Source organism: Liolophura sinensis, chromosome 1, assembly GCF_032854445.1.
Source record: "Liolophura sinensis isolate JHLJ2023 chromosome 1, CUHK_Ljap_v2, whole genome shotgun sequence".
NCBI lineage: Eukaryota > Metazoa > Mollusca > Polyplacophora > Chitonida > Chitonidae > Liolophura > Liolophura sinensis.
The window spans coordinates 89,072,535-89,144,623 of NC_088295.1; the positions used below are offsets into that span (position 1 = coordinate 89,072,535).

Here is a 72,089-nt window from a genome sequence, read left to right on the forward strand (position 1 = left end):
GCCAAATGTGTGTGGATCATGCATTGTATGTAAATTTGTATAATTTAAGAAGGCTATAATATAAAATATACCTTAACACAGAAATCTTGTCTTGTGTCGATTTAATGTGCATCAATTCCAGGTTGCCAAGGTATAACTGAAATATTCTTGAGTATGGCATAAAGCACCAATTAAATAAATAGATAAATAAATGTATCAGTGCCTTCCATGGTAGATCATCATGAAGAGAGGCTGATCTGACTTCTTTTCAAGATTTGGAATGTAATCACTTTTATCTTGCTTGAGATATGTGTTTGTTCTGGATTATAAACATCTTCCTTACATGCACAAGTATGTGTTGTAAGCAATCGTAAGGTCACACAAGGTGCAGGTTGAATGTCTTCTGTTGATAAAGGTCACACAAGGTGCGGGTTGAATGCCTTCTGTTGATGAAGGTCACACAAGGTGCTGGTTGAGTGCCTTCTGTTCATAAAGGTCACACAAGATGCGGGTTGAATGCCTTCTGTTCATAAAGGTCACACAAGGTGAGGGTTGAGTGCCTTCTGTTGATAAAGGTCACACAAGGTGCTGGTTGAGTGCCTTCTGTTGATAAAGGTCACACAAGGTGTGGGTTGAATGCCTTCTGTTGATAAAGGAATGTCTTCTGTTGATAAAGGTCACACAAGGTGCGGGTTGAATGCCTTCTGTTGATAAAGGTCAGGCAAGGTGCGGGTTGAATGCCTTCTGTTGATAAAGGTCACGCAAGGTGCGGGTTGAATGCCTTCTGTTGATAAAGGTCACACAAGGTGAGGGTTGAGTGCCTTCTGTTGATAAAGGTCACGCAAGGTGCGGGTTGAATGCCTTCTGTTGATAAAGGTCACACAAGGTGAGGGTTGAGTGCCTTCTGTTGATAAAGGTCACACAAGGTGTTGGTTGAGTGCCTTCTGTTGATAAAGGTCACACAAGGTGAGGGTTCTGTTGATAAAGAATCTGTGGATTCCTCCAGTCTCACAGTTTGTGGAGCCGAGGGGACAGTAAGTGGTTGATGCTGCTCATGTGGCTGTTTGCGCAGTCTAACATTCTTCAAATATGTCATGAATATCTGTGCAACATTCACGGGAAAGTTTGCCAGTAATTTGCCAATGGTTGGTTTCCTCCACTCAACAATGACTGCCATCATATACAGGAGTAATTCTTGAGTTCAGGTATTGCTTTAAACTTGTCAAAAACATGTATGTAAACGAAAATTTGCCATGTGTGAAATATTCAGTACAGACACACTGTAGTTGTCTCTCTTATCAGTGGGTCAGCATCATTCCGGTTTTGTTGATAGAGGTGCAGTATTTGATGGCAGAGAGAATCGGCTGTAGTTGACATACATCGTCACACATGCTGTGGTAGGACGGAATATCATGAAGGTAGAGCTGTAGTAAAGGAAAGTTCAAGCCTGAACTAAGTTCTACATTTAGGTAACGTGGAGGAAAGATGTACATGTAGTTGATGGCTTTACCAGTCATGTTCATTGTGGTTACAATCAAGTTTCTCTCAACAAGGCCCATGTATTGTGTGATGTGGCCTGTTTAGAACAATGGGACATCTATGAAGTGGTGGGTTAAATCCAATTTGCTTTCACATCTAAGTACATAGAAAAGTTCATAGCAGCATCAAGCACCTTTACCCATGGGTATAATGACATATCATATAATGATATATTTGACATCCTTTGTTATAACACTGGCCATTCTGGAGAACTTCTTCCACATCCTATCTTTTACCATAGTTATGAACTTCAGGAACACCAACTGTTTAGAGGATAATGTGAATTCGTGATTTCAATCTTCCACTGAATTGTGAAATGCTCACATGATGTTACCCTAAATATCTCCTCTCTATGTCATCTACATGGATTTGGTAAAATCTTGTTCACAAAACACTATATAATCTGTGCTGCTCTTTAGATGGATGAAAAAGAAAGTCTTACAAAAACAGATGTAATTTTTGGTCCTCCAGCTTTTCTTATACACTGGAAATGACAGTTAAATTCTGGTGAATGTGAAATTTGATTAATCGTCCATTGAGGGTTGGGATTATTGTGGAGGATTATTTATGGCAAATTCTCCTGGGGTTATTCCAGTATCATTTAGGAACAGAATTGTATTTTATACATATACACGTACGTGGTGTTTCAAAGTAAGCGGTCTCACTTCACTCACATGGCTGGATACACTTTTACCACCATTCCAGGTACATCACAGCCATAACAATAATATCTTTATTTAACAATAATGCTCGATCAATTCACAAAGAAATTGTTCTTCCCCAAGGCCTCCTGGATACAATAATAATTCATCAGAATGCATATTAATATTAACGAATGACAAACCAATTAATGCAAGGAAACAAATGTATATACATGTAGTAAAGTAAGTACATGTAGCTAAAAATAATAATAAAAAAAGACTAAAAAAAGAAAAGAAATGGAATGCGATTCACAAGATAGAGTATTGGGTGACAAGAAAAATACAGACATCAGTCAAAAGTTAATATTTCTACATAGTTGTGTTAATTGTCTTGAATATCGTAGATTAATATTGTACCTTTTCTTATTGGAAATTAGTTGCTTTAGATAACCGGGAGTAAAGGTTGTTTTCAGTCTTCTGTAGATCACTGAAACAGTTCTGAAGTTTACCCTGGCACTTAATGGCATCGATTTCAACCTTTGCAGAAGAGCACTACTTTCAGTTATGGTTGACGTTATCTTGTAATACCAGCTGTGCAGATCTTTTCTGTGCAAACATTTTTTCAAAAGTGGCATTTGTACTCCCCAACCTGCCTCCCAATAGTGTACAGCACTAATTAAAGTGAGGCAAGATATAGGATTTGATAAAAATCTGATTAGAGTATGGTTAACAATTTCCATTTTCTCATGAGAAATGCCCAGGAATTTTTGTACATTTTTACTAACATTTCGTATGTGATCGTTCCATGATAGGTTGTTATCAAGGTGGATACCCACAAGCTTAGCAGACCTTTTCTATTTTTTTCCCATCAATTGCTTTAGAGAATTAATTTTGAATAATAGCATTTATGTGCTGTCTGGATCCAAGTGACCTACACTTGAATTTATTGGCATTTATAAACTGTGCCAAAGCATCTTCCTCTCTGAATCAATGTGCCATTGGCAGCTGACAGGTCAGCCTAACCTAACCATGCTGAACTGACATTAGGCCTTAGGTTCCTGTGGCATTTTTGAAATGCCAAATATCAATTCTACCTGTATCTTCACACATTCTGATCTATTTATTTGATTCCTGTACAATGCCTTAAGAATTTTGCACTTATGCTATGACAATCTGTTTATGTTTCAGTGGCGGAATCCGCAGTGGCTGGGGAAAATCACGGGCCTTTGGCAAATTACTCAGTACGTCACTACACACAGTTTCTTGTTGACGGTAATGACCTTCAACTTTGTGTGAACATTTTTAGTCTTCTCTTTTCATTTCTTGTCCATGTTTCATTAACTGTAACACTTTCATACTTTTCGCACATTTTTTGCTGTTTACTGGTGAACACTACTGGAGGTGTTGTCTACTGGTGAACACTACTGGAGGTGTTGTTTACTGGTGAACTCCACTGGGGGGTGCTGTCCATATTACTGGTGAACTCCACTGGAGGTGCTGTCCATACTACTGGTGAACACCACTGGGGGTGCTGTCCATATCACTGGTGAATACCACTGGGGGTGCTGTCCATATTACTATTGAACATCACTGGGGGTGCTGTTTATTGGTGAACACCAGTGGGGGTGCTGTCTACTGGTGAGCACCACTGGGGGGTGCTGTCTACTGGTGAACACCACTGGTGTTGTCTACAGGTGAACACCACTAGAGGCTGCTGTCTGAGGTTGCTGCCCATATTACTGAACACCACTGGGGGTGCTGTCTACTGGTGAACACCACTGGAGGGTCCTGTCTACTGGTGAAGACCACTGAGGTTGCTGTCCGTATTACTTAACACCACTGGGGGTGCTGTCAACTGGTGAACACCACTGGGGATTGCTGTCTACTGGTGAACACCACTGGTGTTGTCTACTGGTGAACACCACTAGAGGGTGCTGACTACTGGTGAACAAAACTGGTGCTGTCTACTTGTGAACACTACTGGAAGAGGGGGGGGGGGCTGTCCATATTACTGGTGAACTCCACTGGGGTGCTGTCCATATTACTGTTGAACTCCACTGGGAGTGTTGCTCGTATTACTGATCACCACCACTGGGGGTGCTGTCCGTCTTACTGGTGAACTCCACTGGGCGTGCTGTCCGTTTTACTGGTGAACTCCACTGGGAGTGCTGTCTGTATTACAGGTGAACACCACTGGGGGTGCTGTCTGTATTACAGGTGAACACCACTGGGGATGCTGTCCATATTGCTGGTGAACACCATTGGGGGTGCTGTTCATATTGCTGGTGAATTCCACTGAGGGTGCTGTCCATGTGACTGGTGAACTCCACTGGGGGTGCTGTCATATTACTCATGAACACCACTGGGGCGTGCTGTCCATATTACTCCTAAACTCCACTGGGGGTGCTTGCTGTCCATATAACTGGTGAACACCTCTGGGGGGTGCTGTCCGTATTACTGTTGAACTCCACTAGGGGTGCTGTCCATATTACTGGTGAACTCCACTGGGGATGCTGTCCGTATTGCTGGTGAACACCACTGGGGGTGCTGTCCATATCACTGGTGAATACCACTGGGGGTGCTGTCCGTATTACTGTTAAACTTCATTGGGGATGCTGTCCGTATTACTGGTGAACACCACTGGGGGGGGGGGGGGTGCTGTCCATATTACTGATGAACACCACTGGGGGTGTTGTCCATATTACTGCTGAACTCCACTGGGGGTGCTGTCCACATTACTGGTGAACTCCACTGGGGATGCTGTCCGTATTGCTGATGAACACCACTGGGGGTGCTGTCCATATTACTGGTGAACACCACTGGGGGTGCTGTCCATATTACTGCTGAACTCCACTGGGGGTGCTGTCCACATTACTGGTGAACTCCACTGGGGATGCTGTCCGTATTACTGGTGAACACCACTGGGGGTGCTGTCCATATTACTGGTGAACACCACTGGGGGTGCTGTCCATATTACTGCTGAACTCCACTGGGGGTGCTGTCCACATTACTGGTGAACTCCACTGGGGATGCTGTCCGTATTGCTGATGAACACCACTGGGGGTGCTGTCCATATTACTGGTGAACACCACTGGGGGTGCTGTCCGTATTACTGTTGAACTTCATTGGGGATGCTGCCCGTATTACTGGTGAACACCACGGGAGGGGGTGGGGTGGGGGGTGGGGTGCTGTCCATATTACTGCTAAACTCCACTGAGGGTGCTGTCCGTATTACAGGTCACCACTGGGGATGCTGTCTGTATTGCTGGTGAACACCACTGGGGGTGCTGTCCCTGTGACTGGTGAACACCACTGGGGATGCTGTCCATATTACTGCTGAACCCCATTGGGGATGCTGTCCGTATTACTGTTGAACTCCACTGGGGGTGCTGTCCATATTACTGGTGAACTCCATTGGGGATGCTGTCCATATTACTGGTGAACTCCATTGGGGATGCTGTCCATATTACTGGTGAACTCCATTGGGGATGCTGTCCATATTACTGGTGAACTCCACTGGGGGTGCTGTCCATATTACTGGTGAACTCCATTGGGGATGCTGTCTGTATTACTGTTGAACCCCATTGGGGATGCTGTCCGTATTACTGTTGAACTCCATTGGGGATGCTGTCCGTATTACTGGTGAACACCAATGGGGGGTGCTGCCCATATTACTGGTGAACTCCACTGGGGGTGCTGTCCATATTACTGGTGAACACCACTGGGGGTGCTGTCCATATTACTGTTGAACTCCATTGGGGACGCTGTCCGTATTACTGTTGAACTCCATTGGGGATGGTGTCCGTATTACTGGTGAACACCACTGGGGGGTGCTGTCCATATTACTGCTGAACTCCATTGGGGATGCTGTCCGTATTACTGTTGAACTCCATTGGGGATGGTGTCCGTATTACTGGTGAACACCACTGGGGGGTGCTGTCCATATTACTGCTGAACTCCATTGGGGATGCTGTCCGTATTACAGGTGAACTCCACTGGGGATGCTGTCTACTGGTGAACACCACTGGGGGTGCTGTCTACTGGTGAACACCACTGGGGGTGCTGTCCATATTACTGGTGAACACCACTGGGGGTGCTCTCCGTATTACTGGTGAACTCCATTGGGGGTGCTGTCTGTATTACTGGTGAACACCACTGGGGGGTGCTGTCCATATTACTGCTGAACTGCACTTGGGGTGCTGTCCATATTACTGGTGAACACCACTGGGGGTGCTGTCCGTATTACTGTTGAACTCCACTGGGAGTGCTACCCGTATTACAGGTGAACACCACTGGGAGTGCTGACCATATTACTGGTGAACACTGTTTGTTAATTAAATTTTACTGGTGTTCTTCACCATATTTAAGAAACTGCAAAGGGAAACAACTTCCACCCACCTGTGCCCCAAACCTTATCTGAAAACTGTAGAAAAACCAGCATGATTTATTGATTTATTTCATTGGTGTTTTACGCTGTACTCAAGAAATTTTGACTTATACAACAGCGGCCAGCATTATGGTGGGAGGAAACCAGGCAGAGCCCGGTGCAAACTCGCGTCCATCCACAGGTTAAGCAGCATGATTAGGGGCCAGTGTAGTATACATGTAGGTAATTATATGATGGGTGCCCAGTTTATGGGGAGAGAAAACCAGTGTACCTGCTGTAAACAGTTAATCGCCATGTCTTGGGTGACCCTGCAGCAGGAATTTAAGCACCTTTATGCCAGAGCCACTCCCCACAAGGCAGTCAAACATCACACTGACGAAGGGACCTACAGCAAGAGGTGCGACTATGGCTTTATGTACAAAAAGCACTGCAAACCTTGCTGACATCTCACACCCCATACTACATTATATGGTGTAGTGAGAGGAGCTTGTTTGATGTTACAAACTTCACAGAGCCTTGCCCGTCCACATTCTTGTACACTAAGGTCAATTTTAAAGAAAAAGAAACATTGAATGAAAAAGACAGAAAGTTATCCATAAGATTTCACATTTTTTATTTACTGCAGATGATGATGACATGATGATGACATAATGATGACATTGGCAGTGCTTTATAATGGCCTGAATAGCTGAACACATGACCTTATTTCATGATTAGAGTTTAATACCCAATAAAACCATGCATCTGGTGTATTTTATAGCATGTCAGACTACTGTTTTCAGTACACGCAACCTTCTTTCTCTCCATACTTTCACAGTGCTGAAACCATTTAAACCAAAATGTAAGTAGGATAAGAAGATTCTTGGCTTGAACACACCCATGGCTACACCATAGTTTGCTCAACACTGGTAAAGGAGATAATGGCCATATTTTATAAACAAGCAAAGCATTTTTAAACAAAGAGGACTATTAAATAGTGTATGTATTATTTTATTTGAAGAATGAATTACACATAGCTATATTACTCACTAGACATGCGTAGTCATAAAATCCATGATTTATATGCCTCTCCGGTGCAGTTCTCTATGCATTTAGACATCAGGGTGCTACACCACACCTGGAGTACATGATAAATATGCAGTTACTGGGCAATTAACTTACACTGTACTAGTATACAACTTACCTGACAACTTTATAGTACGGAATACCTGACAGCTTTATAGTACGGATTACCTGACAACTTCAAACTAACATATTATTTGCCTCACATACTGATACATATATAAGTCTCCATTTACTATGTAGTTACCTTGCTGAAAAATATTTACCTTAATATGTTGTGGACAGATACACACTTCACACCCTATATGGCAGAATCCTGATCAAATGTCAGCACATCCTATTTCACAGGTGACGGCTACATTATATGTACACTTCCACTCTACAGCTACATGTACATGTATCATATGACCACACCATGTGTACACATGGGGATGCGAAGTTACACGCTGCTGATGTTCTGTACTTGGAATTCTATATACTGTAATTCTTCAACCTTAACGCATATGTGCAAGGTGTTTATTCAAGACTAATAATGTCATACTTTTTATGAATCCCTGAAGCTCGCCAACCCAATCAATGTAGTTTTGTCTTTAACATCACATTAAAAAAGTGCATAAATCACATTGCAAGTTGCAAAAAGGTTGAAGAGTTAGGGTATATACATGTATGAACTCTTTATAGGACAGCAATATTTATAATTAAATGCATGAACACATGTAAGGTCATGCTTACAGAAATCTCAGTTGGATATAACTCAACTATCAGAAAATATACGGTTAGTTGGAGAGTAGGGAATTCCTTTTCTTTCTTTTCTAACTAGTGAAAGAGAACTTAACATGGAGACGAAAAAAATAAGCCACTTAATTCCTAATAAAAACTTCTGGCCCTACAAAGATATTCTTAATGATCGCTTAAATGTATTATGGACAGAACAGACATCGTTAACAAAACCAACAACAACCTCATCAGATTCCTCCGTTTACTTTATCCTTTATGTCCGTCCCCAACCCCCTCCCACTCCTATCAGGCTGCACCCTACATCAATGTTATTATGGCGTTCACATTAAAATGCCAGCTTCTTCATTAATAAATAAACAAAGCTGTCTACTTCAAATCCATGCAAGTTATTGGCATCTCCCTGCAACCGCATTAGAAGTCCTCCGAAGGAAGCATAGGCAGCTCTGAAAAGGTACAAAAAATTGCGCATTTAGTTTTTAGTTCTAGTGTCATCAAAGCATGTGATGGTACTTATCATACATTTATATTCTGCATTTATGTCATAGAAGCACGCTGCTGTGGCTGGGATATACATGTAGTTCTGTGGTAAGGTGCACAAATCCGAACAGTTTAGCCATGAGGTGTGGGTTAAACCCTGCTCGGCTTTGGACGTTGAATAACTGGATTCCAGTGGGTTGTCTGCACAACCTAACATTCCTTGAAGGCCATGTCTTCTCACAAATACGACATACAAATCTGTATGTTCCCCAAGGGGAAGTTTTATTAGGAACTGGCAAATGTTAATGGCTTACCTCAGACACTTAGTTTTCCTAAACTCATAAAACTGACAGTCATATATGACGTAAAAGTGAAAGAGAATTAGATTGGTGTAAACAAAACAATCACATGAATAAATAAAGGAATACTGCTCATACTGTAGTAAAATAGGACAGCTTATAGTGAGTCACCGTCTCCCGAGTCTCTGATTCTATGGTCAACACCGAAAAGAAACCATCCACCTTAGCAACTTACACACAGGTAAGTGTTCCCTTCAGGTATGATAAAATTTAAATATATTCATATCTGTATGAAGAAGAAAAAAAATGGATTTTCAATGCACTGACTGTGGTTCTAAAAAGTGAAACTCTGTTTATTCATAAATCAGCAGAAAGCAAACCTTTGTAACTCGTGATGCACATGTCTAACAATATTTCATGAACCATAATGCTACATGTTTAAACATGGATGCCGTCTTATCTAGCGGGTACTTCCCTCCTGGTGGTGCGCAGGGGCTGGCAATGGGGTGAGGTCTGGAGGGAGTGTAGAAAGTGGTTGTCGGGTGTCCTTGACACAACCAGCTAACCACACTGCCAGCAGACAACCCTCAGCATCGACTGTCACACACAAGGCATGGGTACATGTACCACCAGTACTATAGTGTACCAGGTGGAGAAGCATGTTAAAGCCAGAGTTAGTAACACAAGCTGAGCAGCAGGCTGGCAATGGAGGAGAGAACTGTGCTGATGTAAGCTGCAGGTTGAAATAATGAGACGTGATACATGATGATGAGGACTTTGTGGTGTGTTGGCCACCTTCATGTTTTCACACAATTTTATTGCCTACATAACAGCAATTGCATCTGAAATAATTTCACCACATAAACACAAATATATTACATACCTAACCACTGGAATTTGTTTTTCTGAAGTATTTTCTTTTTGACAGGAAAATAGTGCTTATCATTAAAACTAGATTGACATTAAGACAGCTCATATAGTTGGGAGGATAGCAGGCGCTCAACTCTTTTGACCCAAAATGGCTGCGTGAGAAAGACGGTGACCAAGTTGTTAGTAGGGTTTATGACCTGGGGCCATTTGCACAAAGCAATCCTTGGCTAAGTTGATTGTAACTACCATGGGGACACACATTAAAAGCATATGTTGCCATGGTAATTACCATCAACTCAGCCAATGACTGCTTTAAGGAAGAGGCCTCTGGGGATGTTCCGGTCAGTTACACATCTGGGATGACTTGAAGTTGCCAATGATGCCAGGCCCAGTGATGATCACACATATAACATGACATATACAAAAGATAACTGCCAGGAATTGTAGAGACACTCCCTGGGTAAGCCACACATAAACAATGGCACAGGTACATCTAATACGTAATAGTATTCATTATGATCACATATCTTACCACAATATATATTTTTCACGGCCACAAAAAATGGTTTGTGATCATAATGTCATTATTGAACAGTATGGTAACTGTTCATGACAGAAAGAACCAGTTTGTAAAGTTCATGACAAAAAAAAAAAAAAAAAACAACTTCTAGAGTTCATGACAGAAACAACCAGCTTGTACAGTTCATGACAGAACCTAGGTTTGTAGCATTCATGACAGAAACAACCAGCTTATAGAGTTCATGACAGGAACAACCAGCTTGTAGAGTTCATGACAGAAACAACCAGTTTGTAGCATTCATGACAGAAACAACCAGTTTGTAGAGTTCATGACAGAAACAACCAGTTTGTAGAGAGTGCACCAGAGCTACTCATTCACCAGAGACAATACAGTTTGTGCACCATCATCTCATACACACAGTGCATAATGTTTTAATCATATTGGGTAATACATGCAACCTTACAACACCAACGTATTCTGACGTGACAAAGGGCTTCTATAAAGACCATAATTCTCAAAGCATACCTGTTTGACAAAAGCGAGTTTTACTGGAATGTATTTCCACACCATGCACTGTTACAGGCCGATCAGGCATATTCAAGTTCATTTCAAGATCACTGTCATGGTCCGTATATTTATTTATTTGATGAATGTTATGCTGCACTAAGACTACAATGGTCTATATATGGTATACATTCTTAAGACAATTCTGGACTGTCTCCTTAACATGCTATTGCTGTACATACAAAACAATTTATTCACCACAGAAGACAACATTTGTATGCATACGCAACTTGTAACTTACACAAGACCGACAGTTTTATTTCATTCATAAGTTTGGTATATTAAATTACACATATGCCTTCTGAATATAGCTGGTTACCTGATTTTAACCTGATATATCACACTCCTGCTTTCCTACAGGTGGATGTCCATGCTAAAGCAGGCTCTTGTATAAGATCACTGTTGCAGCTTTTTCACTTTCATTTCTGATATGATTGGAGCAAGGAAACAGAAGCACGCAGCGTTTTTTTTGTATGCAATACATGAGTCAAAGAAGCTAAGCATCAGAGAAAAAAAAATTAAATTTAATCTTCAGTACATTATACTTTTGAAAACCTTTGTAGAGAATTTGGGATAAAAAGCAAAGTCAGTGCCATTAAGCTGTCAAACTGAAAAGCACTAAGAACAAGCAGGAGTTATTTCCCCTTAGTAGTCTTATACCAGATCATGCATTTACAGATAGCTAGCTTCGTGTATAATGCACAACTGGTACAAACCACTGAAGACATGTCTCTGCATTACGTCTGTGAACTTCCACTTCATGAAAAGATCTAGTATACAAATGGCAAGAAATGTGAAAAGCAACCTTAATATTTTGCCTGATGACCCTATTTACAACGTCACACCTTCATGTAAGACTACATGTTAATGTAACTTGAGGTTTGCGCAGATCTGTGGAGCCTTTTGGATTCAGTATTTAACAAGAAACATGTAAAACCTCAATCAGACACACATACATGTACATCAAATTTTTGTAGAACATTTTCACCTCATCATTTTAAACTTTCTTCAACATACATACATGTGTATTTTAGAAATGACTGGTGCACCATAAATACACAAAGGCCAAAACTGACAATCTACTTTTAAAGAAAATATTTGAACAAACTACTTCTTTAATCAACTAGTGTTTTAATTTTTATACTACTCTCTGAAGACTGTCAAGCATGGCTAATGGTATTTACGATGTTGCTGACCTCGGTGACCATGTCACCTGTCAGTGTAGGTGTGTGTACCTACACGTATGTACCTGCTGCTTAGTCACTGCACAGATACACGAGACAAATACCTGCAATCTCAGCTTAACTCTGTGGTGACTTGATCGTGTATGTTGATAAGCCTACCCTCAGCAGGTTTTGTAACTACAGGTATTTGTGTAGTTTAACCTTGGTACATTGCCTACTTGTCATACTGTATCTCACCCACTCAATCCCACTCTTCACTGAGCTAGCTCCACACAAGGTCATGCCACATGATGCTACATGTAAGCCAGACATGACATGCAATGCACCTGCATGCACAGAAACATCAAAGCAACCAACATAAGCTGGAGTCCTCACATTGTTAACATGAAACCTACATGTCAAGGTAAACACACTTTTAGCCAGTTATTTCTGCTTTAACTTCCTCTTTTCAAATTCCATTGATTTTCTCATCTAGGTCAATTCACAGTCAAACAAAGCCCACTCAGGTATATAGGGCTCTCCCTCAAGTAGTTTTTTAAATCATTAATCTTACTGGCACAACTATACATAACACTGACATTGCTAATTCATACCACATAGCTTAGAACCTACATGTACACTGTAAACAGTGTTCCACAGAAAATATAGGGTACTGGCACATATAAAACCCTTTCCTGACAGATTCTGACAGTGGTATCACCCTGTTTGATGCATTCTCATGCATGTTTTCCTGGACTTTCATGCACCAATAGCTTTTCATGCACTATAATATCAGAATTACCTACTTATATTTCATTTGGGCTGACAAGAGCAGCTTGCCAATCAACAGGATCCAGACCCCAGGTGAGAAATATTTGGCCCAGAGCCAAGCAAGGTGGACATGACGGTATACAAACATGTATATAACCTGGGGGAATGGCATATTGTCTGGCAGACACCCATGGGTATACAATAACCCATGACCGTAGAATTCGACTTCAAGGAAGAGACTTCTGACTTAACTCCTTAAACCGGTGGCTTAAGGGCAACAAACAGTAAATTCAGAATACCGATGTGTTGTGGGGGCAACAGCCTTAGAGATCAGGGTAATACTTTTTAATCATAGGGCAACGCTTTAAATGATGATCCACAGATTCCATGCATACATGTAATTGGTTTCATGGCAAAAACTTATTATCTCCTGGCAACTCAAGATATCAGGCCGTCCAACTAGAGGGATTCTGGCAACAACTGATGAAACTATTCAAAAGTTACTCCATTACAAAAGCTTTTTATTTTCGTAACAAGGATTACAAATGTATAAGAACATCCCAATCTGAATTACTGTATAAATTATAATCCCTTTTTGCAAGATATAAACGCATCTTCAGCAAATCTAGGGATGATTATACATCATGAATCATTTTATCAGTGATAAACCTGGTTTCCTCCCACCATACTGGCTGTCGTTGTATAATTGAAATATTCTTGAGTACGGCGTAAAACACCAATCACATTACATAAATAACTAAATCTGTTATAAGCAGTTACTTGGGAGGAGAGTGCTGTTTACTGATTTTCTTGGGGATGCTGTTTTTCTGTACTGGTCTGGTTTACTACAGCACAAATTATTTATATTTGGTAGGAGGAAAACACGCTGAGCCAGCGGGAAACCCATGATGATCCGCATGTTCTACCAGGAATTAAATGGGAGCAATTAATATTGATGCTATACGCACTGCAGTTTGTGGCCACAAACTTTTTCTTGCTTAACCATGCATAAGATGATATGAATTTTTTCTTTTGTAAGGCTTTCTTTATTGCTATAATTTTTCTTTATTGCCATAATTTTAAAAAATCTGTCTCACAATTTTCTCTTGGAAATGGAGTGAAATGTAAGTCTTTAATGCCTGTGCATGTTTTAAGTTGTGATGCCCTGACACTATATATTGGAATATATCCTCTAAGCCTCAATCATTCTTGTCACTACCTTACCTGCCTACTGCAAAACCCTTAATAATGTACAGAAATCCATGTAGGAGGTCATTAGGTACACTATATAATGCTGAATCCACAGCATCTGTTTAAATCTAACAGTAAGCTTAACTTACATGTAGAATAATTGCTTTAGTGCATTTGACGCATATAATCAATAGACAAACTTGCTGAACAATACACATGGCTTCCCTGTTTAGTGTGTTGCCAGACACTCCAGTAATCAACAAACTTTCATGCCACTTGTCGAATACCTGCAGGCAACAGACTCGACAGATCGTATAGAATTATACTCTCTCAGCCATGTATTCTTGTGTATTTAGTTTCCAGCCTTTTTCACAAATTACCCTTGTGTATAAATTTTGCATCCTGAGAAAATGATCTACTTTAATACAACAACATTACAAGTGCTGTAAATACCTACCCAGGATATGAGTTTCAACTTTCAAAATGGAATCAGTTAAATTAACTCATTGTAAATACAGCAGCTTCTCGTGAAGTGACAAGGAAAAAGAGAATTTCACACAAGACATTCATTAGGCTCAAATATCTTTGTATAGTTTCATCTAAATTATTAAGCACCAAATTAATAATCCTTCATTCTTCTGCCCTGTCCATAAATGCAATTATACTTTTACTTCTGTTTCTTTTTCTTTTTCATAAGATTCTCTCATTTTCTGGCTCTCACCCATGGCAATTCAATTTACTCCTCACTTTTAGGTCACCATGGATTAGAAAATTTGTTTCAACTGCCTCAACAAATTGGGTTTAGTAATGTAATAATTTATCCTTTCATCTGATTACATGTGCATGTTTACATGTGCATGATTACATGAACATGATTACATTCAACTTTGTATGTTTATGTTCACAATACAGTAAATCAGATTATGGAGGATTATGTACAAGCTCAATCTGTTTGTCTAGGTGGCAACATGTATAAGCTCAATCAATCTGACTAGGTGGCAACATGTATAAGCTCAATCAATCTGACTAGGTGGCAACATGTATAAGCTCAATCAATCTGACTAGGTGGCAACATGTACAAGCTCAATCTGTTTGTCTAGGTGGCAACATGTATAAGCTCAATCTGTTTGTCTAGGTGGCAACATGTATAAGCTCAATCAATCTGACTAGGTGGCAACATGTATAAGCTCAATCAATCTGACTAGGTGGCAACATGTATAAGCTCAATCAATCTGACTAGATGGCAACATGTACAAGCTCAATCAATCTGACTAGGTGGCAACATGTACAAATACAAGCTCAATCTGTCTGAATGGGTGGCAACATGTACAAACTCAATCTCTCTTACTAGGTGGAAATATGTACAAACTCAAGCTGTCTGACTAGATGGCAACATGTACAAACTCAATCTCTCTGACTACCTGGCAACATGTACAAACTCAATCTCTCTGACTAGGTGGCAACATGTCCATTTAATATCTGACAATATGATGGATGGCAACATGAGACCAGTGGAAGACTGAAGAAGTAGAAATTGTCCAACAATGCCTTTGTATGGGGCCATGTATAAGTTCACCCTATGGGCTGTTGTAAGACATGTAAGAACCACCACACAGGTATATACTGAAACCCCGGTCAGTCCTGACAGGCCGGGCTCTACAGAGGACTGAAGGGCCCAGGCTGGGTTATTATCCACCAATCTACAGAGATAGTTTGTATTAACCACATGCACAATGCCCTGATCCACATACACGTACATGTTACACCCGGCTCTATACCATTTCCATGTCACTATGACCATTTCAAAAGGCAACCTACTTACTGCTCTGTATACTAAAGAGCGTCTTTAGTGGATTCTGGTGAATCTGGTACACCGCATGTTTGAACAAATATGTCCATAACCTGCTCACTTTAAATACCTGTATCAAATGCGTCAATAGAGCACTTTTCTTTTCTTCCTCAGACCTTTTGCAATGTGGCAAAATTCAGAAATTCTCAAGAAACAGCATTCAAAGAATATCATGCCATACATTTCCTCTATGCACTTATTTTTTCCTCAGAAGAGTTATAATTATACATTTGAGAAATAGGCACTAAACTTTTATCAAAGCACTGAAATAATTTCTTCAGTGAAGTTACAATCAACAGCACAAACTGCTGAATGTGGATTTTCACCTATGCTTTTAACCCTGATTATATATATACTTGTAAAATGTGTAAGCTAGGACTACCTGGTTTTTGACAGAGCAAAACATAGGTCTGTATGTCCCTACAGGTAGCTGTTAAAAATCTATGAATGGTAGTCCATACCAACATTACTTTAAGCAGGTACATGTATAACACATCCTACCGACTGGAACATAATACCAGTTGTCACATGGGCAACAGCAGGACAATGTTACAGGTAATAATATATATATATATATATATATATATACATACATACACCTATGCTAGTAATTTACATGTACAGGTACATATTAAAGTATAGAGCTACATCTACCAATATTAACAGATTGTCCACTATGGGATATGTGATCACAACTGACCAGTGAAGAAAAAATTGTCATTTGAGTCCATCTGATATCTATGTTAACACCCAATTCCATGAAAGACCTGGGTTAGATAAACAGTGCACATGTCTCCTGGGATAAATCCTGTAAGTGATGTACATCAACATTAACCTACCTGTGAATCAGTTCAGCTCACCTAAATACAGCTCACCTGTACATAGTTCATTTGGGATCAGGATTAGGCTGCATAGCTTTATACCTACACATGCAATGGTGGATAATGTGGTATATACAGTGTAGGCATATTTCCTGGTGCATTATCCAATGTCTGGTGGAATAAACTTCAGGCCGTGTACAAACATTTCCTGCCATACCATTGTCCTCGGATCACTGACTCACACATAGGTGTAGGCACACGTGACACCAGTGGTTTTTTAAATTCTTATTACAGGAACTCCTTTACAAATGAAACACGCAACATTAGCGCACTTTATAATAAGCTCACTTACATCTAGATATTACATGACATTTAATATCAAGAACAATGCATCTTGGAGAGGAAAGTTGTAGATTTTTCCACACACATTGTTCATGGAACTTTGGTCACAGTAAGCGAATGTCAACTCTCATGTGGTCGTTTGCATAGTCTCTCAGAGTGCCCTAGACCAATATCTGGTCTACTAACTATCATGGCACGAAATTAACCATCATTGTGTCCGTGAAAAATTCTTTAGTATGACATTAAATAACAATCTAATAAAATAAATAAATAAATAAATAAAAGAACAGAATAGAAAAAGAATAAAATATAATACATGTACATCTTAGCTAAGTCATCCCAAGCTAATTTCACGTAGAATCATGTAAGGCCACCTTAAAGTGGATCATAAAATGATCAAGTGAACCACTTATTATCATCAAAGTCCCCATAGGCAGTTAGAAACTGTTGGGGAATTCCCTGTCTGCGGCTTTAATTGAGCTAACACACACTATGATGTGTGCCCTAGCATTTAAACTACTGGGCCAAAACCAGCCTACTTGGATTTAGTTAGTTTGTCCACAGATTATTTGAATTTAATTGATCGGTTATTTAGCAATGTTGTCAAAGTGCCTTACAAACCCTTTTTCTTTGAGTCGGCAATATGACATGTAAGTGACTTCTATGAGTGCTGTAGGTTTTCAGTTCTTTTCATGGCTGCATTGTTATGTTTTGTAGTGTAGTGAAAATACATACATGTACATATGATTGTATCCAAGCACATAAGTGGATGATGTGGCAACTCTGCACAATTGGCAGTACTTGTCTGTACTAGTCGATGATATGATGGATGCACATGTGGGTGGTGTGGTAAGTCTGCACAGTTGAATGGGTGGGTGGTGGTCTGTCATGACTGCACAAGTGGTTCGTGTGGTAACTGCATGGGTGTGTGGTGTAATAAGTCTGAATGGATGGGTGGTGTAATAAGCCTGCATGGATGGGTGGTGTGGTAAGTCTGCACAAGTGGGTGGTGCGATAACTCTGCATGGATGGGTGGTGTGGTAAATCTTCACAGGTGGGAGGTGTGGTAACACTGGTTGTGGGTGGGATGGTAACTGTATGTGTGGTAGTGGGTGGTGTGGTAGCTCTGCACAGGTGAGCGGTATGGTATCTTTACAGAAATGGGTGGTGTGCTAACTCTGCATTTAAGAGTTTCGTGGAAAGTCTTCACAGGTGGGTGGTGTGGTAAAACTAAATATGGGTTGCATGTGGTGTGGTAACTCTGCACAGGTAGGTGGTATGGTATCTTTACAGATACCATAACAGAAATGGGTGGTGTGGTAACTCTGCATGGATGGGTTTTGTGGTAAGTTTTCACAAGTGAGTGGTGTGGTAACTGCATGGGTCCTTGGTGAGGTACCTGCACGGGTGTATCATGTAACTCTGTATGGGTGGATGGTGTTGTAACTCTGCATGGTTGAGTGGCGTGATAACTCTGCATGGGTGGGTGGTGTGGTAACTGAATGGGTGGATGGTGAGGTAATTCTGCATGGGTGGGTGGGTTGTGTGGTAATGGCAGGAGTGGGTTATATGGTAACTACATGGGTGGGTGGTGTGGTAACTCAGCATGGGTGGGTGGTGTGATGACACTTCCTGTGGATGGTATGGTAACTCTGCACAGGTGGGTGGTGAGGTAACTCAGCATGGGTGGGTGCTATGATAATTGCACAGGGGAGTGGTGTGGTAATACTACAAAAGTGAGTGGTGTGGTAGCTCTGTGTGGGTGCTTGGTGGTACTCTGTATGGGTGGATGGTGTTGTAACTGCATGGGTGAGTGGTGTGATAACTCTGCATGGGTGGGTGGTGTGGTAACTGCATGGGTGGGTGGTATGGTAACTGAATGGGTGGATGGTGAGGTAATTCTGCATGGGTGGGTGGGTTGTGTGGTAATGACAGGAGTGGGTTATATGGTAACTACATGGGTGGGTGGTGTGGTAACTCAGCATGGGTGGGTGGTGTGATGACACTTCCTGTGGATGGTATGGTAACTCTGCACAGGTGGGTGGTGAGGTAACTCAGCATGGGTGGGTGCTATGATAATTGCACAGGGGAGTGGTGTGGTAATACTACAAAAGTGAGTGGTGTGGTAGCTCTGTGTGGGTGCTTGGTGGTACTCTGCATGGGTGGGTTCTGTGATAACTGCATGGGTGAGTGGTGTGGTAAGACTACAAAAGTGAGTGGTGTGGTAAGTGAGTGGTGTGGTAACTGCATGGGTGGGTGGTGGTTACTCTGCATAAGTAGTTGGTGTGGTAAGGTGTGAGCTTCACAAGTTGAATTTCTATACAAATAACTGTTGTGGTACATCTACACAAACTGAGTGGTGTGGTATATGAATACAAGTAGGTGGTGTGCTGGTGAAACACGCTATCAGTTGGTGTGTTGCCAGATTATTTGGCTGGAATGATATGGACAAGTGTCACTATTTGCTGCTAAGACAGTCAGGTGCACTGAGTGAACCCACGCAGTCCTATACACATAGTACATGTAACAATGTGATTGGTGTGGGAGGAGTCTATGAAACGAGCAAAGTGTTGAAATATTGTAGCAGCAGAGATATGTGGGGTGAATACTGAATAAAACCTACGAACTGTGCACTGGTACATCACGATTTTCCCTCAAAATGGGTTTATATGAATACTAGGTTAACACCAATGTCACATACTACAGCCTAGTGCATATAACTAAGTCAACAAGAATAACGCGGGTTCCATATATCAAGGGAAAATGGATGGCATGTACCTAGGTAGGTCAGCTCACAAAGCGGCTTTCTGGGCAGGTTTTCACAGGTTTCGCATACCTCCACCACATACTACTGATACCAAAAATTCACTTTCCTGACATTTCTTGGGAACATATCCACTTACAAGTACTTAAAGTTTTCTGGTAATGTTCATCATAAAACAAAAGTAAATAAAAATGCTAAGTCATGTTTACCACTGAATGTTGGGTGTAACCAGGGCGGATAGCTAAAAACAGTTACTGCAGAAACGTCATACATACCCATTCAATGTAACAAATTACTATCATGGTGAATTATTCCTGTACGAAAATGAATCCAAAGTGTAGACCAGAGCTTTAACTAATATCGCTTAGCAATTACAAAATAAAACAATGTTTACTTATTATAGTCAATATTTCTCTCAAATAACACAGTGATCAATAGAAGAACACTGATAACAACTAGCAATGTCAATGGCACATACAAACTACACCTCCCTGCCTGTGTCAGCCTATGTCCACGCTCCCCTCTGTATTACACCAACCTTCACCCGCAGTCAACACCTCCTGACATCTCACTGTTGCAAAATGAAAGCTGTTGTGTTGTAGGTCTAGCTATTCAGGGAAAGACATGCATGACATCACTTTCCCCCCATGTCACATGTCACATGACTGTCATGTGACAGGTCACATGCTGTACATTGCACCAGTTTCTATCATTCACTTGAACATGCAGGAACATGTATGTTGGGGTTCCATAGGATGCCTCCTGCCGTAGAGACCAGACCAGACAGTTCTCTGTCATGTGAACAGTTAAGACTTTTTGCCACCTATATCTCATACATTTAGCTTTAAGCCTACTAATCCTAAACCGTCTATACTTTTGTGTCAATAAGACAAAATAAATCTTAAATTATATATGTATAATGTACGTAAACATACCACTACATGGCAATTAGACATATTAAATGGACCAATGGTGTACATTTATGAGAATTATTGTTGGCAGCGACACTTCCTGGTCTCATGAGCTGAAGGCTCACAAAGAGAAACTATTGTAAATGACACAACTTGCCCATCAGTCTATAAGACACACAAACATGAATAAATTAATTCACACCCTCATCCTATTTGTATTTATTCTTATTTACCACTCCACACATGAACAAATAAATTTCCACAGAAATCTACAATAAATATGATTTCTGTACATGGTTTTATCTATATGTGACCAGTAGACAAAGTGTAGTGAATGACTGCACTAACATTGACAAGGCGTGTAGGTCACTGACCATTAGAAGCTGTGTGAATCACTGACCACCAAAAGAGGATAAGTTGTGTGAATCTCAGATGAGTACATGGATAGACACGTGAATCACTGGCCAATACATGGCAAGTTGTGTGAAACACTGACCAGAATATGACAAGTTGTTGTGAATCACTGATCAGTACATGACATGGTTTGTGAATCACGTACCAGTACATGGCAAGGTGTGTGAATCACTGACCAGTACAGGACAAGGTGTGTGAACCACTGACCAATACATGACCAGTTGAGTGAATCACCGACCAGTAGATAACGTGTGTGAATCAGTGACCAGTACATGCCAAGGTGTGTGAATCAGTGACCAGAACAGGACATAGTTTGTGAATCACTGACCAAAACATGACAAGATGAGTGAATCGCTGACCAGTACATATGGTGAGTGAATCAGTGACCAATACATGACAAGGTGTGTGAATCACTGGCCAGTACATAGGTATTTGAATCACTTACCAGTACATGACATGGTGTTCTGAAACACTGGCCATTACATGACAAGGTGTGTGAATCACTGACCAGTACCTGACAATGTGTGTGAATCCCTAACCAGTACCTGACAAGGTGGGTGAATCACTGACCAGTGCATGACAAGGTGTGTGTGAATCCCTAACCAGTACCTGACAAGGTGGGTGAATCACTGACCCGTACATGACAAGGTGTGTATGAATCCCTAACCAGTACCTGACAAGGTGGGTGAATCACTGACCAGTGCATGACAAGGTGTGTGAATCACTGACTAGTACATGACAAGGTGTGTATGAATCCCTAACCAGTACCTGACAAGGTGGGTGAATCACTGACCCGTACATGACAAGGTGTGTATGAATCCCTAACCAGTACCTGACAAGGTGGGTGAATCACTGACCAGTGCATGACACGGTGTGTGTGAATCCCTAACCAGTATCTGACAAGGTGGGTGAATCACTGTCCAGTACATACCAAGGTGTGAATATTAGGGACCAATACAATCCAAATGAGTGAATTACTGACCAATGCATGATAAAGTGTGTGTGAACCACTAGCCAGTACCTGACAAGGTGTGTGAATCACTGACCAGTACATGGCAAGGTGCTTGAATCACTGTCCAGTATATGACAATGTATGTATATTACCAACCAATACAATCCAAAATGAGTGATTCACTGACCAATGATCAGGTGTGTATGAATCATTGACCAGTACATAAGGTGTGTGAATCACTGATCTGACCAGTGCATAGGACAGAAAAGGAGAGGGTGCTGTCTGATCATAGGACAAGGGAAGGAGTGGGTGCTGTCTGATCATAGGACAAGGGAAGGAGTGGGTGTTATCTGTTCATAGGACAGAGAAGGGAGGGTGTTGTCTGTTCATGGGGAAGGGAAGGTGTTGTCTGATCATAGGAAGGGGAGGGAGGGTGTTGTCTGTTCATAGGACAGAGAAGGGAGGGTGTTGTCTCTTCATGGGGAAGGGAGGGTGTTGTCTGATCATAGGACAGGGGAGGAGAGGGTGTTGTCTGTTCATAGGACAGAGAAGGGAGGGTGTTGTCTGTTCATAGGGAAGGGAGGGTGCTGTCTGTTCACAGGATTGGAAGGAGGGTGCTCTCTGTCCTTAAGGCTGAGAAAGGAGGGTGCTGTCTGGTCACAGGAGAGAGTGTTGTCTGTTCATAAAGCTGGAATGAGAAGGTGTTTTTCTTTTTATAGGACAGGGATTGCCAGAGAGTGGTCCGTTCATAGGACAGGGAAAAAGAGGGTGCTGTATGTTTATGGGAATGGAAGGAGAGGGTGGTGTTTTTTCATGGGAATGGAAGGAGAGGGTGGTATTTGTTCATACGGATGGAACTAGATGGTGCTGTCTGTTCGTGGGGCAGGAAGGAGAGGGCGCTGTGTGTTCATACAGTTGGATGACGAGGGTGGTGTTTGTTCACAGGGCAGGAAGAGATACCACCAGCTGTGTTCACATGTCAAGTACACTGGGAACCAGCAATGGTATCCGCTCCTACCATGGAAATCTTTATCTGCTCTCCGAACCAAGAAGATAATTGATGATGGCTGCAACAGAGAGTACTCGGTCTGGTTGTTCAAAACTGGTATAAGACTTAATATCAGATTTAAGTTTAAGTAAAGTCTTCAGTTTTGTACTTAGCCTAACGAACATTGTGTAACAGTATATTATATATGAACTAAACCTGCCACTGTTATACTATGACTTGAGAACTACACTGGCTGCTGAACTTGGGTAAACAATTAAGCATAAAATGTGAATTACTACCAGTATTAGCTAATACACTTTCAAAAAACAGGGCCCTGTGAACCAACAGAAAATCCAACAAATGCTACATGTACCTAAACATATATGCATATGTAACAAAAAGAGGAACTTCTTCCTTTCATCTGTTGTTCCTGCACACTTGTGAAAGGTTATCCTTTACATTTAAATAACATGGGTCATGTACACAAGGTAAATATATTCACTACTACAGTACAGATAGATGTAAGATGTGGGCACGCTTCGTCAATCCTGAATATGAATACTAGTGACTGGAATGACCTGCTCAGTTTTCTTCAGCACAGGTCAGTACAGATAAGTAAAAGGTTGACCCATAGGTAAGGACAGCACTACATACTCACAGGTAACAGTCCCCTGGACTAGTCAGATATATCTAATCATCTATGTATAAAGCTGGATACTAATGACAAAACCCAGCTGCAGAAGCCATGACTCTAATTCACCCACCATATGGAAAGGCTAGTCTACGGGCTAACCTGGTGCCTGTTAGGGCTACAGGTGGCTAGCTGTACACAGGGGACTGGAGAGGTGTTCTTAAGCACACAATAATGTGTACAAGTCCTGTCATGCACAGGAACAATTCCCGGTGCAGCCATGCAGGTTCAGTCACATCCACCCTTGGGCTTATACCCCTCCAGCACTATCCTGAGGCTTCGCATGCCGCCAGTTATTAACTAATGACAAATACATGTATAAATAGGTGAAATACCAACAACGATCCTATTGCTCATTCAATGTACTTGGCGAGTATACTTTTATAGGAGTAATATTACCAGAAACAACTAAACAAGACAACAGATGGTATACATAAGGGATATTACATTAATGCATGGCCCTCAGTAACCATATAAATGTATATGTCCATATACCTTTAATTTTTATATCTGTATGCATAACAATAGGAGTTGAACCCATACTTGATTTACAACTTGCCTCTCAATACCAGCTGAGAATAAGCTCTTCAAAGCAGTGTATTTTTTGTTAAACAACTATGGCATAAATACATTCACTGTTGAAAAAAATCAATACAAGCCCATTCCAATACATGATCCACACACTGCTCTGCAGCATGGAACTCCCATCTGCACATTTGTACATAGTTTTAGACCATAATTTCATTCAACATCCAAATTAATTGGTCAACAGGATAGCAAAACGTATCTACTTAAAACAAACCTATTGCAGTCGCTGAGCACCAGAATAATATAATTAATTAGTGTTGATGAGAGCACTTCAGTAAAGGTACCCATTCCTCACATCCATATTATCTGGAGCATAATTTCATCAACATATTTTACTGATTACATGTACAAGTTCAGAAATGTCTGTTACACATTCTCATCACAATATTTACTATAATCAAGATGCATATTATGTGTACGCAGAGTTAGAAAGAATAAATTACCTGTCGATCCAGAATTAATGCTACTGCGCAATGTACTGTGTCTATTCACCACAATATGTACATGCATATGCTTGAACATGTAAATGTTATAAACAATGGAGAAAATCTAACTTCACAGAAAAAAAATATAACTAAATAAAGTTTTTAAAAATGTCTTTCTAACATATTCTGTAAGACCAACTAAGGAAATAAAAAGAGAAATTAAGCAATTCTTAAACTTACTAATACGATAACTTTAAATTTAAGCACAAGTACTACATAAAAGGCTAGCGTTTAATGCCACAAATATGCAAGCTCGGATTGTTCTGGTTGTCAGTTTGTACACTGCAAATGAAACACGATATACACAGAGGAGGAGGAGAGAAATAATGCCAGTTTTCCCCCTGGCCACTGAGTACATCCCGATGATTCCCAGAGTAGGGTTTCATCTTACAGAAAAGTTATGAGGAAGTTAGTTAGAAATGCGGTCAGTAAGAGCAGAAGCACAGGCTGTTCTCTCTCTCTCTCTCTCTCTGACATACTCTCCTGTGAGAGCAGTAGAACCTTCAACAACCTGTACAGCAGCAGTCTTCAAACAACCTGTACAGCAGCAGTCTTCAAACAACCTGTACAGCAGCAGTCTTTAAACAACCTGTACAACAGCAGTCTTCAAACAACCTGTACAGCAGCAGTCTTCAAACAACCTGTACAACAGCAGTCTTCAAACAACCTGTACAGCAGCAGTCTTCAAACAACCTGTACAGCAGCAGTCTTCAAACAAATTGTACAGCGTCTGATAACTTGTACACCAGTACAGCGTCTGGTAACTCGTACACCAGCACAACCTGACAACCTGTATACCAGTACAGCCTCTGACATCCTGTACAAAAGCCTGACAACCTGTACAGCCTCTGACAACTTCTTCACCAGTACAGCCTGTACACCAGTACAGCCTGACAACATGTACACCACAACAGCCTGTGACAACCTGTCCACCAGTACAGCCTCTGATAATCTGTGCACCAGTACAACCTGTGACAACCTGCGCACCAGTACAGTCTGTCACAAACTGTGCACCACTACAGCCTGTGACAACCTGTACACCAGTAGCCTGTGACAACCTGTGCACCAGTACAGTCTGTCACAACCTGTGCACCAGTAGTCTGTCACAACCTGTGCACCAGTACAGCCTGTGGCAACCTGTGCACCAGTACAGCCTGTGGCAACCTATGCACCAGTGCAGCCTGTGACAACCTGTACACCAGTGCAGCTTGTGACAACCTGTACACCAGTACAGCCTGTGACAACCTGTGCACCAGTACAGCCTGTGGCAACCTGTGCACCAGTACAGCCTGTGACAACCTGTGCACCAGTGCAGCCTGTGACAACCTGTACACCAGTGCAGCTTGTGACAACCTGTACACCAGTACAGCCTGTGACAACCTGTGCACCAGTACAGCCTGTGACAACCTGTACACCAGTGCAGCTTGTGACAACCTGTACACCAGTACAGCCTGTGACAACCTGTGCACCAGTACAGCCTGTGACAACCTGTACACCAGTGCAGCTTGTGGCAACCTGTACACCAGTACAGCCTGTGACAACCTGTGCACCAATACAGCCTGTGACAACCTGTGCACCAGTGCAGCTTGTGACAACCTGTACACCAATACAGCCTGTGACAACCTGTGCACCAGTACAGCCTGTGACAACTTGTACACCAGTACATAGATACAAAACCCAGCCTCTGCTACCTACATGTAGTACTCAACTACAGTCTGACAACTTCCACTCCAATATAAAAATAGCCTCAGACAATTCGCCTCTGACAAGTACAAAATACATATCCTGACAACCTGTACATCAGTGCTCCCCAGTTTCTGTTATAAACACAGATATATCCACCAGAGTTTTAACTGACCAGAACTGTTACCACACCTGGGATGCTGATAAGGTGTCATCCTGCTGAGGCACCATTAGCTGGACTGTTCAGCCCTCACACCTTTGTCTTTATTAAAATAGAGAGGCGTTTCTAGTGACAGGACATGTAAATTTCTGACACATCTTTAGCTCGTGGAATATGGTCATGTGACATACTTCCCATGGTGACACTAGCCGCTAACAGGCCGGGGCATCGCAGACATCACCTCTGGAGTTGCCGACCATTTGCCAGGCAGAGGCTGCCGTTTGTTGGGGTAAGGGGAGAGAGTGGGAGGAGGGGCCATGGCTGTTTACTTCATCCTGTTTCTGCTTACACAAACGTGCTAATTCTCCCCTCTCCACATGTTTTATGTGCCCCCATTGTTTGGTCACAGTTCTTCACCAGCTGAATCCTTACATTCCACAACCTCCACTCCCCATCCTGTTTGTTTTTACATCTTAAGATGGAAATTGAAATGACTTTTTATCGCACATTTGGAAGGAAATTATTAATGGGAAAAAAAAAAACAGAAGAAAAACTAAAAAAGCAAATACATGTATCCCTTTTTTATCTCTTAGTATGGGGTTTGAAATTACTTTCTACCGCATATTAGGGTAGAAATTATCAATAAAAAAAAAAATAAACAAATATCCCTATATCGTTACCTGCATGTAACTGTGGTAAAATTATAAAACATGCGAGCTACAGTACAATTCAGCTTAAAACCCAAATCAGTGCAATCACTAATGCGATATTTCTCCACTGGTAACGCGATATTTTTCTGCTAGCTTTTTTTATTCACGAGTTTTTCTTCACGGAGATGTGGAGTCGGTCGTATCACCCGACACTTCAGACACGAATACACAACATTAACATATGTGCGAAAATATAGTCTGTAGCGCATAAAAGCTCCTGTGTGAAACTGGCACAAAATGTAGACTTTTTCTCCTTTATTTGATGTTGTTCAAGACAAAGTAAATTAAATTCACCGAAATATATGGTGTTAATGCATGGGAATGGTAAAATTTGATTTCTTCGATTTTAGGTATAAAATCTGATATCTACAAATATAGCATGTGCAATGAAAAATTGCCTTCATTTGAAACTTCATCCATTAATACATTTTCATTATATAGGTGGAGAAGCATTTACTGAATTAGAAGCGCATATATCCGCTCCTCAGAACCCCAGCCATGGACTCATACCTTGCTGTGTAGCGTGATAATTCTTGCATTTGTAACGCGATATTATCGCATTATTCCTCTGCTTGATTTCGTCTTTAAGCTGAGCTGTATTGTACGAGTATACACGTCGATATTTGAGAAAACTGTACATACAGGTATAAAATGATAAGGAACAAACAGCTACAGTAGAATTTCATTTCCTTGTCAACTATGTTTGCAAACTAAACTGTGCATGTAAAATTATTTTTAAACACATGTCTAAGTCATGTACACATACTTAAATTTGCATAAATTCCTCTGCATCCAGGACACTGAAGAATAAAAATGCATGAAATACTCCATTAGTTCCTAAGCAATTAGTTTACTCATATTTTTAGATAAATACATTTACAAAATGAAAATTTAAGAGAAAAAATCTTGGTTCAGCAACCTGGATACTTAGTCAGACAACATACACATTATGCATGCAGACACGGTGCAGTGACTTCAGTTACACCATGCATGTCAGGAGGCTGCACGGTACTGCACAAGATATTCTACTCATGGTGGTTCAAAAAAAAAGAGAACAGAGGGTAGGAAGAAAAAAACAAATGGAAAAAGAGAGAGAGAGAGAGAGAGAGAGAGAGAGAGAGAGAGAGAGAGAGAGAGAGAGAAAAGAAAAGAAAAATTGAGTTTCAATTATTTTTATCCGTCTTTTTCAGTGCCAAGGATCACACTAATGAACTCTACCTATCAACTTGTGTCACATAGCATCATTTCCACAACAACCATAGCCTTCTCATCCCAGGTTCACCTCTAAACTGTTTGTGTCCAAGTTAAGTTGTTAGGCATAATCCAGCAGATCCACACATAAGGTGAGGGCATACAGTAAACCTGAGCCCATTTCTAGGGTGCAGGGGTAATTGTGTGTGTGTGTGTGGGGGGGGGGGGGGGGTGTAGGGGGGGTGTAGGATCTCTGTTGACATGGGGGGGTGTAGGGGGGGTGTAGGATCTCTGTTGACATGGGGGGGGTGTAGGGGGGGGGTAGGATCTCTGTTGACATGACATTAATCACTCTCACCAAACAAACACTCACATATCAACCAAACATTGACAGCCAGTCAACAGCATAACTTCCAGTGCACATATCAAGGGTTTCTAGCTATAGCAACCAGGTAAAATATATTCAATTCTCACAGTTCAGTTCATGAAGTCAGTAGATCTGGTAAAAATATATTTATCCTCACATTCGTATGTGAAACATGGAAGGACGTAACTTCACAAGAAAAATAGATAACATTACCTATACAACAGGCAAGTAATCAAAGTCTTTCTTCAGAAATAATGGCATAATGAAATCCTTTTCAAAAGGAAGTCCTTATAAGCACATGTCCGCACATCATTTGCAAGGTAATACAATAAAGTCTGGTTAATTAATGTACAAAAAATAAGCAAAACTTTACAATTTATCTCATCAACTGTTAGACTGTGATACATTTCCATACATTTGCAGAGATAAATACATGTACAAATACAGGTGGAGAGATACACACATGTACAAGTACATGTGGAGAGATTCATATATGTACAAATACATGTGGAAAGATAGACACATGTACAAATACATGTGGAGAGATAAACACATGTACAGATACATGTGGTGAGATACATGCATGTACATGTACAAATACATGTGGAGAGATACATATATGCACAAATACAATGAAGACGACAGCAGATCTTCCCTAGACAAGCTATAGGCTTTCACAGTTCCAATTTGGAGAACTTACCTGTAAAAGAAGTACAGCTCTAAAGTAGTTCCGTGAAGTGATACTGTAAGAATTAAAAGCATACATGCCTATCTAGGCCATTTGAAAAGGTATCACCTGAAGCTATAGATGCCAGAGGCACCGCATGATACAGAGAACATATTATAGAGATCTGACTCACTCTATCCCACAGTCTCTCCATGCTCCCAACTGTTTACCTACACCAGCAAAGATGACCAAAAACCTACCTGCTCCATCAACCACCAGGATAAATCCCGAGGCACTTCAGGTGTGAAATCCCATCAAATCCACTTAATTTCATCACCCACACAGAATGCAAAACAAAAACAAATTTCTGACGGCAGGTCGTGTAACGGCAACTTTGTGTTGGCGTGAGAGTGTGATGCTGGCAGCTGATGTACACTCATGAGTCCAGCCTGTATACACATGACACATAGCGTGTATGCCGTCCCAGTGTATATATGTAGCATCTCACGAGACAGACACAAACTCTGAATATTCAACATTACTCCTGAAACATGAACACATACATGCATGCGATATACCATGCAGAAACTGCATGCAATCCCAGAGAAGACATGAAGTGGAACATGTTGAGTGAAAAAAAAATTTTCTGAAGTAAAATAAAGTCATGCGATACAGTCCCTCACACGACAGTTCTATAAAATAGATTAAAGAAAAAATAAATTAATTTTAACATAAATTTGCAAGACTGAAATTTTTTTTCAGTTAATGGTGAGTAGTGAGCTTTCGCATTTTTAACTTCCTGTTTCTGTCTTTGCTCATCTGGCAAACCTCTTAAATCCATCCCATGTACTATTTTAGTATTTTGGCTGCAGAACAAATGAACATATGTGTAAATGAAATATTTGATTTATATATTTGATTGGTGTTTTACACCGTACTCAAGAATATTTCACTTATACGACGGCAACCAGCACTATAGTGGGAGGAAATCAGGCAGAGCTGTATAAAATGAAAGCAATGATGTTTGTCTATGTATATAGGGAAGTAAAAGATGATAAACTTGTATGTAACAGGTGATAAATGTGTGCATGTAGATGAACATAATATTTATTGAATGTATATAGGGAGTTAACATACTTGTTCATGCTGGTGATGGAGGTCTGTATAAGTTAAAAAGGTAATCACATCAATGTTTTTTGGTTATATAAAGAACCGTGTGCGAGCACCGTACATGTAATGGATGGGGAACCGCAATCACAATATTCTTGAGTGTGGCATAACACACCAATCAAGTAAGTAGATAAACAAACACACAAGTAGATGATGAATGTGCATATAATAGAAATTTAATCATTGGGGGTTTGTTATCTCCAGGCTGTTTGACTCCAACAAAGAAATTTTTAAGGACAGCCTAGTATGCCAGTGTTGTTTTGAAAAAGTAGATCTGGGGCCTGACAGACTTTGTGAAAAGGGCAGAGGTCTTCTGAAAAATTTCAAGTATTTCTCTCCTCCTCCTCCTCCTCCCTGTACTCCCACCCAAAAAATCATACATAAAGTGTGAAAATGCTAGACCTAACAGCCTTTACTTTTCAAATAAGAGCACAATCACAAAATCCAACCTCTAAATCTAAACAACTACAGAATAGTTAATTCAATAGCTAATTTGTTTAGTGCCCTACTTCCTTTTCCCAAACATCTAAACAAAAGGTTTTTGTGCATGTTGAACTCGGCAGCATTCACCTTAAGAGAGTCACCAGGCCATTAAACTGAGTTGATCTTGTAAGTTAATTATTTATTTGACTAATATTTAGCACAGCTACCTCAAGAATTTGATCAGGTATGTTAATTACATCTAAAAAATGACAACAGAACTGTATTAACACACCATGTCACCATGAGAACAAAGCAATGTGTTAGAGGATATGCACTGTAAAATGGCCACCTATGCTTGGGTTCAGGTTTGCTATCAACACCCATTTAAAATCCCCACATAACTTGGATTTAAGTGAGATCTTACCACAAGACTGAACAAAACAGATGTATGCATGAATGTACATGTATCCTTGTATGCTTTCACATCGTAAATAACAATTTTAGTCATATGGTGATGAGAAGTCATTAGGTGTATCATGTATATATGCTGTGTCTTCTTATGACTGGGCAAGTCCATGCCACCAAAGTGCTGCCACCACTGAAGTATCATGTCAAAAACACCAGACATGACACCTCACTCAACCACATTATACCGACACCAGGGCAATCAGTCATGTTTCCTTGCTATAACATTTTAGTGCTGAGCGCCAAGCATGGCAACAACAAGTACCATTTTTATAATCCTTGGAATCCCCAAATCTGGGTTTGATCTCAGGTTTTCTGACATTGAAGTGGACGCTTTAACCATTAAGCCACCAAAGTGGTTAAAAATAAAGCAGAAACCTGTAATACCATTGAAGGGTAATCAACTGTTAAAATATAAAGGCTGCAATCCCGTGACCCCATTTTGTCTCCAGGTACATACATGCATACATGGAAGCTGTTTAAATCATGTAGCAGAGTACATGTACACACACATGTTCTTTTGGGTACAGGTGAACTGATTAACAGCAGCCTGTGGAAGTGAACAAGTACACAAAATGACCTGAATCATGCCGATATCATTGGTCAAAAGAAGTATGCAGCCACATAGAAATAGGAAGATACCTCAGGGCTCTAGGTTACCTGAGACCACCAAGAGGAAGTGTTCCCAGAATAAGAAAATCTCTCAAGGATGTGGGGTGATCTTGCAGATATCACATGGTATCATGATGTGTATGCAGAAAATCTGACAATCCCTCCATACTGTAGATACATGTAACACCAGGTGTAAGTGTACACACAAAACACCAAAATCCCTCAAAGCTGAAGGTGACCTGACATCAACAGGTGGAGGTGTACACAAAACAGCAAAACCTCTCAAGGCTGAAGGTGATCCCATATCACCAGGTGAAGGTGTACACACAAAACAGCAAAACCTCTCAATTAAAGCTGCAGCTGATCTGATATTGCCAGATGGAAGTGTACACAAAACAACAAAATCCCCCAAAGCCGCAAGCGAGCTGTTTACATCAGACAGATAGATATACGGCATACTACTACAGGTAACCTACAAACCTCTCCACTTAAGAACTGTACTGTACATTTACATCAATATCACGAAAGTAACAATGTTAAGTAAAAATCTGGGCATTGCCCTGATGAAGCTTTTCACACTTCACCAAGCACTACAGGCACATGAGAATATGCTCAGAAAACTGAAGGTGCTTCCATAATGGCACTACACAGACAGTCTGTATGTGTTCTAGAAAGCCCATACACAAATTGTAGATGGCAATACATACCTATAACACATCAAGAGACAAAACACCTTCATAAATTCATATAAATTTGATTAAAGTTAACAAACATTTACGATTTATGTGTACGCACTCCCACATACAGTCCATATGGAGACCGATGCTCCAGGGCGGATTTCAATCTAAATTATTATCAACTCAATACATGTATGTATCTATATGAAAAAGGCTACTGCTCTAGCTATCTGTACAAGACATATACAACATCTAAGACCAAGACTTGAGAGGAATATTAGATACATACAAATAATTCAGTTCCATCTAAAATTACAGTGCATTACTTCCACAGTTTCTGAAGGATTGTTTGACAATTGACAAGTCTGAAATATTTCTCGGCTGTAAACCTATGATCAAAAACTGCAAACTATTAGCTATTTAATTCTGCCTTGCCTTGCAGCACTGAATTTTATTGTGACACTTCTTCCAATGCCTTGCCATTTTTTCGTAAAATTTTTTTACCAGAATGCAACACGGTGCAAGTGTTTAGAAATAAAAACTCGGGATGAGCTGTTTTCACTGTACACACCAATCAGTGCACAGTGGAGTAAGTACAATGAGAGCATGGTATACTAGCTCTTCTATTTATGTAATGTACAACTAAAACTGGTTTCAATATTTTCGTTACCAAAAGGTAGATCGTTGAGGGGAAAAAATCATCACCAATGTACACCTAATTGGTAACCTAAAGTTCTTCAAGATGCAGAGAGAAATTTATGATTGTTAGACAAATTGGCATGAACAGTAAATTGTATGTTTGGTCTTACAGTACAGTGTATGACAGAGTTCTGTAGAACCAGTATGCTAGTCGGCAAAAACACCATGACTTCTGACGCAACGACCACTAAGTTCATAAAAAAAGAAGATGAATCTTGAGTAATAATCATTAAAATGCACGTAAGAAAATCGTTTTGAGTGCAAACAAATTTCAAAGTCACAGCTTATACTAAATATAATAAACACCTGAAAAAGACACCACCTCATCCCCAAAATGTCCAAGTCCAGCTATAAGCTCCATATGTAACACATTAAACTGTAGAAATGGTAATATATCCACGTAAACAGAGTGTACATATGAGCACTTGTTACTATGGTATGTGTATATAGTGTACCTGTGAAAGAACAACAATAAACATGTAATTGTCAGATAACGAACTTACAGTCGTTGAGAATCTGGCCCTGTTTCATCCCCTTCTATTCTGTATATCTTTCCATACATGACATACTCGAAACTGTCTGCCCTCGACGGCTCCTTGTCGGGGCCCGTGTACTCTGTGTCGTCAGGGTAACCATCCTCCCGCAATGTCGTGGCAACCACCATTCGGAACTTATCACCTGCAGGACGGTAAACACACAAGTACGTAAAAGCCTGGTACACAGAGGGAGAGACAGTGAGTGTTGCTGACAGTGGCCAACACAGCACCATTAGCTAACAGCACAGCCATATGCACACCCACTCTAATCACATCGCATTAATAATTGGATCTTGTTTGTACATTATACCTGGGCATTGGCTGAGCAGTTGGTGGCAGAAAGCTTCTCCTCAGTGCGTCCTGGACATTGACACATATGGGGCACTAAGCCAACAAGCACAGAACAACTCAAACCATGAGTGCTGATGTAGTAGATTAATACATATGTATATATATATATATATATATATATATATGAGGAATAAGAAACCTACATGTACACGTACAAACAAATGTGGATCAATGAAAAGTAACTTCACACAAATGAAAAAAATCAATACTGAAGTATAAGACTTTAGGTCAGATATTATCATTCCGTAATATCAGTGGATTTTCATGCCCTATATAGTCTCGCTTTATCCCACTACCTTGAGGACAACACATATGTTTTATGTCTATTTCCAAGAGATCTGTAACAGAGTTGTCATGACAACAGTCACCTACCTAAATCTACAGGATACACCTGGCTATTAACATCCAGAATTAAGTCCATCTTGAAGGATTCACTTTCACAAAACAACCTTGATACTGAAATAACAGAAAAACATACAGGCAAGTAAGATATTTTATAAACATATAGAAGACACCTGTGATGAAATTATGCATGTGTAGCTCTGGTAAATAAAACAATCATCTTCAATAAAGGTAGTGAATTAGAAACAACTGAATTTTCATCATCTGATGAGTAGAGGTAACAAAAGACAAAATATATTCGCCTGCATGTGCATAAATGTATGACATTTTGATGGAACATGTACATGTTACATGTACATGTGTTAATGAAATATTCATCAGTGTTTACTTTCACTTGGATTCTCTTGGGGCATGTTTTGGTTCTACATCAGTTTTATTCCTGCCATTTGCAAAGCCTGGTTGGCAGAGGTGTTTAAACTGCACTCCTGTAGCCAAGTCCTTTACCCATAACCTGGACCCACCATTATAAATCCTCACAGGTTGAAGCAAATTATTTCCTAAAAGTTGCTTTTCTATGTGAAACAGAGTATAGCTGAAACAGGCCAGCGTGTCAGTGTAACCAGGCAGGGGCTGTGTCAGGCCGTCCTGTAACAGGCCGTGACATTACGAAACCAGAGATGGGAAGGCCAGACAACAAGGGTAGGGAATCTTCCTATGTATCACACAGGTACCCTCATTCTCAACACCAACTGTGACCAAAAACCCAGCCCAGGGGTCTACCAGCCTTGTCCACAGGTGCCTGTGGAGAATACTTAGTTGTACCAGTAGATCAGGCAGGCCATAAGTCCACACCAAACAAACACACTTCTCTCTATTGTAGAATGATCACCATCATGAATGCCAGTCCCAGAGTTGCCATAGCAACTGGCTTTTGAGATTTTTCATTATGTACTGTTGCAGGCCTGGTTGTCCTTGTTGAGGCACATTCTGTAGCCAACAGGCTCCAGTGAAAAGGTGTTAGTACGGATAAGCCATGTAGACGTGAGATATTGGTGGTGGTCACTTGGATCTATTAAATCCTGTTACAGCAGGTCAAGGTGTACCAATAAGACAGGGGTAGATACTCAGTCAGTTCCTGGCTACCTTGGGGAAAAGGCTACCATTTGCAACTCCAATCTCCATTACTGTACCATCAGCCCTGGAAACGACATTACTTTGGCAGTGGTCCTGGTGGACTAATGGAATCAACAATCTAAACCATCTACATGCATATGTAAGCTGAGTCCATCACAATCTCATCAGCTCATCCTGTCCTTGATCAAACATACAAAACAAACCAGGTCAGTGTTATCTGTGCTGCTTTTCTTGAGAACACATTAACTGTCTTCAGATTTGTTTCAATGGGCAATCTTATCCAACTTCAAAAACTAAACAAAAACATCAAGTTGAACTTATTTACACGCAATGTACTAATATTTACATGCAGTGTCCACAGTCGACTTTCTTCCCTCCAGTTTATTTTTTCCTGATTCTTAAAACTTTTGGCTAGTTCCCAATGAACAATCTCACTTCAATACAGCCACATGCTTACATATATACACGCACATGCAGGTCCTCATAGAAGCTTTCAGCAAACAACTCTAGGATTCACCATAAATATGTAGACAACTGCAACAGTAATTTTCGCACACACTTCAGCTTTTTTGTCACAAATAAGCAGTGAGAAGGGGCAAGGCCACATACACTAATATTGGCGAAATCTAACTGCTACTAACTGTCAACACAACACGATGGTAAAAAAAAAAATTACCATCTGAAATTTGCCATAACATGTATGAATGAACGAACGAAACCTTTAAAGAGATATGAAGAGAGTAACTCTGTCAAACTGAACAATTTGCTCTCCCCAGAGGCCGTCTATAACAATACATGAAGATTAGACAAGTACTGACAGCATATACAATTCCATTTTTAATAACATGGAAATAGTCAATAATACATCTCTACACATATCAGCTTATATAAATTTACTGGTTGAAATAATTTTTTCAAATAACGTGACTTAAATGCAGAAAGTGATGCTCTTGTCTTGATCAGACATTTCTAAACTGTTCCAAGCATGACAGACCACTACTGTAAAACTGCTTTTATAACAGTTAAAGTATCCCAAATATACATAGCGGACCTCCATTGTTCGGTTGGTTAGCGCGCTAGCGTAGCGTAATGACCCAGAAACCTCTCACAAACATCTCAAGTGAAGACACTATCAACGTGTCAACGACTATCAACATTAAAACCTCCCAATACTAGTCAAGCTTCTTCTGACATTTACATCTTGTCTGAAGAAGAGTTGCTGTGCTTTCAGCATTATTTTGTTTATTTTCATCACTTACACGTAATTTATTTAGTGAGTTTTTATCATCATACTCATGATTATTTCCCATAAACAACAGCTGACAGTTTGAGGACTGATACCAGAGTAAACCATAAGCCTTCAACAAGTACATGATAAATTTTTCTACATATGTACAGATTTCCATTTGATGAGCAAACTCAGTAAGTACATGGGTGTGATATTGTTGGTGTAGGCCAGTTATCTACACTGAACATGTAAACCATGACGTCATGTGGTATTTATTTATTTGATTGGTGTTTTACGCCGTACTTAAGAATATTTCACTTATACGACAACGGCCAGCATTATGGTGGGTGGAAACCGGACAGAGCCTGTGGTAAACCCATGACCATCCACAGGTTGCTGACAGACCTTCCCATGGTGGCCATATGAACATGGTCTGTTGATTGCTTCCATTTATGGTTTCCTTATTTATTTGATTGGTATTTTCATAAAAGATATAAATAAAGACATTCCAAAAATACATAAAATACAGTAAATAAATAATAATTTATAATTTATAGTTAATAAAAACTATTTTTAGTCAATTCAGGGCCGAGCTTACTTGCACTGATAATGTTTGGCAATGCTGGATAATAAATATATAATATGTTTCATAAGAAAGAAATTATCCATTTACAGGTTATCTGCTCGCCGGAGTGATGATCTTAAATTCACCCTTAGTAGATTTTTTTTTTCTTTTTTTTTACTTACAAACGACATTGATTCTGTAATATCTCAGGTCACCAATGGTATATGCAGATGAAGCAAACAGGAAACTTCATTAACTAACGAGAAAAGACAGAAATCCCTCTTTGGGGATTACTGTTTTCCTGGGGTCTAAGTTCAGACCATTATCTTGTGCTGGCTGATAAAAAGATATTTGCTATGAGGCTTGAAGATCAAAAACATCACAAATATAAATGACCGGGAGTGTAAATAACCTTAACATTAATACCACATATATACTGTATTAAGGTGTGAAAATTACATTCTGATCTTTCCTTTTTCACTTGCAGATTTAGACTTCCTGGAATTTGGGTCAGTAACCTATATAATGAGTGTATCACACTGAAGCAACCTTCCAGGTCAAATAATCAGAAGCCAGAGTTGGAGTTCGCTGCGTGCAGCTTTCACACTGTATATCAAGTTACATGCATGTCTTCCTTCTTAGACATCTCACAAAAACCAATTACAGAAATTTAACAGATTTTAAAATATACCTTTCTTTTTTACTGTCCTGAAAGCTTTTTAGTGTTTGGCGTGTCACTTGATGGTTTTAATTCAACTGAGTCCTTTATACCCTATAAATATTCACAGCAAATTCACGGCAAATGATTATCATTCAACAACAAACATTATTTCCTGTTCTGGTAAAACTGGAAAATGAAATTAAATTAAAAAAAAAACCCCACAATTTAGGACTTTAGTCAATGCTGGTTCAATTAAATTTTGATAGAATTGTACACATGTAATTCACCACACTGATAATTATATAATCAAACCTATTCTTCAGGCCAGGCTGTTGGTCATCTGATGACCCTGCAGTGATGCAAGCTAAATGTATGTTAGGCCTTTAAAGGTGAACTGCAGGGCTTTTGCATTTGTACTGAAATTTAACAAAGAAAACACCTGGTGATGATTTATTTGTAAGGGTTATATTAAATCCATACAATGAAGGCCGTGATCCAAAGAACATCTAGACCACACAAGTCTGAACAGCCTATAATTTGTACCCAGCACACACGCTTGCCTTACTTTAATTTTTGAACATGATAATGTGACTGTGGTTGACCTCACATACACGAAAAACTTACATTTTATGAAACAGGAATGAAAGGAATCACCTACATGTCTAGAAATTCTGTATAAAACAACGGGACATAACTGATATACCGCCAGTATGTTTTAGACACAACAGCACAATGCAGAGATTTAGAAAAAGCAAAGCAAGTGAATTATGTACACAGCAAAGGATGTGTATATAATCTTGTGAGAAGTCTATATCAGTTTTGCTGAGGTGGATGACTTTGCATTACTGTAATTTACACCCTTACCAACATTGAAGATAGCCCAGTTTATAGGCATCCTGAATGAAATAATGATCAATAAAATGGGAAACCCCTCTTAACAACAGATGCCTTAAAAGTGCCAACTTCTCTTAGATTGGTTCAAAACCTCACATCCTGATCATGCTGGTAATCGTCAACCTGGTCAGTATAGCCATTCATTCACAATGTGGGTGAAGTAAGGTCAATGCTGGTTATGGTACAGAGTACCATGCACACAAACATCCTTGTGGGTGAAGTAAGGTCAATGCTGGTTATAGTATCGTAAAGAGTACCTTGCACACAAACATCCTTGTGGGTGAAGTAAGGTCAATGCTGGTTATGGTACAGAGTACCATGCACACAAAACATCCTTGTGGGTGAAGTAAGGTCAATGCTGGTTATAGTATCGTACAGAGTACAATACACACAAACATTCTTGTGCACATGACTATATGTGCACCACAATTTATATCCATAACGGATATATGGCAGATTAGAGCAACACAAACTGAGATTTGATCACAGATTATGAGTAACAAGGTCTAACAGCTACCACAAAGTACATGTAAAATGGGGCACAACATTTTATCAAAGTCAGACAATATTAGGAAGAGTTATACTTGTACAGAATCAGGGGAATTGTAAAATATGAAAAACTTAAGGAAAGATCTGGCTGGTTTTCAAACGTGATCTGAGGCGGCACAAACTGAACCTGAACACAAAATGTTATCAAAATCAGACAATATTTGAAGCACCTATTGTACAGGAACCAATGACCAATAAGAATACAACAAATCATTAAATATGCAAAACTGATGCACAGATCTGGCTGGTTTACAAACTTAATCTGAGAACACTATTTAGATATGACACAGAAATCCACACTGAATGAGAATCACAGAACTTATCAAATAAGCAAAACTTAAACCACTGAAGCCTGCAAACAAAGAGCTGGTTTTCACATCTGATCTGAGGTCTCACATAAACAAAGTAGCTTGTAAGTTTCATGCTTTTCCTCAAAATAGTTAAGATATGAGCAAATAAAATCAGTCAATCAATCGGAATCAAGGCAATCATTAAATATGCTGATTTTATGTATCGATCCACCTCATTTTCAACAGTATCAGTAATCTGAGGTTCCACAAAAGAAGGCTGCACACAAAACTTCATAAAAAACGACCACTATTTAGAGCAGAAACCAATGACAACCATGAAACTCATTAACTATGCAAAACATATCCATGGATTGGGCTATTTTTCATACTTGATCTGAGGATTCCCATGCTCACTACAACCTGTGACGTTCATGATTCTCCAAATTTCCAGATATAAGCATTTGGGACCAAAGGACCAACAGATAAAACTGACTGCGCTATATGCCCTTCCTTTTCCAGAGGGGACAAAATAAACATGGTTTCAACGCATGAGCATACAGCCCGAAATGATCAATATTTTCACAAGCCACAAGAGAACAGGATTGCAGTTGGGACATTGGAAGAACTGAGAGAAAATATTTAACTTATAAGAACTACTAGTTAGTCACTTTCGATTCAATCTGCAAGGATGTACAATTTGTCTCAAAAGGATGTTAAAAGAATTTGTTCAGCATGTTGTTGTTAGCTGCATTACTCTACCAGATGTGGAGTAATATATTACCAAGAGTATTACAGGTAATTATTTTCATCACGTATTAGGAAATTATATAAAAATAAAAATATATTTAACAATAACATTCTTTGGTCCATATCAAGTGAACAGCTATGTTTTGTTTTTTTTGTGCAGCTAGCACAAAATTACGATGGTCAATTTACAGGCCTGATCGCGAGTACCTGTATCTAATGCTTTGTAGCTCAACCCACTTGAGGAAATGCTGGATCCGCCACTAGTAAGTTTCAAGTCTTGGCACTGAGCAGAATTTGGATTCAATCTAACTTAAGTAATTATATGTGTCTGTTTTTATATGGGAACACGAGTGCCTAGAGTAAACCATCAACCTTCAACAAGTTACATGTACCGTACATATGAACTTTCTCACGTGTGGAAGACAAATGGTCTTTAACACCCTTAAAGAGCTACTCATGAGTATCAAGACCTGTGTGTCTTAAGAACAGGGTAATAAAATGATCAGGCTCAATACAGTCTGAATTGCTTTACTCAATTTTAAAAAATGTGCACTGTATTAACACCACTGTTGTTTGACGGTGTGATATTAATCAAGAACCCTTTGCGTCATACTTTCCTGATGTACAGCCACAAATGTCACCTCATTCTTTCAAATGCACATGATGTCACTCCAGCAAGACTACGTTTATACTCAACGTGTTGTCGTCGTATCTGCCTGATTGATTATCACATAAGGAATATTATCACTGCACAAAAATTTGATTAAAACTGCTGAAAAGTTTGTTATGAGGACTCTCTTGCTTATGGAGGTTAAACAGTGCTATTCATCACAAAAGCTTCTGAACCCTGGCGTTAGCTTTGTTCCATAAGATTTCCTTCATACAATTTTAATATTTTTGTCTGTACATTTCCATATTTTCTTTGTAAAACTTTGCAGAAATCCACAGAATAACGTGTGGGCTACGTGAGGAAAAGCCGAAGAATCCAACCGTCTAGTAAGAAGCTCTCTGCTGGAGATATTTAAATCCATTTTTTTGTGGCATTGAATGTTTTCACAAAAGAAAAACTGCCAATGTGAGCATTACAATACATTCTGATTGGTTATCTTTGATAAAAACTGAGTGCACCATGCACTGACTCAAGAATACAACTGCAGATAAAAACAATGTGGACGTAATCAAGCAGCGGAATCATGCACATGCAAACTATAGAAAACAGTGATTTTTCAGCATCTCCCAAAGCGAATAAGCATCTACAGCCACATCAAATACTGTAAGCATCTTGTAAACCAAATAAACACCTCCCAAACCAACTACAACAGGGGAGGTAATCAACAGGACTGGGTAAATGAGTTCAGTAATCAAACATTGCCAACTTGAGCAGATGTTGTTGTGAGAGGATGCAAATGAAATGTCTTTAATTATATATGACACTATCATTAATTTGCGTAAAATCAACTCACTATGTAATTAAATTCAAATGTTTTGTTGTCCCTGCCATTTTAATTTTAATAAGGGTTCCATATTTGATGGGGCATGAGTTATAGTTTGGTTCTTTCCACAGTTTTTGGTTCTTTGGTTGCTTACTGCATAACATTAGGCCTGAATTATGCCAAATAAAAGTATAGGATTATTATATATATATATATATTAGATTCTATTATATTAGATTAACACTAATGTTAGTCCTATTTATTTTTTAACAGTGGATGGAGTTACCGTAGTTAATGTATTACAGCATTCAATATAGTTAGCCTTGGACCGCTCCCTTCGACGTGACAATAATAAACTTTGCTTTGTGATCTGTGATATGCAGACCTAGATATATAACTTGATGTGATTGCAACATATACTCACAAATACTGATATCAAATTTTACACTGCCGATAGCCTCCTGGCTTACTTCATGGCACTTATAACAGAGAAATCAGTGCTAGTGTTAAATACACGCATCATTTATATTAATAGATGTATTATAATTGACTATATACGCAGAAGCATGCTAGAGTAAAGAGGAAAACACCACTCGAAGACCACAGAAGTATACACGGGATTATTTTAAGGACACTAAAAGTTTTATTCCTGTAGCTTTACTCCTACTGGACTGTCTCAATAACCAATTGTATCACATTGTTGAATATTTGTACTGTTGATGTCAATTAATACTTCTTACCTCCAAACATTATTATTGGAACATTGTATATATATATATATATGACAGGATTATTACAACAACGTTCCAAACAATAGCCTATGTGCACTATATACCTAAAAAAAAAAGAAGTAATCAAACATTGTTCCTAATACTGTGTTTATTTACACCAGAATCTATTTACAGGCTGCAACAATATACTTATTAGATTGTATTTTTCCTCAGGATGTAAAGTTGTACAGTCATACTTTGCAATACCATTTTTTTTTCTAGCAACAAAGTATCAGAATCAGCTAGTTGCATTACAGAAAACTGAACTTTCAAAAACCATGGGTATTATAGGAAAATCCTGTTGACTGATTGGTTCAGTGCAGCAAGGAAAAAAAACTCAGTAGCCTATGTGCTAAAATACAGCAACACTATAGTTTGGATGCATATTCAACCTCTAACTTGTCAAAATGTATTGATTTAAATTCTACTGCAAAAAAAAAAACAAAAACATTAACCATGTGGTCAGTCTTGTCAAGAAGCTGTCCGTCACCCATGATACAGAAAACAAGTAACACTGATCATTGTTGAAGAATGAGAGAGACATCAGTTTTCTTCGATGCTTGTTCTACAAAAGTTGCTTCCTTCACTTAGCCTTGTTCGGGTGATGCTTATTTGGTTTAGGAGATGCTTGTTTGCCAGACCTTTATTCACTTTATCAGGTGCTTATTTGGGGGACCTTTCTTTGGTTTGGGATATGCTTGTTTGGTTTAAGGGATGCTTGTTTGGTTTAGGAGATATTTGTTTGGTTTGGAAAATACTTCTTCGGTTTCGAAGATGCTTGTTTGGTATGGCTGTAGATGCTTATTAATTTTGTTTGTGAGATCCACAGAATCCTGTAAACCTCAAAATTGATGACGAGGCAAGTAAAGTACTGACAGGTAGGCTTCACCAGAAGTTATACACAAAATGGCAACTTTTAAATGTACAACAGTTCTAATTTTATCAGTTTAAACCGTGATTAATTATCTCATTTATCATTTTTAGCTTCTATGATGGTGGTCAGCTTTCAGTGTGAAGAAACTGAAGAAAATCAACATCATTTGGCAAGTAAATGGCACATTTTTCCACAAGTGAACATCTTTGCCTGCTGAGCAAGTTTGAAGTCACATTAAAAAGCACATTAAAAAACAGGATCACGTAAATAAATGCTCATGTACGTGTCAAGTGCCGTTGACTGTATATCTGCACCAGGTCTCAGAATCTAAACAGTTCACTGTATGATTCTGGGATTCAACCAAAACCTCAAGTGTCCAGGTGATGGAAAAAAACAATTATCTTCCTCACTTGACCATGACTCACCAATGTCCTCAACAAAAATGTGTATGTAAATAATATGGTTAAAATTTCTGACTGTATAACAAGTCAGATGTAATGCTGCGATTTTGTGCATCCTCACAGGCATCTTGATTCTTCTTGTCCTGTTCTAAATTTTACATCAACTAATACACGAACCACATGTTTGTCACATCTATGTCCCATTGTTCACATGTATACACGCACTAAATATTCTCAATTTACACAAATGAATCGATGTCCATTTAATATCAGCTGTTTCCACAACTGCATAATAAGTACAGTTCAGGCTGTATCTAGAGCTGTTTTAGTTCCAGGAAAAGCCTTGATGATGAAATTATCAGGCATTCCAAATCAACTGAAGCAAACTGTATCAAAAGAAAAACATTATCACAATGGTGTAAGGCAATGTGATTGATCTGGTTTTAAGACTGTCCAATAAACTGTGGTTAAGTCGTGTGTTAATGAATTTCAGCATACAATTCCATGATATTCTTTTTGGTATGCATGGCTGTTTAATTTCAACAAACCTGCTGTCAGTACAGCCATCAGAAGTTCAGATTTGCCACCTAGCCCAAATCCAACCCCAACTTGGTCATGCTCAGTGGCTCAGTCACGATGCTAATACACAACATTCATTTTTTTCCAGTTATTTATTCGACTGGTGATTCACTTATATGACACTGGCCAGCACTACAGGGGGAGGAAACTGGGCAGAGCCCGGGGAATACCCACAACCATCCACAGGTTGCTGACAGACCTTCCCATGTATGGCTGTTCTCTAGTTACCACCCTACAAAAGTCACCTGTAAGTTAAACAGCATTCCGGTAGCCCCTCAAAGTATCTGTGTAAATTGATTGCACCACTTAACTCAATGTTGTAACAATGAACACATTTCAGTTAATGCCAGGCACTTCCAACAGAAACTGAAAAAACTTGTACATTTAAATTTGCACCCATGCAATAAGACACACAATGTGTATCTAGATAGGGTTATGGATCACTGAGTTGGCTATAGCATTGTTTCTCAGTCGGTCTGATTGAATCCAGCTTTCTCTGGCTGATATGTGGCTTCTGGTCATCTGGTTTTATCAGGTTACCTGGTGAGGGGCAGTGGTTTACTCCGAGCACTCTAGCAGTGTCATCCACCCTTAAACCTGAATGTCATTGTAAGAGTAAAAAATCATCAAGTCAACACCAACACAAAAAAATCACTGAACTTACAGTTAATATAAAGACAAAATACACACGAAACATTTCAGTAAACATGACAACCTGTAACGAACATTATTTTCAGGTGTAAATAATCTATCTTGGGTTGGCAACAAGGGTCAGTGACTGGTGGAAGAATCCCCATCAAGCCATTTGATCTTCCTGGTGGATTTTCATCTGATTTTCTACCGCCATGAAACTAAGTCCAACCTCTTGCTTAGGTTAATACTGGCGAGAACAATGGTTATGTCCAGTGTGCCTATAAACAGGGTAGAGAAAAACAGGGTACCAACCAATCCAGTATGAACCAGTGATTTTAACCATTCAATACTTATATCTCTAGTGTAAATCTACAACGTAAGTATTGTAACATCACATACCAAGTTCCACGGCGATATCTTATGGCAATGAAAGCAATTTCGACCACTAGTATCACAGTGGTACCAGATAAATTCCGACACACAGGCCATAAGCGATCAAAAAGGCAAAGTGCCAAGCGATTGGGAAGAATGTCTCCATAAAAGTAGGCCACCAAACTAAGGGAAGGGAGTCTGAGGAAACTAGATAAAGAATTCATGCCACTTTGGTTGCTATTGGCTGGAAATCTGGGTCAATCGATCTTGGCTTGTCTACGGTGTACCCAGCAGAACCAGCGGCGATCAATTGTCCCTCCTAGCTGCTGCTATGAGGGCAAGCCGAATTGCCAGGGCAAGGTCACCGTGAATGGCACTGGCTCTGGCTGTGGGCTGCACCAGATCAACCTGTCCTCAGTCTGCCGCCCCTGTGCTGGACGCAGAGCCGCAGGTCAGGAGATCAGCTTGTCCTCAGCTCTGCTCCACTTCATCATACATCTATGTCTATACATACATGTACCTATATTTACCCAAAAAGGATTCTTCTGTAACAACCCTGGAGCCTTCTGATTTTTTTATGGAATTTATTTATTTGTTTACATATGTATGTTAACTGAATATTTCATGCTATACTTTGATCATAAGAATGGAAGAGTAAAGGATATTTCAGGGAGAGGTGATTTTTCTGAATATCTTCACTGTGGTGAAATGACAATCTACATGATATCGATCTGAACTTCAGAAGCCAACCCTCACAGCATGAAACCAGAAAGCTGTATACATAGATCTAGTCACCTTTGCCTCTAAACAGACAGTATCAATCCACAGCCACAAGACTTTGAATCACACGGAACACTGTGACCTGGGCAAGCTTAGCCATGGTACACTGACATGTGATTACCTGACACAATGTTTAAAGACCATGTGGACACAAATTTACGAATAGGTCATCCTCAATAACAGCGCTTGGAAGTATTTTATCAGGTCACCTGGCAAGAGGTATTCCCGTCTGACAAATGCCTTGCCTGCATACTGATATCCATGCATGTTTTACTAATCACTCAATCATAAATTATGCTGACATACTCTAACACAAAACATAGGAGTTGGTGAAATTTTCATATAATTCAGGTAAAAAAAAAAGGTGCTGAGACAAATATAACATTTGAGCTTGGTAAATTCTGGTCAGGACAATATTCTTCTGTGGTTTGTAGACTAATAAACCTGTTTTCCTGGAATAAACACATTCAGTTCCACTTGTTGTTTGTCAGTTATGCAGTTTTGAGTACACACATACTCATTTACGAAAGTGATCAATGCAATAGGATGATCTTAATATTGTCAAATAAAAATTAGACCAACACTGCCCTTCACCACATTGCAATACTGTATTTAACATAAATTCTGACAGATAAGCCTCTTGAGCAGGTTGACCAAAGTTTCCATGCCGATTTCAAAATCTATATACAAGAACCTAGGGAACGCAACAGGCTGAAGTACATCTACTTTCTCATATACATGTATATTTTGTCACCACTCTAGTCCAACACAGATCACTTTTCACACTACTTATTTGTGCAGGGCGGAGTTTTAACAAACTTCTTCATAAAAACATTCCCTCTTCAAGGATACAAACTTGTTAGCAGTACATTAAAGCTATAATTTTTATTCTTAAACTTTAAGCCTCTGAATAAATGATGAACACTCTCACTCACGCGAACACAGAGAATGACATATTTTTATTTACATGAGAAAGAAACACAGGTAACAGTTTGTTTTCAAATACTGGTAGGAACACTTCGAGAACCAGTAAATTTATTAGCGTTTATGACAAGAACATTTCACTTATATGATGGCGACCAGCTTTATGGTAGCTTGAAACCAAGCCGAGCCCAGTGAACCTATACCTGTCAGCAGGTTGCTGCCAGACCTTTCCCATGTATGACCGCAGAGGAAGCCAGCATGATCTTGACTTGAACTCACAATGTCCACACTGATGAGAAGAACATGCAGTAAATATTTTAGGAGCACTTGTACGGAAATATTCAACAAAAAGGTAACAAAAAATAAAACATTTCAATATAGAGAGAATTTCACCCGATGTAATAAACTTAATTTGTCTTGATACTGTCCATCAGTAAAATAAAACGACAGTTCACTTACTCTGTAGAAAGTCAGGAATAAGCCAGCCTGTATGTACCTGATGGCTTCACGGAAGTGCCGATGCAGGAGCAAGACTTCAAAGCCTGTGCTGAGATGCGTGTTGCAATTAATTTATGTACAGTCTTTTCACAACCAGCAATATTCTCCACATGTAATGAGTGAACAAGTTGTTCACTGCAGCCGTGTAGCCTGAACCTACATGTATAGACTTGAAACTAACACGAATTAATTGTAGCATGACTGTTTCTCACAACATCTTTTCATACAAGTCGAATTACTGTAACATGAACTTTCATCATTTGCATTTTTGAAGGACACATAATTTAAAGAAGCAATGTTTTTTATGTTTTTTTCGAAACAGATTTATTTATAGAATTCTAAATTGAACCACCTGAAAAAGTACAATTTACAAACCCTTGAATGCACGCACATATTGTCCATGGTGAAATTACTAACATGTATGAACACTACGCAAAAGCGTCTTTCCATTGGAAGAACGAATACAAAATTATGACAGATGTATTAACTGTTTATATATATGATAATGTAACCTTCTGTAACATGGTCAACAAGATGTCTCAGACAGGCATTTCCAAGTCCATTTTATAGATCTACTAAAAACAATTTATCCGAACACCTGAACAATCTACTGAAGGATTGTCAGCAAATATGCAACACCTTATATCAATGAACTTTAAAAAAGAAAGCATGAACTATTTCCACATACATGTACATGTATACACAGCATAATGTAACAACATCAATAAAACACACACTGTGGGCCACACCTAACACTCTGCTAACTACATCTATACCTATAAGTAAATCACACAACGTAAACAATTCATATCTGTGCCAGTCAGTATAGATTTAGCCACAATTTGAAATCTGGCCATCTCATTTCCAATTTTCTCCTATTTTCTCCCATTTTCCCGATCTCTCCCATGTTGTAAGCCTGTGTTAATCAGCTTTACACATATTTGTTTGTTTAATTGGTGTTTTCTGCCATACTCAAGAATATTTCACTTATATGAAGCATGGCCAGCATTATGGACGGAAGAAACTGGGCAGAGCTAGAAGGAAACTCGCAAGCATCCGCAGGTTTACACATAGTACAACCATTTCAACAATTACAGGTACAGAGGCATGTACATGTAAAACAACTTGTCAATACACCTATGAAACTCACCAGTACAAGTACATTTGCATACTTGTATCCTTATACTTTAATACTGAAATAGCTCTTCAGAATGCTTGGATCCATAAAACAGCTTGAAACTTCAAAAGCTATACACCTGATGCAGACTTATACTTTATCTTTGTCCAGCTGTCACTACTATGTAACATTTGTCTTCTTCAGTATAAAAAAATGTGCATGTCATAAACTGTGACTCAGCTTTTAAACCTAAAGGAAATATTCACATGTACTGACGCACATTAGACAACATGATATACATGCTTTTACCTTTCAACACAGTGCACTATAAGATATCAAAAGAAATTTAAAAATGTAATGATTTCTGTTTATTAATGTTTATTAACAGTAAGTAATGTAATAGCTGACGTGTGATTATGGTCTCTTATGCAGCCTTCTTTCTAGGTGTAAATTGTTGTAACGGTGAGGCTTCATCAGGCCTTAGCAGTCAGCTAGGCAGTTTCGTAATCAGGAGGACAGTGTTATGGGTTGTGAAAAACCTAGCTATGAGATGGTCCAAGGGAAGGGGAACTATTAGCATGCATGTGCTTCCATGACTGACATCATCGTCCAGTGTACAACTGGAAGCCATGCACCAAAAGGGTTTCGTTACGACACCGTAACAAATGCCCCAAAAATGGAAAATGACTGTGGTAATGATTTCTTGTTTATTTCTGTATTACATATACATGTAGCTTAGATACTTAACCTTTACTTTAATGTTACATTTCATGAATCCTTTTGATGTTATTTTACAATAGCAGCATATTTATGACTGGCATGATAAATGTATCAATTGAAGATACTGAACATGTGAATCAAAACAAACCCATCAAGACCAGATACATACACAGCATTTATGCTATAACGATAGACTTACACGAACATAGCCTGTCAAAATGTGTCAGATTAAATCAGTAGAAATGACTGCTCAGGAAAAATGGCTCTCTGAGACAGGTGCATATACCTGGAGATTTTCCACAATATTCAACTTGACATGACTATCCATAAACATGTATATGTGAGTTAATGAACCCACACCCATCTGAATTATTGTCCACAAGCCTGCCCTGGAAAATTTGAATTCCTCTGTCAACATCATGTACAAATGTTTTCCAGCTTCTCGGAAAACAGAGTGAAACAATTATACTATAGGAGAGGAACGGGAAATTGAATCTTCTATACATGTATTCATGATGTATTTTATGCCCTCTGAAAAGCTCTGGGTTAAAGCTACATAGAAAAATCTATTTACCAACTAATCTGATATACATATATACATGTATACAGTGTACTGAGTGTAAACTAAGGTCTAGTCATGCCGACCTCTATACCAACACAAATAAACAGCCCAAGTCAATGTAACCTTCATACATACATGTACCTAACCATGCATTGCATATATACCGTACAATACAAGAGGTCAATTAAAAACAATTTTCAAACAAGATTTTATAACTCTTACCACTGTTTCACACCAGTGAATCGTCCATATCATTTTTTTTTTCAAAAAAACATTTGAAAATGTACACACATGTAGACATTCAGGAGTCTGAACTTGAAGGGGTATCTGTGTATTTATGCAATGAAGAATGACGAGACAACATGCAATATGATTTGAATGTTTTTAATTGTATCAATATTAATGAGATTCAGTGAGCAATGAAACAATGAAATGCTTTTAATTTTTACCTGACATGCCCAAAATACCATATACATGAAATATATAACTGTGAAGAAATAATTAGGATTAGCAAAGCTTTCACTCGATCGCTGAGACTATTACACAAAACAAAGGATACACAGGCTGCCAATTAACCTGTCCATGGCAGACACTCGTCCATGTCAGACACTCATCCATGGCAGACACTCATCCATGTCAGACACTTGTCCATGGCAGACACTCATCCATGGCAGACACTCGTGCATGGCAGACACTCATCCATGGCAGGCACTCATCCATGTCAGACACTTGTCCATGGCAGACACTCATCCATGGCAGACACTCGTGCATGGCAGACACTCATCCATGTCAGACACTCGTGCATGGCAGACACTCGTCCATGGCAGACACTACTCCATGTCAGACACTCGTCCATGGCAGACACTACTCCATGTCAGACACTCGTCCATGGCAGACACTCATCCATGTCAGACACTCGTCCATGACAGACACTCATCCATGGCAGACACTCATCCATAGCAGACACTCATCCATGGCAGACACTCATCCATGGCAGACACTCATCCATGTCAGACACTCATCCATGGCAGACACTCATCCATGGCAGACACTCGTGCATGGCAGACACTCGTGCATGGCAGACACTCATCCATGGCAGACACTCATCCATGTCAGACACTCATCCATGTCAGACACTCATCCATGTCAGACACTCATCCATGTCAGACACTCATCCATGTCAGACACTCATCCATGTCAGACACTCATCCATGTCAGACACTCATCCATGTCAGACACTCGTGCATGGCAGACACTCATCCATGTCAGACACTCATCCATATCAGACACTCATCCATGTCAGACACTCATCCATGTCAGACACTCATCCATGGCAGACACTCGTGCATGGCAGACACTCATCCATGTCAGACACTCATCCATATCAGACACTCATCCATGTCAGACACTCATCCATGTCAGACACTCATCCATCTCAGACACTCATCCATGTCAGACACTCATCCATGTCAGACACTCATCCATAGCAGACACTCATCCATGTCAGACACTCATCCATGGCAGACACTCATCCATGGCAGACACTCATCCATGTCAGACACTCATCCATGTCAGACACTCATCCATGTCAGACACTCATCCATGGCAGACACTCGCTGAGAAAACTGCTTTTCTCAGATCCCTTCCCAAACTTCTGATTACTGCTCTCAATACATGCATGTACAGTAGATGCATTTATCTGAACTGCAGTTGACCTAAAACTTAAAACACTTGTAACAGGTAACAAACTGAAATACATCAGTGTAAAATCTTTATCACCTGTAGACTACTTGGTAAAAAAAAAGATACACAGTCATATGATGTGGTGATTTAGTTTATCTAGAATCATGTACATACTTTTGTGCCACATACAGTATGTCTGACTACGCAAAGTCTGTAAGTTAAAATCTAGTCTCTCTTTAAGGATGATGTTACTCCCTTGGTAAAGTGCTGCTAAAGGCACTAACAGACTTAGTACTGAGTCATAAGTCACTGGTGATGATGTCCCAATGAGCCCTTGTACAACTTAATTTGCCCTCACAGTAACTCAGCAGCATGTCTTAGAGTGAAAATGAAAATATAAATTTATCAACCACAAGTGCATTTGTGATACACTGTACATATTTTGTATCAGGTGGATAAGAAAAACTATCTTCTTGTTTGACTTCTTTATTATTTTTATGCCATAGTATTTTATATTCTTTCAAAACTAAAGAATGTTTAATTTGAATAATGGCAGCCGGTTTTATGGAACTTAAATACTCAATAAACTGTGGATACCAGAGATACCTGTGGAAACATTAGATTTGGTAAAATATTGTTCAGCCAAAGATGGCCCCAAACCAACATCACAGTGTACTCCATTTAACAATCTGATGCAGTTACCTGCTCTTGTCAAATATGTTGATTCTGTCCGTACAGCGGGCCGCTTTGAGCATCAACAAGGAATCTCGTGCCAATGCGGACTAAAAAATAAGTAACTGATGTTGTGCTAGCGATAAATCAACACATGAAAAGTTAAGGATCATAAATATCTGCAAATTTTTGTCTCAAATGCCATGGCAACTGCAGAGTTTTTTTTAAATAGAGCACGCTCTGACATTAGTTTGGAGGCTTCCTTGGCTGAACATCAGTGATATATTGGACTTGAATTGTCACCAAGGCCCCTGAAATTAAGAATGAGGGTCGGGAAGACTCTAGAAAATCCTGGTCAAGGGCTGGGAATGAACCCATGCCTCCTGACTGAAGGCGCACACCCAACCACTGAGCCATTACAGCTTCCCAGACAACTAAAGCTGGCAAGATTACAGCCATATTGACAAGCAGTCACAAAAGCAGTTATTGGAACTAACTGTATTTACATGTATTACATGGACAACTCTAATGATAGCTTTACAGAATGGTCTTTAATGCCATACACAAGAATTGTCCATTAACTCAATTGGCTACTCTCCCTTTCTTGAAATACAGCAAGTATAAATGCACATGTAACTATGCACAACTGCACATGGTTCATAAGCAAACCACGGGCCAAGCTGCCTTATAAACCAGATATGTAAAACTAAGATAAGCTCCAAAAAAAAAAAAAAATTATCAAGAATACAGGAACTATAAGCTGAATAACCTCATTGCAAAATGCTCCCTATACATGTACATGTATGCTGTCAGGATAAAAGTTCAGTAACAAAATTGATGAACAAATGCAAAACTCAAACACAGACTGGCTATATAGACTTTTTACAAGCTAATATTCACAATCTTATGAAAATTATAAAATTATAGATTGATCATCTCATCCTGTACATGCCTGATATAGGCCTATATGAACAAGACAAGGTACTGAAGTACTTGCTATTGCTTATTCAGATCGTATGTGTTTTGATTCATTATAACAAAAAATACCACACGTAATGTGAAAGAGACATCTGCTCTCTCGTCCACCTACACTCATCCTATTTCTGATTCATTGGCTGCTGTCAATTAATTCCTCAATAAACCAGATGGGATTGAGAGTTTCAAGCTGAACAATACATATGGCTGATCTATCACACTATCTCATTATTACCATTCAGTAAAGATAACAAGTTATTTGGTTACCTTGCCAGTGAACAAACATGAAATTTTCTATTACATTATTACAGTTTTCCAGAATGATCTATAGAATAAATAAATAAAGTCAACATAACATATGCATTGGTATTCTGAAATCAAACAATAAACGTTTGTACAAACTGTTAACCAGAAAAATTCGGGAAATATTGTGATCTAGCCTTAATACCCATGTAAAAATTTGTTTTACCCCTCTCAGCTAAATGATTTCAATTTGGTAAAAAAAAAATTAAACAGATTACCTCAAATCAGAAGCATCAGAGAAATTCAATGAAACGTTCTTCTTACAGTCCGATATATCATTATCACTGCAGCGAACACCCATTTCTTGGAGGTTGGCTGTGTTGTTTACTTAGGTAACTGCGCAATGAAAATTCACATGGAATCACATGGTCTCCTCATTGGTAAACAAACTGGCGCATGCGGGACCAAGCCGGCTATTTCCAACATCTCAACAGACATAAACATTACAGCACTAATTTTTGGTGACATCATTCTAAAAGTGAAAAGGAAAATGATCAGCTTACCACGATCGAATTTCTTTCCATCTGGATCAATGTCTTTCACATCAAAAATATCTTCGAATAAAACACCCGCCATCTTCTGCAATGTGCAATCACGTATCCTCTAACCCGATATAAGCCAGCCTGGCATCACTTGTTTTATAGGCCCCAAACTAGAATAAAATCAAAATGCAGGCAAAGCTACGAGGTTTATAATGTTTAATGTACACAAATGCTAGAACATTTGGATGATTTAATGGCTGATTCCGTCCATTCGGTTTTGTAAACAAACAATCTCTGTATCGTTTATTTCTTCCTCATTCAAGCAAAGACTGGCATCAAAGGGAAATAACCGACATTACAGTCCGGATGCGTCCCTAGACGTGTAAGCATTTTATGCATGACCAAACGTGATGTACGTGGATTCTCTGCTGGATAAAGTATCGTCAAACGTTGCATACGTATTTTTTCAAACATGGCTTAGTCAGCAAAGAATAGTAAACAGAGACGCGGAATCTCAGAAATGAAAATGCTTACAATTAGCCACACCAGAATAAACCATGCCATATAGGGCCTAGGCTAATTTATTTCTTTACTCTATAGATCCCTACATATGGTTTTGATATTTAAGATATGTTTGAAACTTAATCCCTATTCTTTTCTCCACAATACATCCAAAAATATTCTTGATATAGATTAATTTACGCAATACAAGCTACATGTTCATGACGTAATGATTTAGAGGTATTTCACGCCCCCACCACCCACCTCCCCCAACAAATACCTCCCACTATGAAAGATGATTTTAAGGTCCCTAAGCAACCTGAGGATGGTCGTGGGTTCCCCGTGATGCCTCTGTCCTGATTCCTTCCACCATAATGCTGGCTGCCGCCGTATAAGTGCAATATTCCAGCATACAGCGTACAACACGAATGAAATAAATAAATGAATTAGATGACTAATTATATAAATAAATTTTAAAACTGTAAGGAAAAGATAAATAAATCCGACCGGTAACTGATATTATCTCCTAGTTTATTAATACCGTTACCCATAAACATGCATATTTCAAAGCCAAAAGAGAAACTCAACATTTTTGTGGTAGAAATGGAAAATGAAATAACTTTAAACGAGAAGAGTTTGTAACAGATAGAAAGAGCAGGGTGTTAAGTTACCTTCGTATTGTGTCTTAGAGCGATTACCTTAAAAAGAAACAGAACACAAACAAAATTTTACAAACGCACAAAAACAATTAAAAAACCCCAAAAAACAAACAAAAAACAAATAAAGAACGAAAAAAACAAAACAAAAAACGCACACACACCCAATTTGTGTACAAATTGTTTCAAGTCAAACTTCATTATTATACGTAAGCGATAATGATGTTGCATGTGGATCAACTTTTTACACAATACTGTCTAAACATGGGCCAGGGTCTAAACTCTTTGAGTTCTCAGGGTCTAAACTCTTTGAGTTCCCAGGGTCTAAACTCGTTGATTTCCCAGGGTCTATACTCTTTGATTTCCATACACAATGAAATTGCGGCTGAAGGCGAAGTGAAATTTACATTCATCTGTTGTAATGGATATAATAAACCAAGGAAAAAAATTACTACTTATTTTGTGGAAATTTTAATCATCTTTAATAAATAATATTACATTTTTAGGTATTTTCTTCGCTATTGTCAGCATTTGTCAGTGGCTCTAGCGAATGACAAATTGTCTACTGTTTGCTTGCCCTCTGACCTCTTTTTGCTTGATAGTTATGTTTCGTTTACCCTTTCTTATTTGATCTACTGAAAATGCTCTGGTCAAATTCCCTAAAAAAAAACCATGAAAAGTGCAGTGTAGTAGTATGTACACTTATATAGTAATTGCCATTTATAGATCTCGATGGTGATATTAACATCGATGGTTATATAAACATCGCTATCAATAGTTGTTTATTCATGCCATAAGTGATGTAACTATTTTAATGATGGATTGTCATATTTTCCATTCTGATGTTGATTTTAATGTGAATTTTCCAGCAACCTGCGGCCGGTCGTGGGTTTCGCAGCCCTGTTCCTCCCACCTTAATGTTGGCCGTCGTCGTATAAGTTAAATATTCTTGAGTACGGCGTAGAACACCAATTAAAAAATGAATAAATGAACTGGAAATGTGTTAGTATAAACTTTCATAAACCACACGTCTAATATTGGAAGAGATTTAGACAGTTGTTTGTAATGCTAAAATCTTAACAATTGTATGAAAATACAATATGAATTTGTCCACATTATTTCCCTGAGTTAAACTTGTTTCATTGAATGCTTGGATGTGACTAGTGCAAGAAATACATAATTATGCATATACAGTATGTGGAAGTTTTGGATATTCTTGGGTACGGCGAAAAACACCAATTCAATAAATAAATGAATAAATAAGTTTTGGACAAATTTTCTTTGTCCATCATGACATAAACTCAAATATAATAATGAATTTCCTTCTTTGCAAAACTGAATCCCAGATGTTAATTGGCATTTGACACTTTTCCAGTATTAACAATATTTATGTGTTCATTTTAACCACATTAAAGCCATTTTGATGTTAATTTAGTGTAGTGAGATTTTCAAGGCATTTTAATGATAAAAATATAACATAAACAAGTATTAATGTGTAATGATATCGGTATTATTTTGCAGTGTATTATTGCTGGTTTTGCACATATTTAGAATATCGTGTGAAAAGGACACGTTTGTGTCGTTTCTACTTTTACTTTCACGATGTTACGTCACGCAAGACAAATCACGTCATTCGGCGCTGACATAGGCTACAGCAAGATAATGTTATTCACCATAAAGGCAACAGTTGTAAGAACACCACACAATCCTTTTGATGGCAAAGCACTGTAAGCCTATGTGTTCTTTCAAAACGTTAGCCTGTTTAAAACTCTCATTTGTTTTCACTATATCATTCGAGTATAGAATAATCACATAGTGAAAAATCTCAGCCAGACAGACAAACAGACAGACATGTTAAAATTGTTGACGTTCCATTCATCAAAATGATTCACGTAGAAGGAAGAGGAAAAAGACTGCACCATGACTCAGTGAAACTGTTGTGTACAGGTTGTATGCCTGCATGAAGCGCGCTTTAAGTGTATAACTACACGCGTATCGCACACATTACGTTTAAAAGTAGAAGTTTTGCTTTTCTGACGGTTCAGAGACAGCTCAGTCATTGCATGAACCAACTCATCTGAGAATCACAAACTTATTTTAAAGTTTTAAAATGAATTAATTGCATTACCTTATGTGAAAGGCTGTCCTTAAGTGTTCGTGGTTTATATCACTGAAACTTATAGCCATGCACTACAAAAGATAAGTAAATAGAATAGATTTTTAATTTAAGAAATAAGACCTAAAATGTATACATAAACATATGAATCGCGTGTCTAGATGCAAGATTATATATGTATATATTCTAATACTCTCTAGTTACAAAACCTTCGTTCTCTTAAAAAAAGAGAAAAACTCTGTGTATATATTCTCCATTCTAATTTTGAGCATGGAGCTGTAGGCCTTCTTCAGAATGCTTTAAATCGTAACATTTCCCTGCACAACACACGCCATCAGAGCTGAGCATTACATCCATATGACTGGGCATGTTGACTTCACCCGGATGCGTGTCCTGTCACGCTCTATAGGATAGCCCACCAAGCGTGTCCCCCTGATGGCCATTTCGTGCGTGATACAGTAGAAAAGACTAAAGTCTATTGACGAATATGGTGTGCTTCAGCTGCATTAATTTGTTGCTTATAAATATCTGATTTTTTTTTAACTCCCGCGTGAGTGTACATACATACATTGTCACGCATGCAAGTGAGTCTAGGAAATTAAGCTGTATATATGCCTACTACCTCGGGGGTTGTCTACTTGAATGCATATATATGTACTGGTGCACGGTTATAGCATTTATACCACGACAGAAATGTAGACTCTCGCTTAAGATCCGGCAGGACTTAATTGTTGCATCATGTTTTCATCTTTATCTTTTTATTGTTTATTTTATTAAATTCTGAACACCGAAAGGCATCACATATAAAGTGCTAACGAGCTTATAGAAAGTACATCATTCAGTTATGATCGCATCTAAAATAATTCGCAATATTTGAATAAAATAACTGATATATACAAGTGGCAATATTTTGCAATTATAGCCCAGCTGCGAGGTATATTAAAACCATGTTATGTATGGGCCGGTATGGTTAGCTAGCAAGTGCAGTACAATGACCCAGGATCCTCTCACCAATGCAGTCGCTATGAGTTCAATTCCAACTAGTGCTGGCTTCCTCTGAGATCGTACGTGGGGAGGTCTTCCAACAAATTGCAGAGCGGATGGTCGTGGGGAAATTCCCAGTTTAATCACACCATAATGTATAAGTGAAATATTCTTGAGTACGACGTAAAACACCAATCAAATAAAAAAATTAATGCAGAAAGCATGATTTGGAACAAGCACTGCGTGCTAAAAAGAGCTATAGAAAGGATAAGCATAAACTTATACCGTAAATGTATCATTTCTCACAAAAGTTTTGAACAAAGGTTAGCGTATTAAAGGGTAAGCGTCAACTTAATCATATATACATGTGTAACCACAAATGTGAAATTGTTCAAAGCAAACTGAATATAAATAGCCCATCTTTCACAAATGCACGCTTGTATTTTAAATTGTTTTAAGTTGTTCGAAAGAGATGATAATTCACCACCATGCATGAAGATATTGCATGCAAAATTATGTCTTGCGCACGAAATCTTTAAGTTTAGTATCAGGTAGTTTGTCGTGCGCTCCATATCTTCACTAAGTTATGCTCTCTAGATCTTCACTACGTCATGTTTCAAGATCTTCATTAAATTGTGCCCTCTAGATAATTGAACCATGGGAAACAAATTGATGTCGTGTTCTAGAGAGTATACATGACATTAAATATAAAGATCTCTAGAGAGGAATTTGATTTTTTTTTTTCGATTGGTGTTTTACGCCGTACTCAAGAGTATTTCACTTATACGACGGCGGACAGCATTATGGTGGGTGGAAACCGGGCACAGCCCGGAGGAAACCCACGACCATCCGCAGGTTGCTGGCAGACCTTCCCACGTACGGCCAGAGAGGAAGCCAGCATGAGGTGGTCTTGAACTCACAGCGACCGCATTGGTAAGAGGCTTCTGGGTCACTACGCTGCGCTAGCGCGCTAACCGACTGAGCCACGGGGGCCCCGAGAGGAATTTCAAGACTATCTGTTGCGCACCAGATGATAGTACATCAGGGCGATGTGGATGATAAAGAAATGTTATAACAGTATCACGAACCTGCACAATATATCCTATCTCTTTAAACCGAAACCAGAGCAAATGAGCTCAAGCTTGCAGAATAATAGTAGTATTTCACATGTGCTACACATGGCATCCCTGCCCTAGGCACCACGACATCCATGGCACACGTTTATTGCAAAACCAACAGATGCGGTATGTTTTACAGGATTGCTGGAATCTGTCAAGTCGAGTACGTATTCTTCACTGCCGTATGACAGGAGTGCTGGACCATCTAGTCAGATTGACTCAAAGTGACGGTTAATGCAGATGTACAGCCCACTTGCACACCGTCCCGCACCCCAGTCGGTTTGATAAGCTACAATGCATGGGTGTGCTGATAAGGGTCCTGCATCCCAGTTGGTTTGCTAAGCTACAATGCATGGGTGTGCTGACAAGGGTCCTGCATTTCAGCCTGTTTGCTAAGCTACCGTGTATAGGTGTGCTGATAAGGGTCCTGCATCCCAGTCGGTTGCTAAGCTACAGTGTATAGGTGTGCTGACAAGGGTCCTGCATTCCAGTCTGTTTGCTAAGCTACCGTGTATAGGTGTGCTGATAAGGGTCCCGCATCCCAGCCTGTTTGCTAAGCTACAATGCATGGGTGTGGTGACAAGGGTCCCGCATCCCAGCCTGTTTGCTAAGCTACAAGGCATGGGTGTGGTGACAAGGGTCTCGCATCCCTGTCGGTTTGCTAAGCTACAGTGTATAGGTGTGCTGATAAGGGTCCTGCATCCCAGTCTGTTTGTTAAGCTACAATGCATGGGTGTGGTGACAAGGGTCCCGCATCCCAGTCTGTTTGCTAAGCTACAATGTATAAGTGTGCTGACAAGGGACCGATTCTTTAAAGCCATTTTTTGACAAAAGGAATAATTTGAAAGAAATCAAACTATTGACTTCCAAACAAATGTCTTTTTTTTGAAGACAAACATTTCAGCTTCCAACACTAAAAACTAGGCATTGTGAGGAGGTTTGAAATGCTGACTCAAGTCAAAAATGGCTTTGTGGAATCGGTATAAGGAGCTAAAAGTTGACAATCGTTCCGAACAGAAGGAGAAAAATGTGAAAGAGATTGTGAGATGGAAACCCGAAGGAAACCTGGATCAGCATCTGGTCGATTCGATGATAGACCGTCTTAACTATAAACCATATACATAACTAATGTTACCTTTTGTATAGTTAAATATATTGTTACTCTTAGAAATGGGGTTTTCTATGCAACAAAATGCATGTATTTTTGCCAGTTTAATGAAAGTTTAAAACTAAAGGTACGGGTACATGTAGCACGGCAATCAGTAATGTGGACAACACAGGTCCGACGGAAATAAATATCTAGGGTGTTTTCAGTTAGTTATGAACGTCATTATTAACACGAAAATAGTAACAGTTATAGGAAACTCAGTGTGCTAAAGTTTTTTTGTTTTGAAGACAATGTATGTATCACACATTCACACCGAGATGTGGGAGTGAAGGGAGAAAACCTCATTTACATTCTTACTTTTCCTTCGACCAAAGTAATCTCCCCTTCAGCGTTTATGTATTTAATCTCTAAAGCACAGACCTTACTTAAGGCTATCTTCCAAATCATCATGGTATCGCTTATAATGAATTGGCAACACCTTAGATAATGCCCTTGTAGAATATAACCTTGAGGTGCTTAGTCAACAATGCAATTCACACATATATTCAAAAACAGGAACGGGAAATTACCCGCGGACACGACGGATTAACTCCTCCTGTTGTCCGGCCAGACCGGATTTCACCCAGGATAGGTACCAGGGCTCTTGGTACATGATGCTGATACTGTAATCGCACTGAACCTGATAACCATAAACTAATAACTACCCTCAGGCTTTTGTAGAATTTTAACAACACTATCGTCCCATACTGTCAAGTCAGCTGTAGGTCTAATGGCTTTCCTTGACCGAAATGTCCAAATGTTGACCGAAGACAACTCTGGATCATCATAAGGGGCCTTTGTGGTGGGCTAGACCTATTACACTGTTATTCCCATTAGTGACGGACTCATTTCCTGGCTCTGTCGAGACTGACTGTCGATTCCTTCCCCTCTCCAAAAAATAGACATGGTGTGATCTTTTTACAATATTCATTTATAATGAAGAAATCATTTTCTTTTAAACACAAAAATAAATTGATTTTGAATGAAACTGGGAAACGTGTAGGGCTTTTTGATGTTTATGCCATTTTTTGCATAATATATATCACGTTTTCCTGTCCCGTTTAAGTGATAAAAGTACGGAATGTGTTCGCATGGAATGGCCCTAGTGAACTGTACTTAATACCTTGTGATATCACATGAGACAGACAACACAGTAGGTATAAGAAAAAAAGAAAATGAGGAAACAACCTAAAGTGCCACCCGGGAGCGAGTGGTTTGCCAGCTGAATTCATTTAGATTTTTTCGATAATGTCACTGCATTTTGATGGATTAGGTTATACACGGTCTCAGGCTAGACAGACGAATTTCCAGCCTGTTCCAACAGTAGGCGCTGGGTATGTCGTTTGCAATAGCCCTAAATAAAGGGCCAACGAACAGCGGGTTGACCATGCAGAGTATGGTATGCATTTGTCCTAGTCCTCTTATTCTGAGCATCACTTTTTGCTTCATCATCGGTTTAGTGCTTTTTTACGATTTCCGTGTAATATTTGTTAATAATGGCAGTGATGTAAAGCAAGCGTAAAAAAGACGATCATGCAGCGTCAGAGTGTACGTACATGTACTTTAGCTGGCGTAATTTCATGGCATTGCCGTTGGAAACCATACACGCAATATTCTTAAGTATTGTGAAAAATCCACAGGAGTAAAAAACAATCTTGAACATGCTAAATTGCACGCATAGGGAAGATTACTATAAATTGGTTCTTGTTAGACGCATGTAACGCCACAAGGGTCTCAAACTATGGCAAGTCGGCCCGACCCGCCAGTAGTTGTTTCATCTACAACCAATCACATCACACTGCGTATTTCAGAACTCTTCACTTATACTTCACTTATACGTCGGCGCAGAACTCGTCTAAACTGACACTACATCACCATTTAACGTGCAGCAACTGTGAATGGGAATCAACAGATCATACATGGTTTAATATCTTTAAATGCGCAAATGATATTCGTATAAGTCCTGACATCAGGGAGAAACAGGGGGCCTCTGTGGCCTACTGGTTAGCGGGCTTGGTGATCCAATAGCCTATTACCAACGCACGCTTGATAAAGCGTCCGTCTCGAAATCGGGAGACCTGGGATCAAACCCGGGTTTGGTCACATCAAAGTCTTAGTAATGGTAAAAATTGGTACTTGTTGCTTCTTGGTTGGCCCGGTGTCAGTGTAATGAGACTGGGTTGGGTGTCATGTCTGGTGTCTTCGGCATGATACTGAAGTGGCCTGGACCCGCCCTGCCACAAGAAGACACAGTATGTGACTCCACGTTGTCATATGTATGAAAACTTGTTAAACACGACTTAAACCCCCTAACATACATACAGTTAGCGTTGATAAAGACAATCTGTTGTTAACATTTGTGTTTGCAGTGTTAATCACTTTAACTGATGTACAATAAGAAAACTAAGAAAGCAAAATAAGAATTGGAATAACTCAATTATGCCAGTTTTTTAAAACCCGAGCAGATCGGCTCCGACAAATGACATTTCAGGATGGAATCCTGTCCAGAATGACGCTTTTCGCCACCAATAAAGCTTTACATCGCCCTGCGAGCAAAAAACGCAACAAGTCCAACATTAAACAGCAACCAGAATAGAAACATAGTTAAAAATTCGCATCGATTTGTTCATTGTCAACTGTTCCCTGTTATTTCATTACCTCCATCCATAGCGTCAAGTGGTTTAACAAAAGAAAAGGGTCACTCTTATCGAGGGTTATCTTTCATTCAACAGGTATCGGATATCCTTCAGGAGGTCAAAGCTCTTGAGCACACACGTGCAAGCTAAGTGATTTTATAACCAATGTTAACGGGGTCTTGCCAACTTCCTATAACACATTATTCCCCAGGCTATGGGTTTTATGAGCATATTGCGCTGTGGAAGATATTACCAGAAGGCCAATATCCTCCCATAATAGCCCTGTAACGCTTGCGATATCATGTCATTTTCACAGGTACTAACTTCTCTGGAGACGGATTCGACTGCACAGTATGTTGAACCCACAGGTGGGGCCCTGGCCTGTATTACATTGCGTATTGCATTGCTCGTTCTTTAAAGCTATTATATGCGTCACGTGTTACCATATACCCTGTTACTGACATCGAGGCATGCTTTATAGCTTTCATAAGATATACTGATATTTATCTTGAATGTCAAGATATACGTGATTACTGTTCACTCAACAGCATCAGTGAATATTGGGCGGTTAGAGAGCTTTTGATGAAAGTCTTAAGATATGCACCTGGTGTATAACCCTATACCCTTACAGGGGATACTGCTTGTTGAGGAGGTATAAATGATAAAGATGGTTGCAACAGGATCCAGGGCAAAGGGCTTCGATGGTATAATTTATTTATTAATTATTTGATTGATGCCTAACATCATTTTTTTCACCTATACAATGATGGTCAGTTTTATAGTTGGAGAAAACCGGAGTTCAGTGACACTAATTAATTTAAACTGACTTAGAACAACAATTTACAATATGTAAGCAGATTCTTAAGTTGTATTCAATAGCTTTACACATGTTTTACCTTCGCATCATGTGGCCCTATTCAAAGGCTATTCAATTAGGGCTGTCCCTGACAGCATCAAGGCAAAAGTACAAAATCAGACGGCCGTGTTAAAGACAGGGTCCCGCTGATTGACGCTTTGGGGATAGATGTGAATTTCCACAATGGATTTTGCGCACAAAAGGCATGCCGTGAATACACATTGCTTTATTATCCCTCCTACTTGGAGGCAAATTCATTCAAATGGTGTGTAACTAACTGAGAAAATAAGAGATACAGGGAGAAGGAGCTCAGACTTTCAGCTCCTGAACATATTTCTGTGCATTTCCTGAATATATTCTCTCAGAAATCAGGTTAAGATAAACCGCAGTGATGGAACAAAGTTAAAATTCATTGAAAATCATGTTACTTGTGACTCCAAGACTCTGTTCGGTTTCCTCTCACCATAATGCTGACCGCCATCGAATAAGTGAACTATTCCTGAGTACTGCCAAAAACACCAATGAAATAAATAAATAAATAAATAAATAAATAAATAAATAAATAAATAAATAAATAAATAAATAAATAAATAAATAAAAAAAAACAAAAAATAAATAGTGAATCCAAACATGCTGTTATATTTTTCATAAAACGTTGCATTCAAGACCAGATTTATTCTAGGCAAGTATTGTGGATGAATATGTGCGTTAAGATTTAATTTAATGCCACTAGAAGACCCAGAAATTACATCCAAACCGCGATCATTTAGTCTGAATAATGTGTTTAGTAACACCAATTTCCAATGACCGGTTGACTCCCTTCTTGCGCAATGTATGTGTACAAGACTCAAGAAGAAAACACTTTGCGGAACTGACCACTCTCCCGCTTCACATCTGATGCATTTCTGGTATTATTATCTCTTGAGGTCTATTCTTTGTGTCTAATATTTTCAAATATTCAACGTTTGAAATGTTCACGAACATTTCTTAGCTGTTTATGCCTTTTCTGTGAAGTGACCAGCTGTAGCAGTTCAGACATTCCGGTATAGGGGTTAAGAGTCAGCAGATTTTAGGGATATTTTGTTTCAGCCCATATGTTTAACACTGAGGATGTATTTTGTGCTGATGTAGGCCTACTCAGAAAATATGTGGCGTAGTCCTTGTTTGTTTGTGTCCTGTTAAACCTATAAATGACGACCTTTTGGTTTTAGTTCCTAGAACGAACATGATGCTCACAAATAGCTGCACTTGTGACACATGTGTTCCCTGAAGGGGTGTGATTTTAATCTAATGGCCGATTTTGTTATCTGATTTGTTTACTTCCATCATATGGCCACGATGTCTTCTCGTTGGAGCGCCATACTGGAGATACCATATAAATGACAATACAGCTGGATACTGAAACTGGCCTTCCGTAAATATAGGCCTAGGAAAACACCCACTCATGGATACGCCAGCTGAGGTCTCCGAAATATATGTTAACATCCAGCACATTTTGGTCAACACAGCCAAATATCATGCCACGATTTGAGTGTGGTTTGTGGTAGTCCAAGAACTCTGCCATATGGCCACGATGTCTTCTCGTTGGAGCGCCATACTGGAGATACCATATAAATGACAATACAGCTGGATACTGAAACTGGCCTTCCGTAAATATAGGCCTAGGAAAACACCCACTCATGGATACGCCAGCTGAGGTCTCCGAAATATATGTTAACATCCAGCACATTTTGGTCAACACAGCCAAATATCATGCCACGATTTGAGTGTGGTTTGTGGTAGTCCAAGAACTCTGCCTATACAAGAATAATACCACACAATAACGTACCACATGACGGCTCTGTACTTAAACATGTTAGGAGGGGGGTCTCACTTTCAGAAATGTTTTCAGTTAGCGTGCGGATGTCTTTTGCTTTAAATTCAACAAAAGAACGTTAAATACTTTATAGATCTCAATTTAAGTGGCTAGATAATTTAGAGCCGTATTGCTGTCATGCGTTTATGCTGACTATAAGATGGTCATGGTGTTGAGTGATATTTATTGGACACCTGTGATTTATCATCAAGGTAAGCAGGTTATGTTACAACGTGAAGCCACTATTTTCTTGTCCCATTCATTTTCCCTTGAACACATCGAGTGATACAGAGAAGCGGACCGTCAGAAGAAGTAGATATATATGCACGTGAAAAGTTTGGTGAAGGAAATTTAGTAGTCATTCAAAAGGGACAGTATAGATACACTCTGCCATCGTTCCAACATCTTTATCAGGGTGTCAAGACTATCAAAACAATCACACCCACGTAGCCTCAAGACGAATTATGTACACAAGACAATTATTTTTCAAAGAGCTGAAGACCGCAAATTTTCTGTGTAATTAGTGAGGACAAGTGTAACCAGTAGTTGTCTGCAGTTAAAGGTTTACCTGAAGCTTGAAGCTTACCCAACAAATATTGCTCAACCAAAGTTTTCTGTTCACTAAAATGGATTAAGTCTAGTTGGGTACTTTTTTCTTGTGACTTACACACGCAATTTCTTGAATTGAGAAGAACAGGAACAAATGTTATTACATACAATTAATTATAAAATTCGACACATTGCACCATGTGAAGGACGGGTTCAGAATTTGGCCTGTATGCTATCTAACATGGCATCTTCCTTGTTTGTTACAGAATAGGACTTTTATATTAACAGTAAACGGTCACAATCATTTTTGAAATTCTAATCTCGTGTATCTGTGAGAAACATATCACACTGACCGCTCTCATTTGAGGGCGTACTTAAGCCGATCACATTGCACTAAACTCCGATCTTCCTCAGAATAGCTCTAGTTGTAGGCTTCCTGTTTTGAGAATGCAGATCCAATTTGATTTTCTTGGAGCATTGGATAATTACGACTCATAGGCGAGCAGGCAACGGCTGTTCTCATAACTTCCTAAGATTGGGAATTTGATCATGCTTATTTCGCATGCTGTGTGGCTTTGTTTGGGATTGCAAACCTCGTTCCTATATTTTTTGCACGAAAAGTTTCGATACTGCAGACGTATATCGTCATCGATTCTGTTTCTGGTTTTGCTTGTTTTGATTTAGTTCGCAATAAGAGGTAAGCCTTGCATCCATTTCCGGTAATTTCAACTTTTTACGACACTTTCCTCTATCTTCTTATGCTGTCACTTGGTAAAGATTAGCCAAGTTCTGGAAAGGATACTCTTTTTCCATTTGTTCGTCTCAGCTGGTATATAATATGGATATAAATAAAACTGTTACACCGTTAATCAAATGATCTTTTTATAAATTGTGATAGTTATACAGTGCACTCAAGTGACATGTTCATTAAGCTTTCCAAAAATAAAGCTGTTTTGATCAAACTTGATGAAAGGGTATCATCAAGTAGGCTAGGGTCGTCCAGAACATATCAAGAATCGTAAATATCGTTCTTCTTGATTTATATACCCTGTTATCAGGTTGGCTGTTTTGATATCTTGCGACAAAACCTGGCGCAAATACCACATCACAACGCATATAGGACAACCACATGTTGCTGTCACGGAAAAAATGAGTGTATATTTTGTTATCAATAAATGGCTCTCGAGAGTTGATCTTAAGAGGAATAAAAGTACAGTACTATTGCCCAGACACTGACCAGATAAATCTCTCCCTAGCTTCCTCTAAGCCGCTGTTTTCACTCATTGCTCAATGTCTTACGTGGTCTGCGACTCGAAAGTTGTCAGGTACCCGATGAAAGGCGTATTTTCCCTTAACCGCCATCGTGCAATAAAAACTAGTATGACCTTCTTGTTAAACACCACTCAAATAAGTAAGTATAGAAATTTCAGTGCGGGCTCGACATTCAATTGATCGATTGACGGCTACGCCTCTCGAATAATCTAATCAGGAATTATGGAAGATGGCTAAAATAACTCAGTTATAGAGCTGATATCTTGTCCAACACTCAATGCTTGACAGTGCTGGTTACAGGAAGCATGTCCGTTACATCGCATGTGCCCTTCTTCACGCTGACTCTACATCATTGCAACCAAACACCGTCTGTTTTCACAGACTTGTTTGTAGCCTTGGTCCAGCTCACTTGTTGAAATTGACACAAAAACCAGATAGCAATGTGGAAAGTTGTGTAAAAATAAATCTTGTAAGTAAATCCTGCGATCAGGATCGCAGGGTATCTATCAGGGTAATTCGGTTAGGCTGAAGGCCAGGAAAAAGCCTGAAAGTACATCATTATAATCATTACATTTATACATGGTTTAACATCACAGATGCACGATGGACTTTGCAGGATAGATTCTAATCTAGCACATGTACACCACGAAGGTGGCAGAATAGAATCTATGCTAGTACATGTACACCATAGAGGTGGCACAATAGAATCTATGTTAATACATGTATACCATGTAGGTGGCACAATAAAATCTTTTCTTGTACATGTACACTTTGAAAGTGGCAGGATAGAATCTATGCTGGTACATGTACACCCTTGAAGGTGGCAGAATAGAATCTATGCTAGTGGATGTACACCATGAAGGTAGCCGAATAAAAATCCATTCTAGTACATGTACACCATGGAGGTGGCAAAATAGAATCTGTGCTAGTACATGTACACCATGGAGGTTGCAGAATAGAATCTATGTTAATGCATGTATACCATGTAGGTGGCACAATAAAATCTTTTCTTGTACATGTACACCTTGAAAGTGGCAGGATAGAATCTGTTCTAGTACATGTACATCATGGACGTGACAGGATAGAATCTATGCTGGTACAAGTACACCATGGAGGTGGCAATATAAAATCTATGCTAGTACATGCGCACCATGGAGTTGGCAGAATAGAATCTTTGCTAGTACATGTGCACCATGGAGGTGGCAGAATAGAATCTATGCTAGTACATGTGCACCATGGAGGTGGCACAATAGATTCTATGTTAATACATGTACACCATGGAGGTGGCACAATAGAATCTATGCTGGTACATGTATACCATGGAGGTGTAACAATAGAATCTATGCTGGTACATGTATACCATAGAGGTGGCAAAATAGAATCTATGCTGGTACATGTATACCATGGAGGTGGCACAATAAAATCTTTTCTAGTACATGTATACCATGGAGGTGGCAGGATAGAATCTATGCTAGTACATGTACACCATGGAGGTGACAGAATAAAATATTTTCTGGTACATGTACACCATGGAGGTGACAGAATAGAATCTATTCTAGTACATGTATTCCATGGAGGTGGCACAATAAAATATTTTCTAGTACATGTATACCATGGAGGTGGCAGGATAGAATCTATTCTAGTACATATACACCACCGAGGTGGCAGAATGGAATCTATTCTAGTACATGTACACCAATTTATATTCACGGCTGCCATTTTGCCAGCAGTGTTGTGTACGTTTGGGTTACAAAGAATAATTATAATTATAAAGCGTTTTTAATAGGGATGCCCTTGTTAAGTATAATGTCTATATTACATGTGGATGAATTGAATTAAGTCTACAACTTCGCAGGAAAGTCATAACTGTCGCGCATGCTCGGATGCCTCTTACACGGAGGTCCCAGCCTATACTTTATGCTGTGATCGTGACATATTTGTTGGTTTCATCGTTAACGTCAAAGTCAATTCTACATAACGCTTTTCGGACACCTTTGGAAGAGCAATGTGCATCAAGAATGTTTTATTTGTCATTTGCAGATATAATCTGTTCAAATTTCCTTTTCATTCTGTACACTTCGGCGGGAGCATAAATGATATTTTCATTTCACTGACTCAGGTTGCATGACCTACTTAAAGCAGTCATATAGGAGTAATCTGGTTATATCGTTCCATGTTAACAGGACTGCGACTGGCTATTGTTCTACCAAGGTGATGACGTCACGTGCAACCTCTCTATAGACCCCTAGAATAACGTTGTCGCTGTGTGTTTATCGCAATTTTGGTATATACGTAAAAACGAAAGAAAATGTTATTTGGAAGTTCTTTGATGCTATAATCTTGTCAGCCAGAGTCGTAAATTCTTTGGCGAATCTAATAAAAGTTATCTCCCTTTTCGTCATGTGGGCGTGGCTAACTATAGCTTGTAGGCAGGTTCTTTCCCCGCTTTCGATCTGTCAGTTGGATGTACATGTTTTTACGCGATTTAAATCCGATCGCATGATTATTTACCATACATTTTATGAAGGTAAATGTTTGACTTGAACTTGAATGTGGATGAGTAGCTTAAACAAATGACTGTATTACACATCCATATCATAACGAGCCTATAAAATGGAACTACACGATTGTGCTGTAACTAAATTAACCAGACCATCCAAAACTAACTCCGCTGCACGAGACATTTTACCACAAATCTTTCAGGCATTATGGGTTGTCAGGGCACTACTTGAATTTTATTTTTATCGTGCGACCTAAAGCAATAACACCTGACCTAAAAGAGTGAATTAAAATTCATTGGCAATTAACTGCGTTATATATAGATTAGATCGATATTATTGTCGCTACTCGCTACTTGCTGAAATTTGCGATCAGCTTAGAGTTTATGGCATCAAATCGAATCTTGATTTCACGACATTTGGTGCTGAAGATAAAACTGTCCGAAATGCTTTGCATGCTAGACGTGTTATGGTGTATTGGCCAAAGACTCAGCTTAGTGATTCTGGCGATTCATGAAAAAGCACGTATACAGGTACTTATATTTCATCGAGGCTTTTGGTGGGACATCCACGTGGAGGTAAATATATTTGGGGTAGACACTATTGTCCTGCCAATTATTCCATCAACGTGTTATTTGCTCTTATTTACAACTCAAGAATTTCCCAAAACGTTCTTAACGTTACAACCCGTCTGTATCCACTGGGCATTTCTTTACAGCAAGCACTATAATCTTCCTCGTTAAAGCTAGTCTTTAGTAGTTTGTCATTAATTCATTGCTCTTTTAAGCAATCTTATGTTATAATATTAAGGAGGGGAGACCAATTAGCTCACATGGTTAGGGTGCGGCTCCAACCGATTCTCAGGCCATGGACCCATGTCGGGTATTTGAATTCATCTCTCGCAGTATCAGTTGCAGTATTAAGCGGCCTAAACGTTTGTCCGCCGTCATGTCTGCGTACACTTTGGATTTTATACGTCGTACTTAACAATTTCTC

General features: G+C 39.3%; 1 protein-coding gene across 1 annotated transcript; it reads right to left on the bottom strand.

Annotated features, from left to right (window-relative positions):
- Positions 1–7,520: 7,520 nt before the first annotated feature.
- On the bottom strand, positions 7,521–55,159 carry LOC135480398 (DNA-directed RNA polymerases I, II, and III subunit RPABC3-like). Its single transcript, XM_064760231.1, has 4 exons — positions 54,927–55,159; positions 35,090–35,173; positions 34,334–34,508; positions 7,521–8,789 (listed from the first exon to the last, which is right to left on the bottom strand). Exons 1-4 carry the CDS (start codon positions 54,997–54,999, stop codon positions 8,672–8,674), a joined length of 450 nt encoding a protein of 149 aa, XP_064616301.1. The 5' UTR covers positions 55,000–55,159; the 3' UTR covers positions 7,521–8,671.
- Positions 55,160–72,089: the final 16,930 nt, after the last annotated feature.

Bases quoted from the DNA above. Each gene is read 5' to 3' on its own strand.
- LOC135480398 (XM_064760231.1), bottom strand. From the start codon at position 54,999: ATGGCGGGTGTTTTATTCGAAGATATTTTTGATGTGAAAGACATTGAT. The intron at 35,174-54,926 runs GTAAGCTGATCA...CTGTTATTTCAG, and splicing joins TGGAAAGAAATTCGATCGTG to TATCAAGGTTGTTTTGTGAA. The intron at 34,509-35,089 runs GTAGGTGACTGT...ACCGTCCTGCAG, and splicing joins GGTGTATCCTGTAGATTTAG to GTGATAAGTTCCGAATGGTG.